We start from the raw sequence: 72,089 nt of genomic DNA, 5'->3' as shown, positions 1-72,089 counted from the left end.
ATCAACTCATTCGTATTCATTTCAGTCTCCCTGAAAGCTCGTTTCCAATTTATTCACATAGAAGTTGTATGTATTTCCTTTATCATGATCCACACATATATATACACAATTGAGTCCATAGCATCATACTCTTTCATTTAGATATCTTTTATCAAGTCGCTAGCTCATTCCAATCTCACACAACTCGTTTCATTACCATATTTATTGTCAATAGATTTCATTACATTTTTAAGTTTCTAATTCTAATTATAATATCACACCCAATGGGACCATTTATATTTCCACATATCATAACCTGTAATTATTTTCAATTACATATCATACCTTGAATTCGATCGTATTTGCAAACTCGTACCTTGTACACTATTCTTATCGCATGACAATGATTTCATTACAATTCAACCCAATATATATTCACATTTAATTTTAGAATCACAATTCAATTCATCATTAACACACAATATCTCATGATAAATGTGTCTTATGAATCATATTAACATGTCATCTCCCAAATTGAATCGTTGAATTCATCACAATTTCGTTCCATTCCTTCGGACTTATAAATCCAGTTTACAAGTTTCTTTCTTATTAACAATTCTTTTCATTATAATTATATTTTTTTACATATTAAATCCTTATTAACATGACTCTTGCATGAACGAATATACAAATCCAACCAACACCCCCAATTTGGCACCTGGTGCCTCATCGGACAATTTCTGAAGAAAATAGATTACGCCCAGCACTCATCGGTATGACGATGTAAAAATTCTGTTCAACACTCATCAATGCGTAATCGAAGTAACCATTTGGCACCCAGTGCCTCTTCAGAACGTCTGAAGTAATTAGTTTGCACCCAGCACTTATCGACATATAGTCAAAATAGCTACATCCGAGCAGTTAATAAGGTAATCATTTATCCAATTCTTTTATAAGTTCAATTCTTATTCTATCAATCTAAGTATCATCAATTTATCACTCATGATATCATTATAGCATACCGTCTCAATTCCAAAACCAATGTCACTATTTTATTTAGTTTTAATATTTTCACTTTTATTAAATTCAATCATCTATCTCAACAATCAATTAAATTCATATGATTTGATCAGTCATGATCAACTATTAATTCATTTTATAATTCTTTTATTATTTTTCCTCCTCCTTTTCCTCTGCATTCCACTTCCTTCATTTACAGGTATTTATACAAGAATCTTTAGCCTTAGTAAGACATGCTTTCATGTAACATGAATTATCCTTTCACTATTTATACATATACTTTTAACAAAAGTTGTCTTCTTGAGTAGTAGTCATTAAATTTATTTATATCCGGACATATAGAATTCGAAATTAAGATCCTCTTTTTTGTTTTTAAAACTAGACCCAATAAAATGTTTACCATAAATTTTTCAGAATATATTTCAAATTAGATTAATACTAGTTTTTTTTTTAAACCTCCCCTATTCTACTGCTAGGCAGCTTCGAATCTTCTTCACTAAAAATTAAATATCTTTCAGCAAAAGTCTCATAGTCTATTGTCCTTTTTGATAGATTTGTATTGAAAATATTTGGGTTTTTAGGATTTGTATTATTGCTCAAGATTCAAAGAAAAAACCTGCTCTAGTTGCTGCTCAAGATTCGAACAAAAGACCTGCTCGAGTTGCTGTAAAAATGGCAGAAACAAGCTTTAAAAGCAACTGAAGTGTAACACCCCTAACTCGTATCCATCGCTGGACTAGGGATTAGAGGCATTACCGAACATAACATATTCACACAGGTTGCTCATATACACAAATCATATGCTCATTATTAAAATGGTATTTGAATACTTAATAAATAATCAAACATTTTACTTAATAATTATACACATGCACTTAATAGACCAAACAAATCATATCACAAAACTTTATGTCAATATCATATGTGGCATTGGTAATGGTCATACATTTACATATAATTCATTTAAACAAATATGATTTAAGACGAAACATACCTCTTTTCTAGTCACAAAACCATGCACATATGACCATATTAATTTAAACCATTTTGAGAACAAATAACAACTAAGAGTACACTCAATTCACATGCCAATTTATCATACCTAAATTACAAACGTATAACCAAAACACCAACCAAATTTTAACTATAATTCTCGTCCAACATTAGCCATTAACTATGTACCAAAGTAACCATCAGTTTATCCATTAATTCACATCCATTTTACTATTATACCAATCACCATTTTCGATCACAATTAATAAGTTCATAGTATACTTAGTTTACTAGCATATTCTTTTAACATACACGGCATACAAGACATATACATTTATACATATATGATACACATAAAAGGGGCTTTAAAACTAAACCAAATATACATCTTTTCTTATTACAACTTTATGCATATAAGACCATATCTATTTGGGCCATTTTCGAACTCCTATACTCAAGCAATACATGCCAAAAACTAATTTTGCATACCCGTCAACTTGAACCTAAAACCATAGCCAAATACTCAAGTACATATTATCTATCATTTCCATCACATAAATCATGCTATAAAACACTTCTAAAACAACTTACCATCATGGCCAAATACATTTAATGAGCATTACTCCTTTACCAAATCAACTAACAACTATCACAAATACAAAACATATCAATATGTCTAACTTATTACTTTACCTATTTAGTCAAGCCTAAAAATACAATCATCCACACTTAATCTATACCACTATCTTTTTTTTTTTTTATGAAAAATGGACTAACCATAATGCCGATTGTATATTATACCTAGCATTTCTAATTGCCAATTCAAAAAACCAAACACCACAAGCATATTCACCATAAAACATACCTCCAAAGTGAGTTGAAAGCACAACCAAATAAACAAAACATTGGCATTATGCTCAAGACATTTTCGCATGGCTAAATATATATACATAATTCAAGTTCAAACATACTATCTAGTCTATACATGCCATAAGTTCAAAGTTCAAACTTATAGAATACAGAAAAGGAATCGATAGTGTGACGGATTTCCTTGAAGATCTTCGAGCTCGTAACCAGCTTCCAAAATCTATATAACATTAAACGAACACACACTGTAAGCTTGAATAGCTTAGTAAGTCAAGCAAATAATTAATCAAATGAACATTAGCATTAAAATCAACTAGGCCGAACATGAACGATCTCAAAAACATATATAATTCACTCTTGTATTAAGCATATTTCATATCTTCATCACAAGTATTTTACTTACCTTACTTTCATAATTATTTAACTTCGTACGTACCTGAACCATTTAGCTCATTTTCACATTTGATCTTAACTCGATATTGCCCGTTGAACCATTCGGAATCAATAAGGATACTCGGATAGTCGAAAAGCTTGTACAATTCCAACGTCCTAGACGTGGTCTTACATGTAATCACATATCGATGCCGATGTCCCAGATGTGGTCTTATACATAAATCACAAATCGATGGCAACGTCCCAAACGTGGTCTTACACGAAATCACATATCGGAATCCTATGTCATGACATATGTATCCTAACTATTCCTAAGGTTCATACGGGGCTTTCGGACGTAGTAACTCGATCTATTCAAGCTCGTAAATATTGCTCCCATGCTTAATTCGATTCGGCATATACATATACACAAGTAATAATTCAATTTGGCACTATTAAAATATATACAATCGAATTTAACAATATTTATTTACTTATGAACTTACCTCGGATTAAGATGAACGAACTGATATGACTATTCGACAACTTTAGATTTCCTCCGGTCCAAATCCGATTTCCTCTTTTCTTGATCTAATTCAATATAAATTTAACTTATTTAATCATATATTCAATTAAATTCATTCAAAAACACATAAATGGGCTAATTACACTTTTTCCCCTAACATTTCACATTTTTCACAATTTAGTCCCTATTTCACAAAACACAAAATATTCAAAATTTCACCACACCTATGCTTGGTCGAATTTCACTAAGGTCCCTAATAGCCCATTTCTTTTATTTATTTCACATTTTAACCCCTCAATTTACAAAATTCACAATTTAATTCTAAACAAGCATTTTTACTAAAAATCACTTAATTAAATTTAACAATCTAACAACATATATTTATTTTTCATCATCAAACACAAAAATCATCAAGCTATCAACAATGGCAATTCATGAATACATCATCAAATTCAAAAATTCAAGCATGGGCTAGCTAGTATTCGAAGCAACGATCTCTAAAACATAAAAATTATCAAAAACCAAAAAAAATTAACCTTGAATCAAGCTCCCAAAGGTGCCGAATGTTTAAAACTCAACTATGGTTTCTTTCTTTTAACTTTCAACCATGCAAAAGGATGAACAACATGTTTTATTTTTGTTTTATTTTATTTAATAATATTAATACATTAATTACCATTAACCTTATAAATTTAATTAGTAAACCATATAATACAAGCCCAAAACCATCCATGCTACCCTTTAATGGCCAAATTTTCTTTCAAGGACTCCACATTATGAAAACAATAGCAATTCAGAACTTACACATTTAATAGCTAACTTTTGCATTTTACATGATTAAGTCCTTTTTCTTAAATCGAGCACGCAAACAATAAAATTTTCACACATATCAATTCACTTACTGTAAACATCAAAAATAATATTAAAATATTTTTTTGACTCAGACTTGTGGTCCTAAAACCACTGTTCTGAATAGGGTTTAATTGGACTATTACATGAAACACCCGATTACAATTGTAAAAATGAATTGAAAGCTTTCGATGAAACAAAATCAAGAGTGAAATGGCTCGTAGATTCTAGTGTTTCGAAGATTCTAACCATTTTCATCAACCAACAGTATAAGCTCAAGAGAAACAACAACATCCATGACCGCTCCATCAATAGTGGAATCTCTATCGTAGAAAAATATTTTACAATTTTTTTTGCCACCATTCGTTATCAACAAATTAGGAATTTTGCAATACAAACAAATATAATTTTTACCTAAAGTTATGGCACAAAGATAAAAATAGATATTAAGGTTTTGTAATGGACTGTTTGAAAGACTTATTTCTCCTATTCCTTGACCCAATTTAAATTAACTTACAATTGATTAATCCTTTACTCACTAAAAATAGAAGTTGAATATTGTAATTCTGTGAATTAACAACACGAAAATAAAAAAACGTATGTAAATTAAGGAATATTTTAACAAGGAATAGCAAATAACTATTTTAGAAACCTAATTTAAATAAAATATTATACTGTATTTTGAAGAATGAGCAAACTGCTAATGTTCATAGTTCATAGAACTAATTTAACTATTTTTCTAAAGGAAAAAGTATTGGGAATTCTGATTCAAATTGGGAATATCAACCTAAACTGTCTTTTTACTGTTCAATTTGGCGTTGTTAGCAAATATTGGCAATCAATGTTCAAACCAGTGCATGACATGTATTTAACAGAGCAGAGATGAGGTTACCCAAAACAATCAATGCGACAAACACGTATAAATGGAGTCATTTCTAGTTTTATTTGAGCTTTTATCCTACTTTATACCATCGTGCATCGAGCATAATAACCTGATTTTTTTTTATTTCTCAATATATTTATTGAATCAAGTTCAATAATTAATTTTTCGCGTTCTATAGGCTCATTAAGGAGTATATGCTGCTCATGAGTTTTTAAGCTACTCTATATCTAGGGTGATGATCGAACCCTCGACCACTGGTTAAGTTAGGAGAGGCCCTCACCATCTCACCTAACTTCCATGAATAACCTAATACTTTAAGTACACGCACAGCATCGCGACGTCCTCCGCCGAGCTGCCGAAGTTGGAGGCCTCCTAATAGTTGAATGAAAAACACCACATTAGATGGTTCTAGAGGAAATTCTTCTTCAGTTCTATTGATGGTTGTGGAAGCCTATGTATAGATTTAAGGCAAGCAAGCTCTAAGCTAGCTACAGCAGCCAAACATGCTGACTTGGTACGTGTTTAATTCAGATAATACCTTTTCACCGCCTTACCTTTTATTCCTTCTTTTGTTTTGAGAATTAGGAAATGGCTAAAGAAAATAATACGAAACCATGAACTTTTTGAGTATGGTCATACTAATTTGAGCTATTTATGGTTTTTTATCTTGTAAGGACTAAAATGAAGACAAAAGGAAATTTATGGGCAAAAAGCATGAATTTAAAGATAAAATGGGCCAGCATGCGAAATAGGAAAGAAGTGCCGAAAATGCAAAGTGTGGAAGATAAGGGGGCAAAAGTGCAAAGAAGAGATTTTATAAACACAAGACTCTATTTAAATTTTAATTATATTAGGATAATTGTATTATTATTTAGATTTAATTTTAGCTTTTATCTCTATTTATCTCTACTTTTCTTTATTTATCTTTATTTATCTTTTAGAATTTAGATAAGAATAGACTAGGTTTTCTAAGTACTATAAATAGGGGATGGGTGACACAAATTTGACTCATCTTTTTCTATAACACTCCTTCTCCCAAAAATCTTAGCCTTTGTTCCTTTCCTTTTATTTAATAAAATTCCATTTTTATTAAGTTTATTTCTTTTTTCTCAAAAAGCATGAGCCACTAAATTCATCTAGCCAAAGGTTGTCGAAATTCCCCCAAAAAGGTTCATGAGGCTTAGAATCCGTGCTTAGCTTTCTCAATGAGTATTCATCGTTTCTCCGTATTACGGGATTGACACTTTCGTCCATGTCCCTTCAAAAGTGATCTTTTCATCTTGCACAAAGGCGGCCGCTTTGTACGTTTTGGGAAGGTTGCACAGTCGGTTTGTTAGCTTACTGCGTCAATGGTTGTCGAGTTCAAGAGACAAAATGGCGTGGCATTCTCTATTGAGAAGTGACGATCTAATGTAAGAAGGTCCTACAAAAGCGACGGTTGGCTAGAGTTAGGTTCCTCTAAATCATAAGTCTAAAATCTAAGTGGAGCTAGTGGTTGTAGGCATTCTCTTCCACTATAATTGGCTTATTTTGTTCAAGAAGGATCACCCAAAAGCTGAGGATTGAACCTAAGGAGGATCGAGACAACCGGAGGTTGGAATCTCCCGATCAAAAGCTTTCTTTTCATTACACTGTTTATCTTTGCAATTTTAATTTCAATTTACGCAATTTCAATTCAATCAAATTTTTAATTTTTTTTCAGGTACGCAAGTTTTCTTGGGCACGACTCTATCCGGGATCTCAAGGAATAGGAACTTGTGCAAATCCAATCCCTGAGGATTTGACCCTGCTTCCCTTATACTATTCTTTTCAATATTTTATAGGGATAGGATATTTTTGGTGCTCTCAACGACGCATCAAATTTTGGTGCCGTTACCGGGGACTGGTAACATACTAATCTTGTTTCTTTTTTTTTTATGACCAAACTTGCTCCAGGTATTCTTGCGTTCAATTCAGAAATAGAGAAGACTGTGAGAGCCAGTCGCAAGGAAACAAAGCTACGAAAAAAGTAGTTAGAGGTGGTAGGGACTCAGAGTAACCCACCGCCGAAAATTGAAGTAGGGGACGAAGTTGAGTCTAGGGTTAACGAAAACCCTACTCAAACACTTGACAGTGAAACAGTAGGCGTCAATCTACCAGAAGTACTTAACACTAGAGTTAACGAAAACCCAAATCTAGCACATTAATATATGGTTGAAACAATTTGGCAATTGGCCAACCACCATTGTGCATTGCGTATCCTACTATGGATATTGATTTTGAACTGAAGTCAGGTTTAATACAGTTATTGCCAACTTTTCGTGGGTTGCAAAACGAAAATCCCCACAAACATCTGAAAAAGTTTCATATGGTTTGTCTTAGCATGAAACCTCAAGGTGTAACTGAGAATCAAATCAAATTACGTGCTTTTTCTTTTTCCCTCGCAGATTTTGCTAGGGAATGGTTATTTTATCTACCTCTTGGATCTATTACAACTTGGGCTAATCTTTCTCGTTTGTTTCTCAACAGGTTTTTTCCAGTATCGCGTGCAACTGAGTTAAGAAGAAAGATCATTGGTGTTACAAGCCCAATTTGCCCGGCCCATTTTATAACCCCTAAACCCAATTACAAAATCAGACCCCAGCCCAAATAAACTATACCTAAACACCCATCAGCTCTAACCCAAAGAAAGCTAACCCAAACCCTCACAGGCCCAAGTTCTTGACCCAACTAGCTTGATTTAGGGTTTCATAAAAACTGAAACCCTAACCTAACCCCAGCGCTGCAAACGTCCCATCACCCATGCCAGTCACCTGCTCCACTTACTCCACCGTTCGTGTCAGCATTGCCCATGCACCTGCAAAATCGGAGAAGAAAAGATAGCAAGAATAGTTGTAATATTATGCTATAAAAGCCCTAAAAATGTAAACTGAGGACTTTTTTTTTCTAGAAATAACAAGAGGACTTGCAAACATAATGAAACGGAACAGAAAAAATCCAAAGATCTAAAAACCCCAATACCAACACAGAATCGCAGCAAACAACACCAAAGAGAGTTCAAAGGTTTTTGATAAAAGGTTTATTTATTTTCGTTTTTGATTATCTATTTATTTTATTTTATTTTATTTCCTTTTGAACCTATTTAATCTTTTATTTTCTTACCCAAATACATATATATATTAAAAACACAAAAAATACGGCACGACGGACGACGACCAGCCCGGCGACCGGAGACCCTGGACTGAGAGAGAGAAGGGGAGAGCAAATATCTAATTTTATTTTTGAAAGGGGGTTAAAATGGAGTTAAAAAGAAAATTTTTGGCCTTATATACTAGGTGTGAAACGACGTCGTTTCACCTAGGCTATTTAAGGGCCAAACCGGCGCCGTTGCACTAATGCCTGTCCGACCCAACCCACTCCACTCGGATCCGTGTGTTTTTTCATTAGAAGGGCTAATTACGCTTTTAGCCCTTCCGCTTTTTTATGTTCTGCAATCAAGTTTCTATTTATTTTAATTTGGCCCCGAAATTCGTTATGCTCTGCAATTTTGTCCCCCATGCTGCATTGCGTTTTGAGGGGAAGGAATAATTGTTGTTTTGGTCCTTCCAGATTACGCGCGTGTTGCATTTTGATCCTTTTCCCTTTATTTCTTTTAAATTTTCCCCAAAACTCTGTTTTTAGTTCAATTTTAGTCCTTTCCTGTTTATTTTCGTTTCTTTATTAAATATTGTTATTATTTCTAATATTATTAATATTATCACTATTATTATTATTATTATTATTATTATATATTAGTGTATATTTTTTATTGTATATGTATATGTATAGATATTTATATATAGTATTATTTTTATTACTTTATTTTAATATTTTTATTATATTTGCTTTTTTGGTATTTCAATATTATTACTATTATTATTATTATTATTATCATATATTAGTGTATATTTTTATTATATATGTATATGTATAGATATTTATATATAGTATTATTTTTATTACTTTATTTTAATACTTTTATTATATTATATTATATATGCTTTTGTATTATTATTATTATTATTATTATTATTATTATTATTATTATTATTATATATAGTGTGTATATTTTTATTGTATATGTATATGAACATATTTTTATATATAGTATTATTTTTATTTACTTTATTTTAATATTATTATTATATTTGCTTTTTGTATTTCATTATTATTGTTAGTATTGTTATCATTATCATTATCATTATTATTTCTATTATTTTCACGCTAATATTTATTATTATTATTATTATTATTATTATTATTATTACTACTACTATTGTATTATGACTATTATTATATTTCATCTATAATTATTTTCTCATCGCTCATCTATTATATTTCTTATCTATTTATATTTTCATTATTATTTTATTTTAGATATTATATACGTGTTTATACTTAGGTATTAATATCATTACTTTATTATTGTTATATTTTTCAGTATTATCATTATCATTATTATTAACATATATATATGCATGTGTATTTTTCATGTACATATCAGTATTTTCTACTATTATTACAAATATATTACTTCTTTTATTATATTATTAGAACATTATTTTTTATTTATCATTTTCTTTATTGTGAATATTATTGTTATTTTATTCTAACATTGCATTTTAATATTTTTTATTAATTGTATCATCGTTTGCATCATTTACAAATTCCTATTGCGAATGACATTATTTTTTATGTTTTTAATTAATTTCAATAAATAAGGCAACGTACTGATTTCAACACTAAGTCGCTGATTTCATCGCTATGTTGGGTGAATATCATTGGCTCGTGTTAAAGACGAGACGTCCTTCTAAAAAACCAAAAATTTCAAATTCTCGTATTTCAAGTGGATTGCAATTAAATATTAAATTGAACTTGTATTTTTGAGAAGTAAGACAACGCGTATTTAACAAGATACCAATTTTGGGCGTCGAGAGGGTGCTAATACCTTCCTCGCACGTAACCGACTCCCGAACCCTATTTTTTTCTCTGGATTTTCGCATAGACCTAAATTCAGCCTTCATTTTTGTTCAAAAATAAATTTTCTTTTTTTTAAAAAAAAAGAGGCTTTATCAGGTGTCCGATCACACCTAGAAAAAAGATTGGTGGCGACTCCTTTTCTCTTTAAAACCGAAATTCCTTTTTCAAATTTTCAAATAATCGCCTCAACTAGTAACCAAAACGAAATTTTTATGTCGTTACAGCTGGCGACTCTGCTGGGGACATTTTTTGTTGAGAGCCGAGTCTAGAATTAATCGCGTGTTGTCAAAATTTTTAAAATTCCTTGTTCAAATTAATATTTAGTCGTGATCCTTAAATTTTGTTTTTGAAAAGTCATGTATTTGCATCATGTCGTAAATATTCTTCTGACTTCTTTTGTCTTGTTGTTTTTCAACTCTAAGTTTGTATGGTTTTAGTTTTTTAGTTTAGTTTTTAAATAAAATGTAAAGGTTTGTGAGTTTCTCCCCACACACCGTGCACTTACATTTTTGCATAACATGAGCTCTCTACCGGGGCTCCGTCCGCTTAAGTGGAAGTAAACGCTATGCCTTCGTGAGTTAACTCGTCCCTCCGCATAGGCTAGTGGATACTTCCGGGTTACATACGACTTATGCTTTCGTGAGTTAACTTGTCCCTCCGCATAGGCATAAGTAAATGTAATCCCTCGAATTGAACTCGTGAGCCTGTGATGGGCTACGACCGAGGCTTCGTACTAGTCTTAGTAGACGATAGTACAAACAATTCGAGTACCTGTCTAAGACCGAAACCGCATGTAGTGAACCATATAAGTCATCTAATTAGAGTCATGCCGAACCTCTGTCCATTAATAGTCACCAAAATAAGTACACGGGAGAAACGCCTCTTGCCTTTCATTTCATTTACATTTACACTGTTTATGCAAAAGAATTGAACGAGGTAGCTTAATTTGTTGAAGTTTCCATAGTTTTTCTCAGTTCATATTTGTTGTGATTACTAACCAAGGTTGTTTGTCTTTATTTTTATTTTTCATCATGCATCATAGGCATCTTGATTAGGAAGGTGTTGATTAGAGATTGGTTGCCAAAAACGGGTTTCTGATGGAGGAGTCAATTACATAAGTGACCGAGAAAAATGTCGTGATTTGAGATTGGTCTTTGAAAACTCAAAAAGCGAAAGGGGACAGTTTAACTGAAGGATGTATCTCCAATCTTCCCGAGCAAGTAACTACAAATGTTCATCAGAATAACCTCGAGGATTTGACTCAGATTTGGAAACAGTGGGATTTAGACACTAGGGGCATCTTCACTGAAAAGTATGAGGATATAGCTCACTTGATCACCGTCAACGTATACGAACAACTAATTCAAGCCATGGTTCGATTCTGGGATCCAGCTTACCAATGTTTCACTTTTAATCAGGAAGATATGACTCCGACCATAGAAGAGTATGTTGCCTTGCTTCACATTGACAATGTACAATTCAGCCAGATATATGTGAAAGAGCCCAAACCAATGACCTTCAAGAAAAAGTTAGTGAGGTTGACGAGAATGACTGATATGTGGGCTGAAAAACAAATAAAGAAAAAGAATGAAGTCAGTTGTGTTCTATGGTTTTCTCTGCGAGACTTAGTTTAAAACCATCCAAATATTGCGAAGAGAGTGGATCTGTTTGCTTTGGCCATTTATGGATTAATTGTCTTCCCAAAAGTTCTCGGGCATATAGAAGTTGCGGTAGTGGATTTCTTCGAAAGATTGAAGCAAGGGATCAACCCCGTCCCGACTATCTTGGCCGAGACTTTTAGATCTCTAAGTTATTGTAGGAGGAAAGGGGAAGGATGTTTTATCGGATGCGCACAGTTACTTAATGTCTGGATTCTAAGCCATTTCTGGAAAGTGGAGCGCACACTTTTCCATATGTTTTCAAAAATATTCGTCCCATTGAAAGCTAACCTTGAGAAAGATTGGCCAAAGGATGTCACCGAACAGCACTGGGTTTCAGTTTTTCAGAACCTTCGTACCGAAGATATAACTTGGCGAGCACCATGAATCCGTCCTTCAGTTCTATTATACAAATGCGGAAGCCAAGATTGGGTGCCTTTACTAGGATTATTGGGAGGAATTGGATAGGCTCCGTTAATGGTTCAAAGACAGTTTGCTTCATGACAGTTCATACCCGCTACCGGAGGATTAGCACAATCAGAGTTCGACTTTACGAGTGAAGTCCATATGAAAAGAGTCTGAGATGCTGCAAAGTCTTGGAAGGAAATTCACCTAATGGAGTTAGCCCTTTATGCTGATACTATCACTCAGGATTATGACATATGGAGAAAACGACGAGTGAATAGTCAACAAATCTCACCAACGAGCTACACTTTCCAGAATCCTTTCTCAGAAGAAATGCCATCTGAGTTGGAAATATCAAGACATAAATTTGAACGTGAAAAGGCTAAGATGTTATGAGATATCAATTCTGTTCAAGAGGAAAACTACCAGCTGAAGATCGATGTTCAAATTAAAAAATCTAAAACCGGGAAAACTCAAAGAAAGGCTGAGATCATAAGAAACGATTTAAGGGATCTTCATTTAGAAAATAAGAAATTAAGAAGCACTATAAAAAACAGTGGGTTGGGCAAATCATCAGCAAAATGGAAGGAAAAATTAAGCAACATCAAAGGTGGGATGGAATTTTGGAAAAGGAAGGCAAAGAAAGAAGAGGAAAAAGCTGCGCGTGTTATGATAGAGTTAAGGAAGAAGAATGCTGAGTATGAAACTGTGTCTGTAGAATTTGTGAATAGTCAGTCTAAACATCAAGAGCTAAGAGGAGAAGTATGAAATTTAGAAAATACACTGCAAGCTCAACAGCAACAGTTGGATAATCTCCTAAAAACCCTGGAAGAAAAGAATAGTCAGTACGACAGAGACACTCACGCCTACGAAAGAGCTGTCCAAGAAAAGGAAATGCAACTCGGCTTTTTGATCAATAAAATTTGCAAAGCAGCTATGCAAGTCATGCAATCATCAGAGGAAGCTGAAGCTCTCAGTTGCCCATTCCCTCCGAGTCAAAGATCAAGCATATCAGAATTCTTAGAACGAGTGAAGAAAAAAGGCAATGTGGCTAGAAAATTTATGTAACTGTTGAATCAAAGATAGTGAAACGTTTTGTAATAGACTCTTTTGATTAATGAAATGCCTAAGTAGGAGCCATCTTGAAATCAACACCAAATTCTTTCACATTCATTCATGACTAACATTCATTTGTCATTCATCCATTCATCCGTTCATTGTATGTACATATCACCATAATTTTTCACTGAGGCTAAAATCGTATAATCCGCAGTTGCAACACTATAAGTCTGAAATCACGTCATTCTTATAGTATGCGCCGAAAAGCTAGAAATGGAAGCCAAGCTCAATGAGAGAACTGAAAGGATGGAAAGGACTCAAAGAGAATTGCAAGAGCAGTTGACCAAGTCACAATAGAAAGCAAGAGATCTGATGTTAAGATCTCGAGAGGAATCACTCGAGCAAAGAGATTTGATGGCCAAAATGATAGAGATGATGACAGCTTTGGTCAAAGGAAAGGGACCTATGCAGAGCCCTGATACTGTGGAGCCTCAGTTGAGAGTTAATCATGATCAGATCTGCTTTATCCCCCAGGATTCACTCCACCTCATGCACATGTAATGCAAAGAGAATGTCCTCAAAGAGAACCTGCAAGCTTGGAGAAATGACCCATACCCCCTGCTTATCTAGGGCAAAGTATATTCGTATCAAACCTAGGAGCTAATCTTGCTGATCCCAATGTTCCATATTTGGATGATCCGGTAGAAATAGCCAGGTTGAAAATGGATGATCGTGATGCCCAGGACAAGTATAGGAGCTTGGAAGAAAGGCTCAAGGCGATAAAAGGTGTTGAAACCTTCTCTGCACTAAGTGACAAAGAGTTTAGTTTGGTGTCCGATCTGGTTCTGCTTCCAAAATTTAAAGTGCCAGATTTTGAAAAATATGATGGAACGAAATGTCTAAAGGCGCATCTCGTCATGTTTTTCCGGAAGATGACTGGTTACGTAAATGAAGATAAATTGCTAATACACTGTTTTCAAGACAGCTTGGTCGGATCGGACCTTCGATGGTATAATCAACTTAGTAGAGAAAGGATCCGATCATGGAAAGACTTGGTGTCAGCATTTTGTGAATAATACAAGCATGTATCTGACATGGTGCATGATCGGCTAACTCTGCAGATGATGGAAAAGAAGCCGATGGATATTTTTAGGCAATACGCACAAAGATGGAGGGGTATCTCGGCTCAAGTAGAACCCCAATTGATTAAAACTGAAATAACGGTCCTCTTCATCAACACTTTGAAAGCACCGTTTTATGATAAGTTGGTAGGAAGTGCCACGAAAGACTTCGCAGATATTGTAATATCCGGGGAACTTATAAAAAATGCCATCAAAAATGGAAGGATGGAAGGCCCCGAAAACTCAAAAAGGGCAGCACCCATAAAGAAAAAAATAAGCAGAAACCCATATGGTGGGAATTGGGAGCCACCACACTTCTAATCTTTACCCAACCCAATCACGACCTCGATATCACCCACTTCCAAACTTCTATTATCCTCCCCAAAACCCTTACTATCAAGCACTTCCTCCTTACCCCGTCTACGCCACAGATAACCAAAGACCATTTGCCATGTTCCCACCAAATACCAGGTCTGCTCAAAACCAACCCAAAAATGAACAAAGACCGGCAAAACCCAATTCTGAAAAACCTCAGTTCACCCCAATTCCCGTGCCATACGGAGAGCTGTACCCAAAATTGTTGGAAAAATAATTAATATCCCCATATTATATGGCACAACTAAAGCCTCCATATCTAAAATGGTACGATCCTAATGCCAGTTGCATGTACCATACCAGAAACCAGCGACATTCCACAGAAAATTGTCTAGCCTTTAAAAGGAGGGTTCAAGGTCTTATCGATGCAGGCATTTTACGATTTGATGGTGCTAGCAATATGGCTTGAAATCCGCTCCCTAACCATACTGAAGGGAACGTGAGCGCAGTGACAAAAGAAGACAGGTGGCGTGCCAAAAGTTGTGTTTCTAAAATAAAGACGCCGCTGCCAAAGTTTTAGGAGGTAATGGTTGAAAATGGGCTATTTTGTCACCCCAACAAAATTTTCAAAGAAGGAAATACAAAAAGTCAGTGTTTTTGTGATTTTCATGGGATCGAAGGGCATGACATCCAGTCTTGTGAAGGATTCAGAAAACTACTTCAAGACATAATGGACAACAAGGAAGTCGAGATCTTTAACAAAATGAAAGAGGTCGATGAAGAAGAAGTATGCACTTTTGATAACCAATCATCAGGTCTCCCTTATAGTTCCGATCGACCATTGATGATTTATTACGATACAAAAAAGGAACAAGTGAAACCAAAGATGATAATTGAAGTACCATCTCCTTTCCCTTACAAAGACAACAAGTCAGTACCATGGAAATATGATGTAAACATTATCATACCTGAAGGTGAAAAATCTAAGGTCACGACCGGAAATGTTGGCGAAGTAGGACACTTCACCCGTAGCGGGAGGTGTTATTCTAAAGCGGTCGAACCAATAAAGAAGACTAATGACTCAAAGCAGAAAGGAAAGGCACCGATGTACGAGGCCGAGGTCGAACTTGAGACTCCATCCGAACAAGAAGTTAAAAGGCCTGTGGATGAAGAAGAAGCACATAAATTCTTGAAGTTCATCAAGCATAGTGAATATAACATCGTGGAATAGTTAAGAAAACAACTGGCACGAATCTCGGTATTATCCCTACTGTTGAATTTAGAACCACATCGGAATGCTTTGCTGAAAGTGTTAAATTAAGCTTACGTGGCAAGCAATATATCTGTCGAAAAACTTGATAGGTGGGTGAATAACTTGAACGCGAATAATTTTATTTCTTTCAATGATGACGAAATACCACCAAATGGTAGGGGCTCCGTAAAAGCATTGCATATCACAACCCGTTGCAAGGGTTATATAATACCAAATGTGCTCATTGATAACGGGTCAGCACTCAATGTCATACCTTTGGCCACACTTTCTAGAATTCCAATTGATATAACTTATCTGAGGCCTTGTCACTCTACAGTAATAGCATTCGATGGGACAAGACGAGAATTCATGGGAAAAATCAAAATTCCTCTAGAAGTGGGCCCTTATATATATGACATTGAGTTTCAGGTCATGGACATCACGCCTTCATATAATTTCCTTTTAGGAAGGCCTTGGATCCATTCTGCTGGGGCAGTTCCTTCATCTCTCCATCAAAAAGTGAAGTTTATCATGGATGGTCTTTTGGTCACTATCGTGGGTGAGGAAGACATTGTCGCATCTATCTCTGCTAATACACCATACCTCGAAGTAAGCAAGGATGTAGTAAAATGTTCCTTCTGTTCCTTTGAATTCATCAATGCTACGTTCATTTCCAAAGGAAATAAAATTCCCATGCCTAAGCTGTCAAGAAATACCAAGATGGGAATTAAGTTAACTGTAGGAAAAAGAGCCTGAGCGAAGAAAGGGTTGGGGAGATATCAGCAAGGGATAATTAGAGCGCTAAAACCAGTGCCCCACAAGGCTCGATACGGTTTAAGGTTTGAACCAGATATGTGACAAAGAAGAAAACAGTTGCAGAAAGATCGAGAAAGGCGAATTGCAAGAGCCTTAGGCCGAGAATTAGAATGGGAGCCCATAACATACCCTCTTTTGTCAAAAACATTTACATCTGCAAGAATGATATACCCCGAGCAAGATAATCCACGAAGCACGCTGTTATTAATTGAAAGGGATCTTTAGAATGTCAGTATAAATGTCATTAACAAAGGAAATGATGCAATTAAAGATGTTTCAATGATACGCCCTTATCCTCCTGGATTTGTTTTGAACAATTGGACTGCTGTGGATCTCCTTGTAGTTTCTAAGTCTCTTCCAAAGTAATGCTCAATGTTAACACTCTTCTTTTTGTGTGTCCCTAAGTAATAGTGAGATTCTTTTGTAAAAGCTTATGTTTGCTCTTTATCATTTAAATGAACATTAATGGAGATGCATTTTGTCATGGTCTTTTCATTCTCATTAACTTCATAATTTTTTCCTCTCCTCACGGCCTATCTTTACATGTACCTCATATCATGCCATAACATTATGCTTGTTAGTCCTAATAATTTGATGTTCCTCTACAGTTTTCTTTTCCATTCAATTTTCAGGTGCTCAAATATCAACGATATGAACAAACCCGTTACAAATCTTGAAATCGATTTCGAGAAAGCTATTTGTTTAGAAGAGTTTGAAGCTGAGGAAAATGCTAAAGACTATGTCTCGTCTCCTAACTTACTAAGAATGGTAGAACAAGAAGATAAAAAGATTCTACCTCATCAAGAATCTGTTGAGATAGTAAACTTGGGAAATGAAGAAAATAGGCAAAAAGTGAAGATTGGGACCTTCATTTCAGATAACACCAAACATGATTTGATCGCCTTGCTTCATGAGTACAAAGATGTATTTGCATGGTTGTATCAGGACATGCCAGGATTGGATGAGGATGTAGTGGTCCATAGACTCCCACTGAAACCAAAATGCAGACCCATTCAATAGAAACTAAGATGAATGAGACCTGAAATGCTGTTAAAGATAAAAGAAGAAGTCAAGAAATAGTTTGATGCTGGCTTCCTACAAGTCTCTAAGTACCTAGAATGGGTAGCTAACATAGTACCAGTACCGAAGAAAGACGGCAAGATACGAATTTGTGTGGATTATTGCGATCTGAATCGAGCAAGTCCTAAAGATAATTTTCCCTTGCCACACATCGATACATTGGTGGATAACACAGCCAAGCATTCATTGTTTTCGTTCATGGATGGATTCTCGGGTTATAATCAAATAAAGATGGCTCCTGAGGATATGGAGAAAACTACTTTAGTAACGATGTGGGGAACATTCTGTTATAAGGTGATGCCGTTCGGATTAAAGAACGCTGGGGCAATATATCAGAGGGACATGATCATGTTGTTTCATGACATGATGCACAAAGAAATAGAAGTCTACGTCGATGATATGATTGCCAAATCCAAAGGGGAAAGAGAGCATGTTGGGAACCTCAAGAAGTTGTTCGAAAGACTGAAAAAGTTCCAGTTGAAGCTCAATCCAGCTAAATGTACATTTGGGGCTACCTCGGGAAAATTGCTAGGCTTCATCGTCAGCAAGAGAGGCATTAAAGTTGATCCAGATAAGATAAAAGCCATATAAGAATTACCACCTCCGCGCACGCAAAAAGAAGTCAGAGGATTTTTAGGGAGGTTGAACTACATCGCTCGGTTCATTGCTCAACTTACCAACCAGTGTGACCCAATTTTTCAAGTCCTTCGAAAACATAATCCGGGAGAATGGAACGAAGAGTGCCAGGTGGCTTTTGACAAGATAAAACAATATTTGTCTAGTCCCCCGGTGCTAGTACCGCCAACTCCAGGAGGACCATTAATATTGTATCTGACTGTGTTCAAAAATTTAATGGGTTGCGTACTGGGGCAACATGATGAGTCAGGGAAAAGGGAAAAGGTGATTTACTATCTCAGCAAAAAGTTCATAGAGTATGAGGCAAAGTACTCGTCAATTGAAAAATTCTGTTGCGCTTTGGTTTGGGTAGTTCGGAGGCTCAGGCAATATATGTTGTATCATACAACATGGTTAATTTCAAAACTGGACCCAATAAAATACATGATGTAATCACCTGTACTCTCAGGAAGAATAGCACGATGGCAGATCCTACTATCAGAATACGACATCGTCTATGTGAGCCAAAAGTCTATAGAAGGGAGTGCAATAGCTGATTTCTTAACAACTCGAACAACGGAGGAATACGAGCCATTGAGATTTGATTTCCCAGATGAAGACTTGATGTGCATTACGGGAAAAGAATGTGAGTCATCCAAAGAGAAGTCATGGAAGATGAGCTTTGATGGTGCATCGAATACATTAGGGCATGTGATTGGAGCAGTCTTAGTATCACCAGAAAGGAACTATTATCCGTTCACTGCTAGGCTGAATTTCTTCTGTACCAATAACATAGCGGAATATGAGGCCTGTATCATGGGACTTCGTGCAGCTATTGAACGAAACGTCAAAATCTTAGAGGTGTACGGGGACTCAGCGTTGGTGATATACCAAATCCGTGGAGATTGGGAAGTGAGAGATTCGAAATTAGTTAAATACAACAATCTAGTGGCAGTACTGATTAAAGAATTCAAAGAAATAACTTTTAATTACTTCCCAAGAGAAGAAAACCAATTGGCTGATGCCCTGGCCACTTTGGCTTCAACGTTCAAAGCGAACAGAGAAACAGAAATAACGCCTCTTCAAATGAGCATATATGAAGTCCCTGCACATTGTTTTAGCATTGAGAAAGAGCCAGATGGACGGCCATGGTTTCATGATATCTTAGAATATGTCAAGAACCAAAAGTATCAAGAACAAGCAAATGAGAATGATAAAAGGACAATCAGAAGAATGGCAGTAGGATTTGTTCTTGATGGGGACATTCTGTACAAAAGAGGAAAAGACCAAGTGCTCTTGAGATGCGTAGATACTGTTGAAGCCAGAAAAATACTTGAAGATGTCCATGAAGAAATTTTTGGGACACATGCTAATGGTTTCACTATGGCCATATAAAACTCGGTTATTTCTGGCTAACGATGAAAAGTGACTGCATTAGTTTTGCACGAAAATGCCACAAATGTCAAATTTATGGTGATAAAATTCATGTAGCCCCTTCGCCCCTTCATGTAATGACTTCTCCGTGGCCTTTTTCTATGTGGGGCATGGATGTTATAGGGCCAATTTCCCCAAAAGCTTCTAATGGACACCGATTCATTTTTGTAGTGATAGATTACTTCACAAAGTGGATAGAAGCCGTTTTATTTGCTAATGTGACGAAGACTGCAGTTTGCAGGTTCTTAAAAAAGGAAATCATTTGTCAATATGGTCTACCTGAAAGAATCATTTCAGATAACGCCTTGAATTTGAACAACAAGATGATGAAGGAAGTGTGTGAACAATTTCAAATAAGGCATCATAACTCCTCACCTTATCGCCCAAAAATGAATAGAGCAGTTGAAGCAGCCAACAAGAATATTAAGAAGATTATTGGGAAAATGACCGAGACATATAAAAACTGGCACGAGAAGCTACCATTCGCTTTGTATGCATATCGAACATCTGTGCGGACATCTACGGGAGCAACTCGTTTTTCTCTGGTCTATGGAATGGAAGCTGTGCTACCCGTTGAAGTTGAGATCCCCTCTCTACGAGTCTTAATGGAGTCGAAACTAGAGGAAGCAGAGTGGGTTCGAGCTCGATATGACCAGTTAAACCTTATCGAAGAAAAACATTTGAAGGCAATCTGTCATGGACAGATGTACCAGAAGAGAATGGTCACGGCCCATGACAAGAAAGTACGGCCAAGAGAATTCCACGAAGGACAACTCGTGCTGAGAAAGATTCTCCCAATACAAAAAGACTTCCGAGGAAAATGGGCACCAAATTGGGAAGGACCATATATCGTAAAGAAGGCTTTCTCAGGTGGAGCTTTGATTCTCACTGAGATGGATGGAAAAGAGTTACCTAACCCGGTGAACTCAGATGCTGTAAAGAAATATTATGCCTATAATAAAAAGATCAAGATGAAAACCCGAAAAGGGCATCTTGATGAACAAAAAGGATTAGGATGAAAACCTGAGAGGGCGTCCTAATGAAGCGAACCTGGGCTTAAAAAGCAAGACGATTGGAATAGTGGGTCAAACGACAAGGCTATAGTATTTGAAGCACTTCTGAAAGCTCGAAATCTTCTACGTAAGAAGCCATGCTCGAAAAGATTCTTGATTAAGTGACGTGGAAGAGATCATGCGTTGAATATCTAGAGCATTTGTATGCGATCCCCTTCTCTTGATGACACCTTTTTACCATCCTTGGTTAACCTTTTTGTTTGTTACCTTCGAAATAAATAAATGTGAAGTATCTCTTTTGTACCTACCTGACCATTTTTCATGCATCTCATTGTATGGTTTATTTGAATAATAAATAGTAAAATGACATACTCCAAACAAAAGGAAGGTTGAGCATTAATCGGATGAGAATTCGATAAGTACGAGGCATCAAAGCAAGGACAAAGTTCAACCTAGGGCAAAAGAGTGGTATCTGAGAAATACAGATTACTCATAAAGCTGGAGAACGGGTACAAAGCCTGAAAAGAAAGTCAAGAATCGAAGCAATGAATGCAGATCATCACAAGAATCGTGACGAAAAGATATATATGACAAACAAGTCCAAGGTACATAGCATAATCATGTAGGCATACAGGCATTTAAGACAAGCATACGCATACCATGATAACATCATGCATGACATATGCAGGTACTCCAGTAGAGCGAGAGGTTTTGATGATATTTATACTAGATCAAGGGAAAAGACACTTGAAGTTCCACCAAATGATATGTTTTGGTATCCTGATATTTTTATTTTTCAAAAAAATCAACTCATCTTGCGAGAGGTGGGTTGAGCCTTGGGTCACACTCCGAGGTATTTTCAATTTCTGTTTTTCAAAAATCAACTCATATTGCGAGAGGTGAGTTGAGCCTCGGGACACATGCTGAGGTATTTTCAATTTATGTTTTTTCAAAAAAATCAACTCATATTGCGAAAGGTGAGTTGAGCCTCAAATCCGCACTAAGGTATTTTCAATTTATGTTTCAAAAAAATCAACTCATATTGCGAAAGGTGAGTTGAGCCTCGGGTCACACGCTGAGGTATTTTTAGTTTCTATTTTTCAAAAAAAAAATCAACTCATATTACGAAAGGTGAGTTGAGCTTCAAATCACCTATTGAGGTATTTTCAATTTATGTTTCAAAAAAAATCAACTCATATTGGGAGAGGTGAGTTGAGCCTCGGGTCACACGTTGAGGTATTTTTAGTTTCTATTTTTCAAAAAAAAATCAACTCATATTACGAAAGGTGAGTTGAGCTTCAAATCACCCATTGAGGTATTTTCAATTTATGTTTCAAAAAAAATCAACTCATATTGCGAGAGGTGAGTTGAGCCTCGGGTCACACGCTGAGGTATTTTTTGTTTCTATTTTTCAAAAAAAAATCAACTTATATTACGAGAGGTGAGTTGAGCCTCAAATCACGCATTGAGGTATTTTCAATTTACGTTTCAAAGAAAATCAACTCATATTGCGAAAGGTGAGTTGAGCCTCAAATCACGCATTGAGGTATTTTCAATTTACGTTTCAAAAAAAACCAACTCATATTACGAGAGGTGAGTTGAGCCTCGGGTCACACGCTGAGGTATTTTTAGTTTCTATTTTTCAAAAAATCAACTCATATTACGAGAGGTGAGTTGAGCCTCAAGTCACACACTGAGGTATTTTCAATTTTTACTTTTTCTGATAGATGAGTTGAACGTCAGTTTGTATGCCGAGCTATTTTCGATGTTTGCTTCTCAATAAAGAATAAAGATTAGAGCTAATCGAATATATAGATTTTGCCCCCCTAAAGTTGCAGTGGAGCAGATTGAAATTACAAGTCTTATCTCCATAAAGTTGTAGCGGAACCCTGAAGCTGTAGTGGAGCGGACCGAAGATATTAGACCTTATCTCCCTGAAGTTGCAGTGAAGCAGATCGAAGCTAGGAACCTCATACCCCTAAAGAAGCGAACAAAGTGAAGCTACAAGTCATATCTCTGAAGTGCGGTGAGGTAGATCAAAGCTATAAGATGTGGTGAAATGGAATGAAGCTACCAAAAGAAGAGGAGCGCCAAAGAAGTTAATACTCAACAAGACCGGGCAAAATTGGTCTTTCTTAAAAGTCTTTGCTCTGTTCTCGTTACACGGCAACGAGTAAAGAGCGGCAGCTGTTACAAGCCAAATTTGCCCGACCCATTTTATAACCCCTAAACCCAATTACAAAATCAGACCCCAGCCCAAATAAACTAAACCTAAAAACCCATCAGCTCTAACCCAAACAAAGCTAACCCAAACCCTCACAGGCCCAAGTTCTTAACCCAACTAGCCTAATTTAAGGTTTCATAAAAACTAAAACCCTAACCCACCCCCAGCGCTGCCAACGTCCCATCGCCTATGCCAGTCACCTGCTCCACCGTTCGTATCAGCACCACCCATGCACCTGCAAAATCGGAGAAGAAAAGACAGTAAGAATAGTTGTAATATCAGGCTATAAAAGCCCTAAAAATGTAAACTAATGAGGACTTTTTTTTTTCTGGAAATAAAAAGAGGACTTGCAAACATAAAGAAACGGAACAGAAAAAATCCAAAGATCTAAAAACCCCAATACCAACACAGAATCGCAGCAAACAACACCAAAAGAGAGTTCAAAGGTTTCTGATAAAAGGTTTATTTATTTTCGTTTTTGTTTATCTATTTTTTTTATTTCCTTTTGAACCTATTTAATCTTTTATTTTCTTACCCAAATACATATATATATTAAAAACACAAAATATATATATATACCTTTGGCGATTCCGGCCACCGTGTACAGTGGCCAGCACGGCAGATGATGACCGGCCCGGCGACCAGAGACCCTGGACGAGAGAGAGAAAGGGAGAGCAAATATCTGATTTTTTTAAGGGGGGTTAAAATGGAGCTAAAAAGAAAATTTTTGGCCTTATATACTAGGTGTGAAACGGCGTCGTTTCACCTAGGTTATTTAAGGGCCAAAAAACAGCGTCGTTTCACTAATGCCCGTCCGGCCGGACCCGCTCCACTCAGGATCTGCGTGTTTTTTCATTGGAAGGGCTAATTGCGCTTTTAGCCCTTCCGCTTTTTTATGTTCTGCAATCAAGTTTCTATTTATTTTAATTTGGCCCCGAAATTCGTTATGCTTTGCAATTTGGTCCCCATGCTGCGCTGCGTTTTGAGGGGAAGGAATAATTTTTGTTTTGGTCCTTCCAGATTACGCGCGTGTTGCATTTTGATCCTTTTCCCTTTATTTCTTTTAAATTTGCCCCAAAACTCTGTTTTTAGTTCAATTTTAGTCCTTTCTTGTTTATTTTCGTTTCTTTATTAAATATTATTATTATTATTTCTAATATTATTAATATTATCACTATTATTATTATTATTATTATTATTATTATTATTATTATTATTAGTGTATATTTTTATTGTATATGTATATGTATAGATATTTATATATAGTATTATTTTTATTACTTTATTTTAATATTTTATTATATTTTCTTTTTTGGTATTTCAATATTATTACTATTATTATTATTATTATCATATATTAGTGTATATTTTTATTATATATGTATATGTATAGATATTTATATATAGTATTATTTTTATTACTTTATTTTAAATATTTATTATATTTGCTTTTTGATATTTCAATATTATTACTATTATTATTATTATCATCATATATTAGTGTATATTTTTATTGTATATGTATATGTATATATATTTATATATAGTATTATTTTTATTACTTTATTTTAATACTTTTATTATATTATATATGCTTTTTGTATTTCAATATTATTATTATTATTATTATTATTATTATTATATATTAGTGTATATTTTTATTGTATATGTATATGTACATATTTTTATATATAGTATTATTTTTATTTATTTTATTTTAATATTATTATTATATTTGCTTTTTATATTTCATTATTATTGTTAGTATTGTTATCATTATCATTATTATTTCTATTATTTTTCACCGCTAATATTATTATTATTATTATTATTATTATTATTATTATTATTATTATTATTATCATCATCATCATCATCATCATTTTGTAATTACTATTACTATTGTATTATGACTATTATTATATTTCATCTATAATTATTTTCTTATCGCTCATCTATTATATTTCTTATTTATTTATATTTTCATTATTATTTTATTTTAGATATTATATATGTGTTTATACTTAGGTATTAATATCATTACTTTATTATTGTTATATTTTTCAGTATTATCATTATCATTATTATTAACATATATATATATATATGCATGTGTATTTTCATGTACATATCAGTATTTTCTACTATTATTACAAATATATTACTTTTTTTATTATATTATTAGAACATTATTTTTTTATTTATCATTTTCTTTATTGTGAATATTATTTTTATTTTATTCTAACATTGCATTTTAATATTTTTCATTAATTGTATCATCGTTTGCATCATTTACAAATTCCTATTGCGAATGACATTATTTTTTATGTTTTTAATTAATTTCAATAAATAAGGCAACGTACTGATTTCAAAACTAAGTCACTGATTTCATCGCTATGTTGGGCATTGGCTCGTGTTAAAGACGAGACGTCCTTCTAAAAAACCAAAAATTTCAAATTCTCGTATTTCAATCGGATTGCTATTAAATATTAAATTGAACTTGTATTTTTGAGAAGTAAGACAACGTGTGTTTAACAAGATACCAATTTTGGGCGTCGCGAGGGTGCTAATACCTTTCTCGCGCGTAACCGACTCCCGAACCATATTTTTTTCTCTGAATTTTCGTGTAGACCCAAATTCAGCCTTCATTTTTGTTCAAAAATAAATTTTCTTTTTTTTAAAAAAGAGGATTTATCAGGTGTCCGATCACACCTAGAAAAATGATCGGTGGCGACTCATTTTCTCTTTAAAACCGAAATTCCTTTTTCAAACTTTCAAATAATCGCCTCAACTAGTAACCAAAATGAAATTTTTACGTCGTTACAATTGGGATAAGGCAAAAATAAGTAGAGTCTCTTTACGACTATTGGGAGCAATTTAAGAAGTTGTGTGCAAGTTGCCCACAACATGGTATAACAGAACAGTCTCTACTCCAATACTTTTATGAAGGCTTGAAACCCATAGAGATGAGTATGGTAGACGCTGCCAGTGGAGGAGCATTGGTCAACATGACTCCCCAACAAGCAAGGACTTGATATCCATGATAGATGCAAATACTCAACAATTCTGAGCTAACCTTGAGCCCACTAGAAGGGTTCACCAGCTAAGTAATTCAATTTTAAAACATAAAATTGATAGACTTATTAATATTGTGAATTCTCTTATTGCAGAAAAAACAAAACTAGCCCAACTATGCGGAATATGTGTTACACTTGAACATACAACTGATGCATGTCCTAGTTTGTATGATGATACTATGGCTCATTTGGATGCTGTGGAGAACTTCCCTCAGCCACCACAAAGGCGATATGACCCCTACGATAATACTTACAACCCAGAATGGAGAGACCATCCTAACTTGAGTTATGGGGCCAACCCACGGTATAACTAGCCATACCAAAATCAATTTCCATAACAGCTGCGAGATTCAGGTACTTCTCTAAAAACCATGATCAATTAATTAGCAGCTAATATGCTTGACTTTCAACAAAAAATGGAGGTTTCTATAAGAGAGTTGACCACATCAATTGAGAAAATGAAATCTCAAAGGAAGCTGCCATCACAAACAAAACTGAACCTGAGAAAAAGCACAAATGTAGTGACGTTGCGAAGTGGGAAAGAACTGTAACCAATTTCTGGAAAAAAATCTTGGCCAAGATTCCACCTAAGAAAAGCACGAGAAAGATGAACAAGTTCGATCGAAACCTCTATTGACTAAAATTCAACCTCCATTTCCAGGGCTATTGAACCAGCATCAGAAAGGTAAAGAGGACAAGGTCCTCAAAACATTTAGAAATGTCGAGATCAACATACCACTATTGGATGCCATCAAACAAATTCTGCAATATGCCAAGTTCCTTAAAGAGCTCTACACCAGCAAGTGAAAATTAATTGGTAATGAAAGGGTAAGCATTCATGAGAATATATTCGCAGTGTTACAGCGGAGGATGCCAACAAAATGCAAAGATAGGGGCATGTTCACAATACCGTGCAAAATAGGCCATTTAGGAATTGAAATAGCTATGTGTGATTTAAGGGCCTCCATAAATGTAATGCATTTTTTTTTTTTATGAATCACTTAACGCAGGTTTTTTTATGAAAATAGGTGTTATCATTCAGTTAGCAAACAAGACTATTGTGTATCCCAAAGGAGTCCTCGAGGACGTATTAATGAAAGTCAACGAGCTTATCTTCCTTGCAAATTTTTATGTGATAAAAATAGAAGAGGATAACACTCTTGAATCCTCGGACATCTTGTTGGGCCAACCTTTCTTTAGTTCTACTAGCACTAAGATAGACGTGTGTAGTGGAAGTTTAATATTAACGATGCTATTAGTAACCCAAGTAAAATCTTGAACGTAAACCATGTCGACATAATTGACTCATTAGTAGAAAAAAATTTTGAGTCGACTTATGAAGATAAATCTGAAATTATATTTGATGGTTATGAATCCGCTAATGAATTATTGTCTCCAACAAACACTAAATTTTTACCTTCTGTTGTGCAGGCTCCAAATTTGAAATTGAAACCACTTCCCGAGCATCTTAAATATGTATTTTTAGGGAAAGATAATACCCTACCGATCATAGTCTCAAATAGACTCTCCAAGCTTGAAGAGGAAAAATTTGATCCCATAAGGAGGCGATTGGTTGAACCATTGCTGACTTAAAAGGGATAAGCCTTTTGACATGCACACACAAGATCTACTTGGAGGAAAACACGAAACCAAAGCAAGAGGCGAAAATACGGATGAACCAAAATGTGATGGAGGTGGTAAAACAGGAAATAACCAAGCTACTGGATGCAGACGTAATCTACCCCATTTCTAACAGCAGATGGGTAAGTCTGGTGCAAGTCGTGCCCAAGAAAATAAGCATAACAGTAAAGAAAAATGCTAAGGGTGACTTAATACTAACCCGAGTGCAAATGGGTGGCATGTCTACATTGATTACAAGAAGTTGAATTCTGATTTTTACATGCTCCTTCGGCACATTTGCGTACAGAAAGATGCCATTTTGACTTTGCAATGCACCGACCACCTTCTAGAGATGCATGATGAGAAAATTTTCTGAATATGTTGAAAACATTATCAAAGTTTTTATGGATGATTTTACTATGTATAGGAACTGTTTTGATGAATGCCTTAAAAACCTCACGATAATTTTAAATAGGTGCATAGAATTTAATCTTATCTTGAATTATGAAAAGTGTCATTTTATGATAGACAAAGATTTGATTCTAGGTCATATAGTTTCAGCTAAGGGAATTGAGGTCGATATGGCCAAAACTGACGTTGTAAAATCTTTGCCATATCCCTCTACTATAAGGGAAATACATTTTTTCCTTGGCCATGCAGGGTTATACAGGTGTTTTATAATAAAATTTCAAAAGTAGTTGAACCACTGTGCAAATCATTGCAGAAAGATAAGAAATTTGAGTTCGGCCCAAAATGTAAAGAGGCCTTTGACACACTCAAACAGAAGTTGGTTTCTGCTCCTATAGTACAAGCACCAGATTGGAACTACCTCTTTGAAATTATGTGTAATGCAACCGAGCGCAGTGTAGGGGCAGTGTTGAGGCACAAGATAGACAAGGAGCCCCATGTCATTTGTTATGCCTCAAAAACCCTAGATATTGCACAAAAGACCTACACTACCACAGAAAAATAACTTTTAGCTATTATATTTGCTTTGGATAAATTTCGGTCTAATTTATTGGGATCTAAAGTGATTATTTTTTCTGACCATGCAAATTTAGGTACTTGATCACAAATAAGGAAATGAAACTAAGGCTCATTAGATGGATTTTACTGCTCCAAGAATTTGACATCGAGATTCGAGACAAAAAGGGATACGAAAACTTGGTGGCTAACCACTTAAGTAAGTTAAAAACACCCTATGATGACATTCCTATAAAGGATGAATTCGTTGATGAGAGCCTATTTTCGACCGAGGCACATTTCCCATGGTATGCGGATATGGTAAATCTCCTAGCCACAGGTTCATTGCCCACTGGGTTAGCACGTTCCGTGAAGGACAAGCTTAGACGGGAAGCTTGATATTACATTTGGGATGACCCACACTTGTGGAAACATTGTTCAGACTATATAATAAGACTATGTGTTCCAGAAACATAGGTAGTTTTTATCCTTATTTTTTGTCATACAGAAGCTTGTGGAGGTCACTTTGGCCCTAAACGGACTACTCATAAGGTATTGGAGTGTGGGCTATACTAGCCTACAATTTTTTGAGACGCATATAATTTTTTTAAGTCTTACAATAAATGCCAACATACAGGTAACATTGACTTGATGTGTGAGACATTGACTTCATGGATAGAACCAAGTGGATAGAACCAAAGCCTACTCGCAATGATAATGCTAAAACTGTCGTGGAGTTTTTGGAATAAACTATTTTTTCTAGGTTTGGCACACCTCGAGCTTTGATCAGTGATCATGGAACCCATTTTTGCAATAAAGTCAAGGAGGCACTCGTAAAAAAAACGGAGTTCACCACCGTATAGCTATAGCCTACCATCCTCAAATGAACGGCCAAGCAGAAGTCTTAAACAAGAAGGATTGGAATCTTCGGCTAAATGACTCATTTTTAGCTTGTTAAATAGCGTATAATGGACCAATTGGCATGACCCCATATCGATTTGTTTTTGGCAAAACTTGCCATCTTCTGGTAGAATTGGAACATAAGGTTTGCTAGGCTGTACGATAATGTAACATGGAATTAGAACCCACAATGAGGGCAAGGAAAGTAGATATCCAATAATTAGAGGAATTTCGTAATGATGCCTACGAGAATGCTCGCATTTATAAAGACAAGACAAAGTTGTTCCATCATAAGAAAATATCTCGAAAGCATTTCTCGATAGGAAAAAAGTGTTACTTTACAACTCCGTGTTAAAATTATTCCCAGGTAAGCTTTGGTCTCGATGGCAAGGACCTTTTATTATGACTGAATTATTCACACATGGTGCAGATGAAATAGAAAGTGAAGAATCGGGAAAGCGGTTCATAGTCAATGGCCAACGGTTGAAGCCATTTTATGAGAATTTTCAAGCCCACACAGTTGAAAAAATTCAGCTAGAACCTCCATAGAACCATTTGAGGCGTCAAACTAACGACGTCAAACAAGCACTAAATGGGAGGCAACCCAATTTTTATGTTTATTTTTATTCATTTATTTATTTATTTATTTTATTTAATTATTATTTATTATCACTTTATTTTGTTTTGATACAAATTGATTTCTCTTCTTCTATCTAAGCAAACCGAGAAAAACTCAAGAATTAGCATGCTTTCACAAACATCCCTTATCTTATGCTTATTCCAACCAAGAATAGCACATCCCTACTCCATGACTACTAAAAACATGCCTCCAAACAACTACCCTACAGCCAAACACTCTTTTTATACACTCTCAAACCCTAAAAATTATCCTATTTTTCACCCAAGGAAATCCCATTAGCCACCGCACCTTCTTCCTCACCTTCATGAAAAGCACTAAATTATTTATTTTTGATTCTATAAATATCTGACACAACTGTGTATCTGCCTCAGTGGTTAAGTGTTCTGGGTATGTGTGTGAAGTCTTAAGTTCAAGTTCTACCTTTGACAAATTTTGTTACTTTTGGAATTAAGCCCTATATCTGTTTAGTGGGCTCATATTTAATTGTCTGTAAATCTACATCAAAATAAGCCTCCTGGTTTGAGTGGTAAGGGAGCTGATGTGTTGGAGGTCATAGGTTCGAATCCCTGTGCGAGCGAGGTAGTTTATTTTTGCTCTGTTCACTGATAGAGTTTTGGTTGTATTAAAAGTTTGAGAGAGGGGGTTAGCGGGAGGAAAATATGAGATTTGGGGGTTATCAGAAATTGCTATCTCTTCTTTTCGCAAATTTTTTTCTCCCTCTTCCTAAGAAAAAAACTGACATTAGACCTTTGTTCCTTGCTATTTTTCTTTTCCTTTTCTCCCTTTCGGTTTCACTTTCTATTTTCAACTGTCACACCTTTGTTTTCGACATTCTTGTTTTCGTCCCACGTCTTGGTAGGTGGGGTTTTCCTATTCCGCAACTTGTAGGTTTTTTTCCAATTGTTGATTGGGGTTCTACCTTTGTTTTGGGCAGCAGCGAGTCGAAAAGATCATGATTCTACTCTTACCGGATCATAGTTAATCGTTCGGAGTGTTGGAGTAAGTGCTAAGTGCTTGATTTAAGTTATGGTTGATTTCGAGTTTTCGGTTCAATCAGGTGTAAAGAATAAAATTAAGTGTTGTTATATTGGTTTTTAGTTTCTAGAAGGCTCGAGATAGTTCTCACATCAAATCATTACCAAGTGTGTACCCGAAATATAGAAAACGAAGCTTTGAAAAAGTTAAAAAATGAAACTGTCGACGGCACACGGGCGTGTGGTCGTCCTTGTGGTAGGTCGTGTGCAAGTACACGATAGTGTGGTCAATGAAGGCATGGCTGTGCACAGCACATGACCGTGTGGTGGCTCGAGTGTGGCCATGTGGGACATACGGGTATGACCAATCTGGATGTGTGGGCCCATACGGGTATAACATACGGGCGTGTAGAATCTGGGTCAGGCCGTGTGGGCCATACAGACAAGGTCAATCTGGGTGTGTGGGCCACATGGGTGTGTGAGCCCACACGGACATGTTGCCCTATTATACTAAAATTTTTCGTAGGGTCGCACGGGTCATCCTAATCGACTGTGGGCCTACCATAGGGTCAATAATGGCTTACAAAACCCTAAAACTATGTGATCTGTTAAACTGAAACAGTGTTTTGAGTATGATTATGCCATGTGTGCTCGGTATGTATCTGAGCATGATCTATCTGTTAAATTTTGTATATATACTCTGTATTCGTTTTAGGGTGGGATTTGTTTATAAGGAGGAAGTATTCTGATCGACGTTAAACGCCTATATTCTGATAGCTTGACTGCATATTATATCTGATATGTGTCTTAATGACACGATGTAGTGTGTAGGGATAGGTAGGTGTTTTTAACTTCACATGGTGTAATGGGATGGATGAAGATGGTGTGTAGAGGATGGGGGTAGGATTATGCATATTTGTATCTGATTCTACTACTATATCTGAAAAGAACATGATGTCCATATCTGTATTTGCTCTGGTTCTGTATATGATGATTGTATGCTTGCATGCTTAATTCTGTTGGGTTACACATTGAGTTTACGTAAACTCACAACTGCTTGTTCATTTGACAGGCAATCCACAGTTTTAGGTGGATTGGTGTAGCGAGACTCAGTGATGACCACATATTCGTAAAACTACTTAAAGTCATTTACTTATGGTTTATCTATGACTTGGTAATTATTTTGAGAGTTGTAATTTTTTTGGGGACTCTCTGGACTGTTTGATTTTTAACTGGTCATTTCTGATTTAATTGCTTCGGTAAAACGTTTTATTAGAAACAACGGCTTTATGCAAACAGTGATTTTCCTAAACACACAATTGCATTTTCAAACATAAATGATTAAAGCTTCTGCTGTAATAAGTAATTGCCAAATAACTGTTAAAATAATGTTTTCTGTATTAAACATGAAGAAGTGTAGGTTTTATAAATGATTAGTTAATCAAATCAACATGTTTTCAAAATCTTTCCATGTGAAATCATCAAATTCGGCCAAAACGTTTAGGCCAAGTTTGGGGTGTTACATTTAGTGGTGTCAGAGCTAGGTTACAAAACTCGGTTATAAATTTTGGGTTCCAAAATTTTGTTTTAAAAGTATTGGATTTTAAATAATTTGAATAAATTGGGAAAGTGTATAGTACACCAAGTCTCTGGCGTCGATCCTGTAAGTATCTTTGTACTTAGATTAAACTGTTCTGAAAACCGTAATTAGTACTTTTTGAAACTGTACTGAGATAGTTAGAAGACTGAAACCTCTGAAAACACTTCTGAACTTCTAATAAATTGTACATAAAATATCTAAGAATAAATACTGAAATTGATGCATAAAATTTTTAATATAGATAAAACTCGAATTAGACAATGAGTGCTCATGGAATTCACAGACGTAGTACTCAAAGCCGTGGAAGAGGCCGTAGGGGGCTCGAGTTGAGTCTTCCTCTCTAGGCAGTATGCCAAATTTGGTTATGAGTGAGACGCTAGTATCGCCTGCTATTGGACTTCATTCTGGAGCTGGGGGCCGAGGGTCGGTAACTGAACAACTCCGGTCCAATGGTGCTGAGTTATTTAGAGGTGTCACTAGAGTCACCATTTATGGTGCTGAGTTATTTAGAGGTGTCACTAGAGTCGCCCTTTGTGTGGCCGAGTATTGGTTGGAGGCTACAGAGGAGATTATGAATGATCTAGACTGCATTCTTGAGCAAAAACTGAAGGGTGCGGTCTCTCTGCTTCACGATAAGGCTTATCAATGGTGGCTGACTATTGAAGAGGGTACTCAGCCTGATTGTTTGACCTGGGACCTCTTTAAGACCACTTTCCAGAGCAAATATGTAGGGGCAAGTAGTGTTGATGTTCGTAGATGTGAGTTCATGAATCTCATGCAAGGGGATAGATCTGTGGCCGAGTATGAGGTTGAGTTTATGAGGTTCAGCCGCTACGCTCGAGGCTTGGTGGCATCAGAGTATGAGAGGTGTCTCCGTTTTGTAGATGGTCTGAGGGACAGTTTGAGAGTACTGATTGCTCCACAGAAGGAGCATAAGTTCACAGTATTGGTAGAGAAGGAAAAGATTACTAAGGAAATGAAAAAGAGAGGGGTAAGAATGAAAGGGATTCGAAGCCCTCAAATCCTGTGTAGAGGCCTAAGAAAAAATCCAGATCTGATGGGCAAGTTAGAGTGGGGGCCCCTGTTACTCCTATTGGGTTACAGTCATGCAATGATTGTGGTAGGCGCCATCCGAGTGAGTGTTGGAGGAGGATTGGGGCTTGTCTAAGGTGTGGGTTTCTTGATATTAAGGAGTGCCCACAGCAGGCAGATCAAATGCAAGTGTCAACACCGGGTTTTTTACAGCTTCAGAGGGCAGTTCAATAACCACCTAGGGGCCGTGAAGTAGCTAGGAGTGGTAACAGTTTGGGTCGTGGATAGAGAGCACTGGACAGAAGTACTAATAAGATAGAGGTGAGGCTGCCTATACTTGTCTATGCTGCTCGACCCCGAGAGGACAGAGATACTCCAGATGTTATCACTAGTACGTTCTTAATTTTTGAGGTACCATATATTGCTTTGATAGATATAGGTTCTACTCACTCTTATATAGCTAGCACTGTATCTGAAAACTTGGGGGTTTTTATGGAGAGCACTTCTAGTGAGGTTACTATACTGAGTCTATTGGGGCAGTCTGCCCAGGTTAGTAAACTCTATAGGGATGTTTCATTAGAGGTGCAAGGTACTGTTTTTCTGGAAAATCTAATAGAGCTTCGTTTTGAAGAGTTTGACTTAATTCTGGGTATGGATTGGTTGGTCAAGCACCGGATTAGTTTGGACGGCACTACTAAGATCGTCGTTCTGAAGACTGAGGATGATAAGGATGTGGTCATGATCAGCAAACATCGAACACCAAAATTATCTGTCCAATGTGATCACTGCTCTTGTGGCTGAGAAACTGGTTCGGAAAGGGTATAAGGCATACTTAGCTCACGGTAGTGGTTCTGGTTTTAAAGACTCTTATGTTAGGAATATCAGAACTGTAAGGGATTTTTTGGATGTTTTCCCTAAGGAGTTACTGGTTTGCCTCCTAATAGAGAGGTGGACTTTGAGATTGAGCTTCTTCTGAGTACAGCTCCAGTGTCCATCGCCCCCTACCGAATGGCATCGAAGGAGCTTACGGAGCTTAAGGCTCAACTGCAAGAACTTCTGGACCGTGGTTTCATCCGTCCTAGTGTGTCTGTCCTAGTGTGTCTCCATGGATAGCACCAGTTTTATTTGTTAAAAAGAAGGATGAGACCATGAGGATGTGCATTGATTATCGGCAGTTGAATAAGTTGACCTTGAAGAATAAATATCCGCTTTTGAGGATTGATGACCTGTTTGATCAATTCTGAGGGGCTTCTGTGTTTTCCAAGATTGATCTTCGATCTGGGTATCATCAGTTGAGGGTTAAAGAGGCTAATGTTCATAAGACTGCATTTAGGACTCGTTATGGGCATTACGAGTTCCTAGTTATGCCTTTTGGATTAACGAATGCTCCGGCCGTATTTATAGATCTGATGAACTAAGTGTTTCAGCCGTATCTAGATCAATTTGTCTTCATTGACGACATTCTGGTTTACTCTAAAACTGAGGATGAGCATGATGAGCATCTTAGAGTTGTGCTCCAGATTCTCTGAGAAAAGCAATTTTACGCTAAGTTGAGCAAGTGCGAGTTTTGGTTGCGGGAGGTAACCTTCTTAGGGTATGTAATTTCTGTTGAGGGTATCCGAGTAGATCCTCGAAAGATTGAGCTGTGTTAGATTGGAAACAGCCTAAGAAAGTGTCTGGAATCTGCAATTTTCTAGGACTGGCGGGTTATTATCGATGTTTTGTGGAGGGTTTCTCTCTGATTGCAGCTCATCTTACTAAGCTTCTGCGTAAGGGTGTCCCTTTCATTTAGACTAATGCACAGCAAGTGAGCTTAAGAAACTCAAGACTGTTCTGACTCAGGCTCTTGTTCTAATATAGCCTGAATCTGGAAAGGAGTTTCTATTATGCAATGATTGTAACACCCCGTTTTTAGTCAAATCAGAACAGTGATTTTGGGACCACAAATTCTAAGTCGAAATATTTATTTTATATTATTTTAAGTATTTACAACATGATAGCATGTATGTGTGAAAGTTTCGTGAATAAATTTTTTTGTTTGGTTGGTCAATTTGATAAAAATGACTAAATCGCGTAAAGGGTAAAACTTGAGTTCTAATAGCTAAAGGTGTCTAATAGCTATAGAACCTTAAATTAAAGGTCTTTATGTTGTAATTATACCATTAATAGCATTAGTGGACATATATGGACATATAATAAGGTGTTTTAAATGGTTTTATATAAGGTTAATTTTGTAATTTGGTTATTAAACATATAATAAATAAAACAAAAACCAAAAATTTTAATGCTTCATCTTCCTTAGCTGAATATTAAAGAGAAGAAAAGCTAAGGTTTAGGGTTTCATTTGGTTAAGACATTGATGCTCAATTAAGGTATGATTTTTGTCTCTTTTTTAAAGATTTCTATATTTTTTAGATCGTTGCAACTAGGTCTAGCTAGCCCAAAGACTATTTTGCAAGACTGTTAAAGGTTTTGAATGATGGCATTGATGAATATGTATGAATTTTGAAGTTTCTTAATAGATTTTGAATGCTTGTTGATAGATATACAAGTTTTGTTAAGTGATTTTTAGTGAAAATACAAATCAGACATTAAATTGTGAAATGTGGAAACTTTGAGGTTAAAATGTGAAATAAATGAAAAATATGGTCTGCTAGGGGCATTATGGTAATTCAGCTATCATGGGTATTGAAGAAATTTCATGAATTTGTGATTTTGTGTAATAAGGACTAAATTGTAAAAATGTGAAAGTTTAAGGGCAAATGTGTAAAATAGCCCTAATGTATATTTTGGATTGAATTAAATAAATAGATGATTAAATAAGTTAATTTTGAATATATTTAGGTCAAGAAAAGCGAAATTCAGATCTAGATCAGGGGAAAGCTAAAGTTATCGACTAATCGACTTATTTCGTTGTTTCCACATTCGAGGTAAGTTCGTATGTGATAAATTCATTTTAAATATATATTAAAAACTTTGATATTGCATAAATTGCAAATACGAGACTGTGGATACGAACAATAGTGATTCGACAACAATTCGACATTCAAAATCTCAATTGAACTTTCGGAATAGTTTAGGATACTAGTGACATGTCATTAGGAGATACATTGAATTGGATTTGGGCCATGATATAGCACTTCAAATGCAAATTATATAGATTTGGCTTCGGGCCATGCATATCGACTAATTTGGATTCAGGCCATGATATTAGTACTTTGGAGATAAGTTAACTTGATTTGGCTTTGGGCCATGGTATAGGTACTTATCGTGTGAGAACCTTGAGTATCTGACTTCTATTCTGAATGGTTCAATGGATAAAAGAAAGACGAGAATGTGTATGAGATTGGTACGAGATGGTACAAGTATGTGAATAAATCATACTAGCTTTATAGCAGAGAAGTTGTGAAGAAAGTATATAGTTTTGTGATTTTAAAATTGAAAGGTTTGTTAGTTGATTTGAATTCTAATATCTATAATCACTTGTTGAAATATGTGTATATGATTGTATCAAGTTTATTTCATATGAGCTTACTATGCTTTATAGCTTACATCATTTATTTTCTATGTCTTATAGTGAATTCAAGGCTAGCTCAGATTCAGGAACCATCGGAGATCGCTTCACACTATCTACCTATCACTTGGTACCTATGAACTTTGGTATATTAAGTATATGGCATGTATAAGAACTTGGTCTTTTTGGTATATGTGTTGTTATGAATTTGGCCATTTGTGTTGGCTTATAAAAGTTGGGATTATAATGTTATAAATGGCTATGTAAGTTGATCTATTTGGCTTGGATGATGATGTATGTTTATAATTGTGCTAATGCCATTTCGTGATGTGGTTTATGTTGCTTGTGAAAGGGTTGATTATAGATTATTAGTTGGATTAGCTAATGGTTGAATTGGAAATTTGGTATGTTTGTGGTTTTAGATAAGTGAATCTTGAAAGTATAGATCAAATAATGCATATTTGTTAATGGTCATTTTGATGATTTGAGAAGAGAAAGATTGGAATGAACTTAGATAACATATTTTGGTATTTATGTTTTGTAATGTTTGGTGTTGGAATTGGTATAAATCATACTTTATTTGAAACTAAATAATATGCTTACTGATGCTAAATTTTATGCCATATGAATTGAGTAGGTGTGACTAAATTTGGGTAGCAAATTGGCTTGGTAAATAGCCTATTTTTGTCCACACGGGTAGAGACGCGGGTGAGTGTCTCATCCGTGTGCGACACACGGACATGTTATACAGCCGTGTCCCTTGGTGTTGAATTTGAAATCAAGTTAGTATACTCTACACAGCCTCACACACAGGCGTGTGACTTGGCCGTGTGGCATAAGTCAGTATACCCTATAGGTTTGGCATGGCCTAGTACACGGCTTAACACACAGCGTGTATAGCCATTTTTAGGGCATACGGGCTAGCCACACGGGCGTGTGTGTTGGCCGTGTGACCCAAGTCAGAGAGTTATATAGGGTCAGACACAAGCTGGGACACGGCCATATACTCCCATTTCGAATGTCCACACGGCCTATGACACGGGCGTATCTAGTGGCCGTGTGAGACATACAGCCAGGCCACACGGGCATGTGTCCCCTTTCTTGAGAAAAATTTTCTAAGTTTTGTAAAAACTTCTCGAGTTATCGGTTTAGTCCCAAACCACTCCCAAAGCATATTTTTGGCCTCGTAAACTCGTATTAGGGACAAATTGATTGAGATTGATTAATGATTGTATAAATTGATTAAATGTATGTGAAAAGTATGTATAAATGTGTTATAAGTCCGGTAATGCTCCGCATCCCTATACCGACATTGAATACGGGTGAGGGGTGTTACAGTGATGTGTCGCATGTTGGTTTAGGTTGCGTTCTGATGCAGGACGGTAAGATTGTGGCTTATGCATCCCGTCAGCTTAAGATACACAAAAGGAACTATCCGGCGTACAATCTTGAGTTGGCTATAATAGTCTTTGCATTGAAAATCTGGAGGCACTATCTATATGGTGAGAGGTGTATTATTTACACTAATCACAAGAGCCTCAAGTACCTCCTCACTCAGAAGGATTTGAATCTTAGACAACGTCGATAGATTGAGCTACTTAAAGATTATGACTGCACCATAGAGTATCATCCTGAAAAGGCCAATGTGGTGGCTGATGCTCTCAGTCGTAGAATGATGTCTGATCTAAGGGTGATGTTTGCTCTCCTTAGTTTGTTTGATGATGGGAGTCTGTTGGCCGAGTTGTAAGTTAAGCCAACTTGGATTGATCAGAGTCAGGATAAATAGTTAGGGGATGAGTCTTTAAGCTTGCGGTTTCGACATATTGAGAGTGTTACTACTGCTGATTTTGGGTTAAACAATGATGGTGTGTTATGCTTTCGAGGACGGATCTGTGTGCCAAACGATTCTAATCTGAGACATTCTATTCTGAGGGAGGCGCATAGTAGCTCTTATGTTATGTATCCCAGTGGTAATAAGATGTATCGTGATCTCTGTGAGTTGTACTAGTGGTCAGGTTTGAAGCGTGATGTTTCTAATTTTGTGGCTCGATGTTTGACGTGCCAGCAGGTTAAGGTTAAACACCAGCTGTCTTCGGGTTTATTGTAACCAGTTAAGATTCCCTCATGGAAATAGGAACTTGTAACGATGGACTTCGTTAGTGGGTTGCCCTGGACACCCACTAAAAAGGATTCTGTTTGGGTCATCATAGATCGATTGACCAAGTCTGCTCACTTTATTTTGGTTCGAACTGACTACTCTATGCAGAAGTTGGCAAAGCTCTACATCTCTAAAATTGTAAGACTACATGGGGTTCCTTTTTTTATTATATCTGATAGGGATCCTGGCTTCACTTTTCAGTTTTGAAAGAAATTGCATGAGGCTCTAGGTTCGAGATTAGATTTTAGTACTAAGTTCCATCCTTAGACCAATAGTCAGCCTGAGAGAGTGATTTAGATACTAGAAGATATGCTTCGGAGCTGTGTGATTGATGTCCGAGGCAGTTGGGAATATTATTTACTACTAGCTGAGTTCGCCTACAATAACAATTTCTAGTCTAGTATCCAGATGGAACCTTACGAGGCTTTGCATGGTCGTAAGTGTCACACTCTGTTCTGTTGGACTGAGTTAGGTGAACGACGAGTATTGGGTTCTTAGTTGGTTTCTGAGATCGAGGATAAGGTTAGATTGATTTGGGATCGTCTGAAGGCGGCTTCTGATAGACAGAAGCCTAATGTGGATCTGAAGAGGTGTGATATTGAGTACTCTGTGAGGGACTTCGTCTTTCTTAAGGTTTCATAGTGGAAGAAGGTTCTAAGATTTGGCCGTAAGGACAAGTTGAGCCCTAGGTTCATTGGGTCATATCAGATTTTGAAGCATGTGGGACCGGTTGCTTACCAATTAGAGTTACCTCTAGAGTTAGACCGTATCCATGATGTCTTTCATGTTTCGATGTTGAGGCGGTTCCGATCTGACCTATCTCACATTATCTTTGTTGAGGAAATCAAGGTTAGACTGAATTTGACCTTCGAGGAGGAGTCGGTTCAGATTCTGGATCGCGATATTAAGGTTCTGAGGAGGAAGTCCATTCCTTTAGTAAAGGTTCTGTGGTAGAATCATGGCATTGAGGAGGCCACGTGGGAACCTGAGGACTTGATACGTCAACAGTATCCTTATCTATTCTGATCAGGTAAATTTCAAGGTCGAAATTTCTTTTAGAGGGTAGAGTTGTAACGTCCTAAATTATTTGTTTTTGTTTCTATAAATATCTGATACAATTGTGTATCTACTTCAGCAGTAAAGTGTTCTGGGTATGTGTGTGAGGTCCTAAGTTCATGCTCTACTTTTGGAAAATTTTGTTATTTTTGGAATTCAACCTTACCTCTGTTTAATGGGCACATATTTAATTATCAGTAAATCCACATCAGAATAAGCCTGCTGGTTCGAGTGGTAAGAGAATTGGTGTATTGGAGGTCCTATGTTTGAATCTTCGTACGAGCGAGGGAGTTTATTTTGTTCTGCTGACTGATAGAATTTCGGTTGTATTGAAAATCTTAAAGAAGGGGTTAGTGGGAGGAAAACATAGGATTTAGGGGTTATTAGAAATTTCTATCTTCTCTTTTTGTAAAATTTTCTCTCTCTCTTCCTAAGAAAAAAACTGACGTTAGACCGCTGTTCCTTGCCGTTTTCCTTTTCCTTTTCCTTTTCTCCCTTTCAGTTTTGCTTTCTGTTGTCAGCTGTCACACCTTTTTTTTTACATTCTAATTTTTGTCGCACGTCTTGGTAAGTAGGGTTTTCCTATTCTGCAACTTGTAGTTTTTTTCCAAGTGTTGATTGAGGTTATACCTTTGTTTTGGGCAGTAACGAGTCAAGAAGATCATGATTCTACTCTTACGAGATCGTAGTTAATCGTTCAGAGTGTTGGAGTAAGTGGTAAGTGCTTGATTTAAGTTATGGTTGATTTTGGGTTTTTGGTTCAATCGGGTGTAAAGACTAAAATTGAGCGTTGTTATGTTGGTTTTTAGGTTTTAGAAGGCTTGGGATAGTTCTCGCATCAAATCATTACCAGGTGTGCACCCAAAATACAGAAAACGAAGCTTTAAAAAAGCCAAAAAAATGAAACTGTCGACGCTACATGAGCGTGTGGTCGCCCATGTGGTAGGCCGTGTGCAAGTACATGGTCATGTGGTGGCTCGAGTGTGGCCATGTGGGCCTTACGAGCAAGACCAATCTAGGCATGTGGGCCCACATGGGTATAATACACGGGCATGTGGAATCTGGGCAAGGAAGTGTAGGCCACACGGGTAAGGTCAATCTGAGTGTGTGGGCCACACAAACGTATGGGCCCACATTATACTAAAATTTTTCGTAGGGTTGCACGGGTCATCCTAATCAACTGTGGGCCTATCGTAGGGTTGGTAAAGGCTTACTAAAACCTAAAACTATGTGATCTATTAGACTGAAACACTATTCTGAGTATGATTATGTCATGTATGCCTGGTATTTGTTTATGTAAGAATGTTAAGCATGATCTATCTGTTAAATTTTGTATGTATGCTCTGTATTTGTTTTGGGGTGAGATTTGTATATGAGGAGGAAGTATTCTGATTAACATTAAACGCCTATATTCTGGCAGCTTGATTGCATATTATATCTGATATGTTCTTAATGACACGATGTGGTGTGTGGGGATGGGTAGGTGTTTTTAACCCCGCATAGTGTGATGGGATGGACGAAGATGGTGTGTAGAGGATGGGAGTAGGATTATGCATATCTGTATCTAATTGTACTACTGCATCTGAAAAGGGCATGATGTCTGTATCTGTATCTGTTCTGGTTCTGTAAATGATGATTGTATGCTTGCATGCTTAATTCTGTTAGGTTACACACTAAGATTACGTAAACTCACATCTGCTTGTTTGTTTGTCAAGTAATCCATAGTCTTAGGCAGATTGGTACAGTGGGACTCAGTGGTGACCACATATTCGTAAAACTGCTTGAAGTTATTTACTTATGGTTTATCTATGACTCGATAATTGTTTTGAGAGTTGTAACTTTTTTGGGGACTCTCTGGACTGTTTGATTTTTAACTGGTCATTTCTGATTTAATTGTTTTGGTAAAAATTTTATTAGAAACAACGGCTTTATGCAAACAATGATTTTTTTCTAAAAACACAACTGCGTTTTCAAACATAAATGATTAAAGCTTCCACTCTAATAAGTAATTGGAAAATAACTGTTAAAATAATGTTTTCTGTATTAAACATGAAGGAATGTGGGTTTTATAAATGATTAGTTAATCAAATCAACCTGTTTTCAAAATCTTTCCATGTCACATCATCAAATTCGGCCATAACATTTAGGCTGGGTTTGGGGTGTTACACCCCACCACCAATTTTTCCAATACGATGGTTAAGACCAGAAGTCGAGCTGCTGTCAAACCCTCTTTCGCTGTCAACATCCGCTGGCCCTAATTTTCGACACGCTAAAGTATCAATTTGGCCGACGGAGCTTCATCCCATTTTCCTCTCCTCCTTGTGCCCCGTCCTCCACACCTCCCTCTCCTCTGTACGACTCACTTGTTCCCTCTCCCTCTTCTCCTCCATGCGTCGCACCTTTCCCATCTCTATCGCCTCCACGCGATGCTGCCACACCATCTTCTTCTCCTCTACGCCAACCACTTACCTTTACCCTACCTCCATTGTCGCCCCTACAGCTCACTTTCCGTGAACTATCGCCACCATCGTTTTTGACTCCTGACTCCTCACAACGTCAGCCTTGTCCACAACCACCACCCTCTTCGGCCTAACCAACAATTGCGTTCACTGGTTCCACTTCTGATTCCGACGGCGACAGTCACGAATGGCCTACACACTCCGGCTCCTCTGGGAGTCACGACAACCAATGCCCACTACCTACCCGTGGCAGAACCTACTTGTCTCGAGTAAATATTTTGCCATCGAAATGCCATTAAATGGTAATTTAACGTTTGATACCACTATCAATCAAGACAGGTATGATCGATTACAACATAAACAAATAGTGCCTTGCAAATGTTTATCACTATCTGTTTTGAATGATTTGCATATTGACAATGTTGCTACTAGTTATTTTCACAATATTAGTTGGGTTGGAAATTTTGATGTCACTCACTACGCTTATTACGAACTGGTTTTGGAATTTTATTCTACCTTCCATTTCTAACGGCACGGCCAATTCTCATTGGACACACCTAGCATCATAACGTTTCGATTGCTTGGTACCACACATGTTTGTCCCTCACTGATTTTAATATTACATTGGCTTTTGTAACAGAGGATTATACTATGTCCATTGATTATGAGAACAATTTGTGTAATTTTCCAGCAGACTTTATGGTTGTCGAGGCCTTTACGTTATTAACAGATAATGTCGAAACCATGTGTAACCCTAAAACATCGAAGGATTTATGGTTTCGTAACCCTACCTTATGTTACGTACATCGTTATTTGGCTTATAATTTCTCTGGCCGAAAAGATACACAGGCTACCATCTCGAAGAAAAAATTGTTATTATGGTGTATGTACACCAGTCATCCGATAAATTTGGGCTTTTGGTATGCGCTTCAATTTGAACATGTTATAAATGTAAAACGTCCTCTAATTTTATGCTCTTTTATTACACAACTGTTATTCTCTTTGCATGGCTCTAATACTCCTATTTTAGACTTACATATTGCTTGCCAGGCTGATCCTTTAGATGTTCGCTACCTTGACTCGATGGGATTGCTTCTTAGCACTCATTCTTCCTTTCTTTTGTCCATCCAGGTATCTGATCTTTACTGGTTGAAAAAATTTTTCAACAATAAAATCAGCAGAGGTACCTAATCAAAACCGACCTTTCGTGACCATCAAGCAACGATTGGAGTGCATTAAGGCACAACTCGACACCTTCGGCCAGCAGATGACTAATCTCATTGCAGCTCTGCGCGAATGACAGTAACTACATGGAGAGTTTTTCTAAACTTTTTTTCTCTTATCCCGCCTATTTGTTTCTTTTCTTTCACATCAAGGATAATGTGTTTTAAGTAGGAGGAGGCATTCCTCATTATATCTATCATTTTATCTACTATTTTTATTGTTTTGTTACTGTTGCTACTACCTTGTGCTCGTTTTGCTCAAAATTATTTTTTTAAGAATATTCTGCCTCTTTTCATGCGCAAGATTTTTACCTGGAATTGCTCACTGTTTGACCTGTAAGCATGATTCTTGTCTACTGAATTAGTTATGATTTTGCTAGTTTGATTTCATCTTTATTGTTTTATTTCTATTAGGCTAAAATAATTATGACTAATAGAGTTAACTCTAACTTGCTTATTGTAAAATTGATTAAGTCTAAATGTAAAGAGGACACTTAATACAATTGTATGCTAAAATCATGTTCATGACTATTAGGTGGTTGCTAAAACTTATTTTTGACACTTGATTGTTTTTTCTAGTCCTCCAAAATTAAAATTTCATTTAATGATAATAATATTTTCGTGGTTATGAGTGCAGCTTAAAAACGTGACTAGCTGAGTAACTGGGGTAGGGTGCTTGGGTTGTCATCCTATTGGCGTTAAAAGGTTGTGTGATGTGTTAGGTAAAACTCTGCTGACCTAAATTAGATAATTTTTTTTAGGAATGTGTTGGGTTGAGTAACCAGGGTGGGGTGCTTAGCTATCTTCTCTCTTCGCGTCAAAAGGTTCAATATATTCTTAAGAAAAAACGTATATATATAATAAATTAGGAGTATGTTGGGCTGAGTAACAGGGGTGGGGTGCTTGGCTGTCATCTCTCTTCGCATCAAAAGGTTCAATATATTTTTAAGCAAAAACAGAGAGAGAGAGAGAGAGAGAGAGAGAGAGAGAGAGAGAGAGAGAGGGAGAGAGAAATGATGTATTAATAATAAAATTGCATTTGGAGACTAAAGGTGGAAACAAATAAGGTGTCTTGGTAAGTTTAGTAAGTTACCTAATTTTCATGAAATAATCCAAGTCAATTTTGATTTTAGTGTGATTAAATAGGAATACTTTTTTAGTTTTACTTAAAGCAAGCTAAAGGTTTTCTTTATTTTCATATGCATTAAGCCTTATAAACCTTTGGAATGATATTTCTTTCATGGAAAAATCTAAATTTCAAAGTTGATAGGAATCATACTTGAGAGCAGGCATTGGCTAAGTAGGGAAAATTTGATAATACTCTAGAATGACATATTTTTATGTATTAATTACATATTTATTTTGAGTATGATCCTACTAATTTAAGTTATTTATGATTTTTTTTATCTTGTAGGGACTAAATTTAAGGCAAAAGGAAATTTAGGGGCAAAAAGCATGAATTTAAAGATAAAATAGGCCAGCATGCCAAATAGGAAAGAAGTGGTGCCGAAAATGCAAAATGTGGAAGACATGGGGGCAAAAGTGAAAAGAAGAGATTTTATGAACACAAGACTATTTAAATTTTAATTATATTAGGATAATTGTTAAGATTATTATTTAGATTTAATTTAGATAGTAATAGACTAGGTTTTCTAAGTACTATAGATAGGGGATGGAGTGACACAAATTTAACTCATATTTTTCTGTAACACTCCCTCTCCCAAAAAGCTTAGCCTTTGTTCCTTTCCTTTTATTTAATAAAATTCCATTTTTATTAAGTTTATTTTTTTTCCCAAAAAGCTTAAGCCACTAAATTCATCTAGCCAAAGGTTGTCGAAATTCCCCCAAAAAGGTTCATGAGGCTTAGAATCCTTGCTTAGCCTCCTTAATAAGTATTCATTGTTTCTCCGCATTACGGGACTGACGCTTCCGTCCATGTCCCTTCAAAAGTGATCTTTTCATCTTGCACAAAGGCGGCCGCTTTGTATGTTTTGGGAAGGTTGCACAGTTGGTTCGTTAGCTTACTGCGTCAGTGTTTGTCGAGCCCAATAGACAAAATGGCGTGGCATTCGCCATTGAGAAGTGATGATTTAGTGTAAGACGGTCTCACAAAAGCGACGGTTGGCTAGAGTCAGGTTCCTCTAAATCATAAGTCTAAAATCTAAGTGGAGCTGGTGGCCGTAGACGTTCTCTTCCACTATAACTGGCTTATCCTATTCAAGAAGGATTACCCAAAAGTCGAGGATTGAACTCAAGGAGGATCGAGACAACCGAAGGCTGAAATCTCTCCATAAAAAACTTTCTTTTCTCAACACTATTTATCTTTGCAATTTTAATTTCAATTTACGCAATTTCAATTCAATCAACTTTTTTTTCAAGTACGCAGGTTTTTTTGAGCACGACTCTAACCGAGATATCGAGGAACAGGAACTTGTGTAAATCCAGTCCCTAAGAATTTGACCCTACTTCCCTTATACTATTCTTTTCATTATTTTATAGGGATAGAATATTTTTAGTGCTCTCAACGATGCATCAGTAGGGCTATTCACACCAATTTCAGTGATCGCTTTAGATGTAAAGCTCTCAAAGTATGTATAGTTTTAAATGGATGGCCTAACAGGTTTGCTTGACTCGATATTTGAATTCGAAATAATCTTTGTTTTGCAGCTTGCAGTGGTCAAAAATCGGAGGTTGGCTGAAAAACCGATTAAAGGGAAGATATATAATTGTGTTTGCATATATGAACCCGCCACTTAATTTTTCTATACTAACTACTTAAGAGCTTTTGCAAGAAAAATTTTAAAAAATAAAAGATAAAAACTGTTGGAATGGAAATGGAGCAATGGGAGTCCATAGCATGTTAGCCTATACCATTCATTTGTTAGCTTTTAAGTTTATGCTTTTGTTGCTGACGGTGTTCGACAGTTACCAGCAACTGTAATATAATAAGGAGAAAACATGGCTGTAGATATCAATGCCATATTTTTCAAGTTATTGTGAGTCTAATTTTTTTTTTAAGATTGGGTTGAATTTGTAAGATTACTCGTATAAGGGCTTAAGTTTTTAAAATGATGGTAATTAAGTTAGATTTTATTTGAAAAAAAATAAAAACATAAGCTGAAAATTGATATATACCATTTGTAGGGCCTTTATTTGATTACAAATTTGAATAACATTTTCTCTATACACAATGAATTACAGAAAAAAATGATAATAAATTAGACTAAACCATTTTTCCCAATAATATCATCAATTCTTCTCAAGTGTAATGTATCTTAACTTTTTTCGTGCAACAGCTTACTTCAAAATCATCCATCACTTGTTTTGCATGGTACAAGATTTTCCCAAATGTTTTATGCTCGCCCTAGTATACAATGCAACAGCTTATCTTTTATTGATCCTTGATAAATGAAGAAAGGCATGTCTAATTCAAAAAATAAATAAGCAACGACCAGGAAGCAATAATCCCTTTTCTTTCTTCCTAGAAACAAGTTCTGTAGAAGTGTTCTCCAACATTATCTTAATAAACAAAAAAGAAGCAAAGCAGCCGAGCTCATTCCACGACAGCAACTCCTCCAGCTGCTTTTATCTTCTCCATTATATCATTTGTTTCGTCCTTCGTGATCCCTTGTTTGAGTATAACAGGTGCCTTCTCAACTACTTAGCCTCTTTCAAACCCAAGTTAGTAAATGCCCTCACTTCCTTAATTACCTTGATTTTTGCAGCTGCATCGAACTTTTCTAACTTCACACCGAATGATGTTTTCTCTTTCTTCTCCTCTGCCTTTGGAGCTCCTGCACCTGCACCTGCTCCTGCTCCACCCAAGTCCATCCCTTCATCTGCAATGACTTACAGTTTTGGGTGTCTTAGCCTCTCGGTGAGAGTCGGACCGATTTGTCTGCGTTCTTCTGGTGGTACGACTGTAATTCGCTCTGCCAATTCAACAACCTTATTAGACAGTGGAGGCCTTGGGCCATACGGATCATAAACTTGATCGTATTCGAACCTTTTAGGCTTTGCATTGGGATCTCTAGGAACGAATCATGCTGAAATGTCCGGACGAAATTCAAAGGCTCCATTATTTCACGAATGGAGGGGCTTGGGCACAAATTGCTTTCACAAGTCTGATCATCAATTTGTTTGTTGTTTTAATATCTTTTTGTTGATTTAATATTTGCTTTAATTTTTTTTAGTGTATTTGATATATTATATTTTTAAAATTTATTTTATATAATAAAATAATTTTAAAAAATTAATACAGGTCAGACCGAACTCGAGTTTAGCATCTATAATTTGAATCAACCTTGGACAAAATTTTAAACTCATTTTTTAAGTTAATTTGAACTCAAAAAACTGGCATAAAATTCAGTTAAACCTAGCACAACCCATGATTAACTTTATTACTAACAGGTCAATGAGGCAAGAAGACATCAAATTAAAAGAGTTCCTACAAAGTTGCTAGAAAAATTGAATTTGGAGCTTATCAATTAGCATACTTGGATGAGAAGCTCATCCCGACATGGAATGCTAGGCACTTGAGGGAATTCTATATGTGAAAAATGTAAGTCAATTTATTTTCTTATTCAAATACCTGTGCATTTATTTCTTACAATCATTTTCATGCTTCTATTATGTAACAACCTGTATATAGCATTACACATGAGAACAAATGAATGAAAGCAATACTATGGACAAGTATTATTCATAAATCCTGTTACTAATACTTAGCTGAATATTTTATCAAAAGCGTAACAAATGTGTAATTTAATGCGGTTAGCAAATATTGGCATTTAATGTTCAATACATTTCTCGATCCACAAATTTAATTCCAATGCTGATGTTCTATCCAAAAATCACACCACAAAGTCAAAACTATATAGTCTACAAGAAAAATCGAAGAAAAGAGACACAAGACATTTTGCTTTGGGGATTTTTGGGTTTTCAAGGTTGTAGCACAAATCTGAACGGTGGCAATAGAGGAGAGGTCACAAGGAAGCTCCAGTCCTACTTGGAATCAGACCTGACGGTGGAGATAGTAGATCACAGCTCATTTCAGTCATGATTTTCTCTGATATTTCACACTTTCGGTATGTTATTCTAGAGATTGAGTTCGGCAATAGGTAAATATATTTTAATGATACTTCAAATTAAAAAGGAATTAATTAAAATTAGAAGAAAAATGTGAACCTTTTCGCATTGTATACACTACATTTTATGAAGCGGATTATGTAATATTCCAAACCCGATTGAGAAGATCCAACCTAAATTTGGCATGTCACGTTAGTCATCGAAGTGACTCTCCGTTAACTCCTAACCTAACCTCTAACACACCACTTATGCGTAGCAAGCGAACATAATGTTAAACATTAACAAAAAAAAGGAAAACATAGGCTCGCATAAAAATACGTTTTCCCAAGATCCAACAGTTCATATGCAGAGAAAACAAACTTTAGGACCATTATAGCTTGCTAAACACCTAAATTACACATACATCCTACTTTCACCAAGTAACAGACTTCACAACAAAATAAACATGCATGCAAAAGATTTTCACATTTTAAACATGGTTCGCATAAAATCTTGGGTTCGCACGTATGTAAGGGTTTGCAAAGTTAAGGGGTACGTATGTAATTATGAAAACATACCTAGGGTTTCGCATTTCATAATCATAACAAGGGTACGCTTGTAAATAAGATACATACACAATATCATATATAAGAATGAGTTAGCAGAATTCAATGGTTTGCATGTAATTAACCTAACATTACAAGTGTACGCAAGTAACTCATGCATGAATAACATCGATTTATTAATAAAGGAATAGAACATATGAAATTCAAGACATGGTTCACAAGAAAGAAATTAACTTAAACATAAAACGTACTAAACTCATCCTTAAACAAATTGTTCATGTAATTAAATCCACAATCTAATTTATTACTCAAAACATTAACCATCGCCTATCTCTATGGTTCGCCAGTATTAGTCAAGTGCCTCGCCAGATCATCGACCTCGCCTATGCCATCCGCAATCTACTTTCCTGAGAAGTAAGAGAGGAGTGGGTGAGTTCGGGGAAAACTCAATGAATAATTAGAAACCATTATGTTATGCTTACAAACAATGTTTGAAAACAGTAGAAAACTTTGTTTGAAAACTTTTTGCGTGCTGGGTTTTGCAAGTGAGGATGTGAGATCCAGTTCCTATCTGAAAAACATATTTTTGTGAAAACAGTTTAAAAACAATACTTAGAAATCCTTTCTTAAAAACTTGCTTTTAAAAAGGCTCACATCAAAATTGCAAGGCCATATTTCTTTCAAAACAAAAATCAAATTTGAGTTTATAACAGAGCTACGAGACCAGCTCGCACATAATAGAAATCACAAACAAGGTCGCTTTAAGTCGCACGACTGGTTCATCAAAAAAAAGACACGAATAGAGTTTCCCTTAGATTGCAATACGGGCTTGGTCACAGAATGCTTATTAAGAAGCTGGTGAGTACTCACAATCCTTGGTATACCAAATCAGAAGGCTCACTAAGGAGCTCACAGAACAAAAAGCTCGCACTAAGGCTAAGCCAAATAGAGAGCTCGCATAAAGCAAAGCTAAACATTTGGTTATAAAAAAACTCGCACGTTAAGTGCCTTAAAAAAACACAGTTTAAAATCGTTCTTTCAAAACATTCTTATAACCAAATGCTCGTTAGGAGCTCGCACAAAACTATACTTCAAAAACATATTTTCAAAATCGTGTTTTGAAAATAGAGTTTCATAACTTTAAATTAGAACTCTTCAGAAAACTTACTATTGGGTTTCGGAAACAAGGTTTCTTTTTAGAAAACCATAACCATTAGCAAATATAATCGGAATACCTTTGAAAACTCATAAACTGATAGTTACTGATCACTCACTAGAAACGGAGAACTTAAATGATTTTGGCTTTGCCCTTGTCTTTGCTAGAAGACGGTTTGGCTGGTTCACAACAAATAAACAAATTACTAAACAGCACATTCAGAATTCGCACATGCATGCGAACCTAACTCTAAGGATGATCAACCCTAATAAGACAAGGACTTACCCGAATTGCTATGAACAAAACTTAGAATAGAGACTTTGACGTAGAATATTTAGTGAATAAATTCACAGAATTAAGGGTCGTATTTAAAAACCTAAAAGTCTTAAATATCTTTGGATACCCAATTTGATTTAGGAAAGATGTTACTTACACATAAAGTATTCCTAGATACACTAAATCACTTTTTTCTAATTTGAGTCTAACTGTATCTTTGCCCGACGAGCCCCAGTTCACACTTTGACTTGCATACCCTGTTCGCCACACAGACTGGTGAACCCTAGCTCGCCAAATAGACTGGCAAACCCCTAGCTCAACAAGACATTAGTGAACCTGCCTCGTAGTGAAACTAGCGAACCCTTTACCATTTCGTAGCGAACACCTTTGCTGAAACTTCCTTGGCAAACACCCAGCTCACTTGAATCTTGGCGAACCCCCATTTCACCCAACTTTTGACATTTAGTTCGCTAAAACATTGGCAAACCTTAACTTCGCATGGCCAAAACTTTCGACCCCGATCTCAGGATATAACAAATTATGTCATTTTCAATATTTAAGTACCAAATGTTGGCTAATATCAATCTAATAATAACTTTCTATAACATTTTTCAATTAATATATTGAAAAAATATTAAAATTATTGGTGCTAAATATATATAAAATTCTTTCCTTGTGTTGAGGGTTCAATCCTCTACTTGGGTATGGCGCAGCTTTAAAACTCGTACCTAGCATCAACCCCTTAATAGGACTACAGAATGCGGAAAATTAGTTACTAGGCTCACTACAGTAGATACATTGAGAAATAAAAAAAAAAATTGTCATGCAATGAATCTGACGTGCTTTGAATTATATTTGGGATTCAATGGTGTATTTAAAATATGTTCAATCGATAAATTAATTTACTTTAAAATATTTTAACAAAAAATATTTTAATTGGAGATTGGTTGTAAGAATTTTATAACATCAGTAATTTAATGAATATATGTAACACCGTAACACCCTTCACCTGGTCCAATTGCCAAACTCAAGTTACATGTTGCTACAACAATTATCTGGAAGGTTTGGCAACTGTTAGGTAATCGAGATCAGAAATGGAGGTTGGAGGATGGGGGCTTCAATCGTTTTCTCTCTAGGAAGATGTGTTGGATTTGTTCTTAGATGGTTTTAGGAATGGTCGCTAAGTTTTACGGCTAGTTTAGCAATGCTTTTTAAAAGTTCAAAAGCACTTTTAAGTAAAATCTAAAATTTTCTACTTCTATTTTTGGCCAAAAAAGTAATTTTTCAAAGCATATTTTGCCTTAAAAGTACTTTTGAGATAAAAACATTACTAAACAAGATATTTTTGAAATTTTAAAAAATACTTTTGAAAAGTAATGCTTAATTGGCCCTTAGTGTGACTGACGACGATTCATGATGGATTGGATCCATTTTATTAGGTGGGGGCATTTTCGGTATTGTTTGGTTTTTTAATTTATTTATTTGATTTTGTAACTGTTGTTGTTCTGTTTATTTTCCCCTTTTCAATAAATGGTCCAGCTAGTATACATTTAAAAAATAATAATTGTATTATAGATAAGGAAATTTATACAAAGGTAGGATATGAATTAATTGCAAAAATCATCTAAATTAAGGGATTTGTGTATCTTTATTGTTATTGTAAATTTGAGTCACGATGAGTCCCATCATGGCCTTTAGATGTGATATTCAAATAATGAAAAAGCCCAAAATAGATGAAGCAATGAACCCAATATGATAATTTTAATCATTTGTCTAAATTAATTATTCATCTTATCAATGTCATATATGATATAAGAATCAAATAATGTATTTGATTATTGGTTGAGACATTTTATTATATTTTGATGTTAAAACAATGAATGATATCAAAGAATAAGATTGTAAAGAAGCTCGTTCCATGTATCTGGAACTCCCGCTAGACACCAATGGCTGCAATCCATTCCAGTAGATCCTCCAAGCCCATACATTGATGGATGCCCATCTTTGCGTAGCAATGACAGCAGTGTTATGTCAAGCAACTTCACTGGCTTTTTCATTTTGCTTAACACCTTCTTTACCACATCCACGGCTGGTGGTAACCCTCCTGGATATGTTGTGCCAAGCAATGGCTGCTTCTGCCCTACACAATTCTTTGCTTTTGGTTCACCCCATAAAGTTCCACTGCCATAACCAAATTTATGACCCATAAGTACTCGACTTAATCAAATAAAGGGCATGAAGTAGACTTTGAAAGCTTACTTGTAATGAGAGGGGGAAATTCCTTGGAAGAATAGGAGAGATTTAGAAGGATCGATGTTGGCATCAACCCATCCGGCCCATGTGTTGAGAGCTATTTCAAAAGCTTGCATTCGATCCATATCTTTCTTAATCACGCCGCCTACCTCAATATAATCCCACGGTTGAGTAGGACCACGACGGTTCCACCAATGCCAAGTATTGAAGATAAGCATGTCGATTCCTTTCCATAGCTTTCCTCCTTGAATGGAATCAAGCTTTAACACCCTACCTATCTTTTCCATCACTACATCTACCAGATACACACTTCGATCTACCATTACTTTTACTTCATAATCCTGCATTTTTTTTAATTGCCTGAGTTGTATGTCACATGTTTCATATTTAATTAACTACCACATAAAAGTTTTTTGTTTTTTTTTTCTTTTTGGCGTAAGAAAATGGACAATAACAGGACCACCATTGATTGTAACTTAACAATACATGTGTCTTTTTAACTCATAAATTATTAAGAAAATGAAAGGTAGCTTAAACTGAAATTAATAAAATCACGTACCAAGAATTCCAATGTGGTGACATCTCCAACTCTAGAAATGTTGAATTGGGCACTGGGAACTGCATAGTGAAGCATGCATGTCAATGATTGCCATTGATTTAGACTTAGTGAATCTCCCACAAACATTATGCTCTTCCCTCTAAACTTTTCTAGCAACTTCAAACCATTAAATCTACAAAATATTTAACAAATCAATACAATTTATCACATGTATCAGCAACATTCCTCAAAACGTATGGTACCCAGAAAAGGGACTAAATTTCAAATTTCTAAAGAGTACAGGGACTGTAAGCAAATTAGACTCTCTCTTTTTAAATGGTAGAGAAGGTATAAGAAGAAAGCAACAAGGGCAGAAAAGGGAATAGAGAAAAGACATCCCACCGGCGATCCCGTGAGGGCGACATTACGAAACTCTCCATTCCCACGAGCTAAAGAATCTATGGCAATTATTTTTAGTTTTTTGGACAAGACAAATGTACACGCGCCAATAAAGAGTGTGGAAAGCATAACCAATCACATGTTACAATCTCCTCCACCAAAACACTAGGAAAGCGACATATCTCCACGCGCTTTGGAAGTAAGACTAGTTCACATGATATCTGAAATTGAATTTGAAGTCGTTTTAGGAAGAAAATGATTTTCTTTTTTTTTTTAAATTGATATCTATTGGGTTAATATATTTATAAAAATCATGAAATTTTGAAAAAATACTAACCATTTTGGGAAATTTTATCAGTAAAAGCAAAAGATTTCAGTGTGGAAAATAAAACACTAAAAATGTAACGAAAATGGAAAATATTAAATGCAATTTAAAATTTAAGATTTTTGAACAAATTTAAGTTTTATAAAAAAGGTTGATGTTAATTAAAAATATTAATATTAAAACAATGTCAACCAATGGCAAGTGGCCAGCACGACAACAACCTATGTACCATCCGGTGAATGGTGGGAATCATCAGATTAATCATTTCAAATGCGTTTAATTTTTTTTTTTAAACATATTCAAAGTATTATAATATAAATGTCAGGAATCTAAGTAATGTACAAATTATCAAATTTTAAAAAAAAAATCCAAATAACATTAATGAGCCTGATAACTGGATGCAAACTGGCATGTAATAAAAAGGAGTAAAAACAGAAAGTTGAGACCCCATACCCTTTTATTTTCCGACCTATTGGAGACAATGCCTACTTTTAATGGAGGCTAAAGATTCAAAATTATACATCAACCAAACCGTGATTAACCCTTTTTTCTTTTGCTTTTCATTCCCTTTGCTAGAAACAGTTCAAGATTGAGAGAATAGGAAGGGGGTACCTAGTGAGCGTGCAACCAAGAGGTTGCCATCGGTATTGAGTGTAAACCAGATCCTGGCGGCCATTCTTTTGGCAGCTGAACTCTTTCTGAATGAAGGGGCAAGCTGAGGCTTTGTAAAGAGGGTAAGATGGATCCAAAACCCACCTGCCTGTAAACAAATCGCAGCCATTTGCAGCAGCAGCATTTCCATTGCGGCTGCAGATAAGGCACAAAACCAGCAGGTAAAAAGATGATGAAATAAGAGAATTGGCATCCACCCAAACTCCCATTTGGACTGTTAGATTAACTCTCTACAACTGGAAAAGAGAAAATAAGGACTGAGTTAAAAAAAAAAGAGAGAGAGACAGAGATAGAGAGTTTTGAGTCAGGGGAGCAATGGCTCACCCTGCTAATACTTATTTATATACTGATTTCTTTGTTTAATTGTTTCTATCTATTTATTTATTTTATAGGGAAAAAAAATATTTGTGGGTACAAAAGTGTTCTATTGTATTTATTTATGTCACAAAGTTTGGATAATATTTGCACTTTTTCCATTTCGTCATTGTTATGGTGGTAAAATGAAAAATGAAAATCTAAATTCAAATTTTTTTATGGGATTTTTAATTTAATGCTCTGGAAAAAGGGAGTTCATAGTATAAATGTAAGGTTATTTTAGAAGATTATTGGGGGGAGATTTTTAATTTAATAGTTTGCAAAATGAGGATTTAGAGCATAAATGTAAGGATTTTATGGGATTTCTAATTTAATGGCTTACCAAAAAAAAAAGGTTTACAGATAATTTCAGTTAATTAAAAATTTTAAATGATAAGCATAACTTAGCTAATGGTAGATAAAATGAATATATATATATATATATATATATATTTTTTTTACTTTTACTCGAATTGAGTTTGGTTGTAAAATTTTAGTCACTTTAATTAAACTTAATAATGGATTGGATCTATGTAAAATTTTAGGTATGTTTTTTTGGTTTGGTTTGAATCAACCCTAAAAAGAACTTAAAATTCTACCTAAACTTAATTCAAATTAAAATTGTTAAATTCAAATTCAATTTAGCCCATTCAGTATTAATTTCTTTCAGATTATTTTTATATAAAAATAAATTTAAAATATAATATATCAAATGTATTAAAATATTAAAATAAATATTTCTCAATAAATTGAAAATACATTCAAAAAGTGTTTATGCTTAAATAACACTAAGATAATTGCAACTTAACAAGCAAATATCTCCAAAATACAAGCAAAATTAACAATAAAACAAGAGTTATACAATATCTAAATAATAACAATAAAATAATAGCAATATAATAGCGAGATTGTAGCAAAATAGCAACCAAATAGTTTATTTGGCCAAGCTCGGGCTAACAAATCCTACTCGATGCCCGACCCATTTAGAAAATGATCACTTATTTTTTATCCAAATCCATTTTTGTATCTGTATTTTTGCTCAAACCCTTCTACTTTTTAAGCAAAAATGAAAATAAAAACAAAAAACAAAAACAAGAATAAAAAGTACATCTATTTCTTGAAATCAATCAAAGTCTAATATTCTTTTAAGAGTTTTTTTACAAAAAAAAGTTAATTGCACCAGATATTCCCAAAGTATGACATTCATTCTAATTTCCTCTTTAAACTTTAAAAATTCTAATTATATCTTCAAACTATTGATATTATATCAATCAAGTCCTTTTATTATTAAAATTATTAATTTAACCGTTAAATGAAACATCAAATCTTGTGTTGCATAATTTAAAATGAAAATTTTAAAGAAAAGTAAAACATTATCACATTACTTCTATAAGTTAAAACTAAAATAAAGTAAAACTGAAAAAAGAGAGAGTGGATGATAAAACTTCTATAAAAGCTTTGAAAACTTCAAAACCAAAATTTTTACAACATTTATTTGCACGAATTCATTTTTCTTTAAATTTTCCATTTTAAATTATGCCACATGAAATATAACATTTAATTTAATGATTAAATTAATTATTTTAATAATAAAATAACCTTATTAATATAACATTGATAGTTTAAAATTTTAATTAGAATATTTTAATACTTAACGACTAATTTAAAATGAAGTTCATAGTTTGAAGATGTCTATATAATTAATTCTTAAAATAAAAAAAAGCATAGGACTAAACATTGGTTGAGCACATGACCTCATCCTATCAGCAAATAAGTACTGATTTAAGAGTTGCTTTCTTAAAAACACATAGAATGCGATTAAGTAATATAATATAAGGTAAATTGTAAAAATAGCTATTCAACTATTAACGTATTTTTATTTTAGTTATTTAAGTTTAAAAATTTTATGTTAGTTAATAATGTTATCAAATTTTAATATTTTGGTCGCTCCTCCATAAATAATTACTAATGGCCTTTCTTTATTAGCATAATAATAAATTTAAACCTCCATTGTTTACTGATTCTATTAATTTAATCTTAATTCTAAAAATTTAACAAATTTAACTCTCAACTTTATACATTTTATCAATTTAGTCTTACTTCTTAAAAATTCAAAAATAAAATTATTTAAAAGTTCATTTGTCAATAAATTATATAAGGTTTTATAAAATGTATACAAATCATAAATAAATGAATACTTATTTTTCTCTTTTTGACATTAAATATTTTTATTAAAATAATATTTTATAAATAAAATATATATTTTTAAAAACCCACAAACAAGACTTAAATTAGATTCAAACTTTGAACTTCTATATTTCCAAATCCTCCATTATTGCACCATCGAACTAGAAATTTGTTGTGGAGTTGCTGGCATAGTCTTCCACCTATTGGGTTTCCAAGACCTAATCCTCGCCTATATATCCTTAAGTATGCCTGCTAAACCTGTTTATGGGCTAGGCTACCCATTCAGGCCCAAAAATTGGGATTGAATAAAAAATTGGACTCATTTAAAATATAGGTCGAGCTTGGGTTTAAACATTAAAGGCTTGAGCCCTGCCTGATTTGACTCGTTTTTAAGTTTATAATACTTTACATTATATTATTTTTATTTTCATGTAATTTGTAACACATTAAAAAATAAACCTATATTAAATATATAATACTACTTTAATATAAACATTAAAATAATGTTAACATGAATATATAAAAAATATTAAATTAAAATAATATGGGTGTACCTAAAATGGGCTTGGAGTAATCTTTTGCAAATATGGACGAATTTGGGTAAAATTTTAGGCTCATATTTCAAGTCTAGTCTGACTTGGGCAAATATAAAATTTGTTAATATCATGCTTAACCTCAACCCAAACTTGACCCATGGGCGCTTCTAATGTCTGCCCTCAAGCACAACTTCAAACACAACAAACTCGTTCTAGAAAACAATCTGAATATGATGGTCATTAATGTTGAAAAAAAAAGGATAAGTTGAATTTACATAAGTCTTCTTTATGATTTTCCCTTAAATATTTTTACTTATAAAGTTATTATTTTAATAAATAAATTTCATGTTAGAAAATGAGAAAAAATATATACTCATTTAGTTATAAATATTTTATGCATTTTATAGAAAAGATGAAGTTTTAAATATTTTTGTTAAGGTTTTTTTAATTTTTAAAATTGGCTTAATTTTATAAAAGGTTCTTAAAAATATTATTTATTTGAGTTAGGTACCTAAATTATTTTTTGGCGAGTCATATATCTAAACTTTATTTCTATGACGAATATTGACCCCCACCGTTATATCAATTAAAAAACCCATTAAAGAGGAAAGGTGTCATTAAAAAAACCTAATTTACTAAAAAATTGAAAAGAAAAATAATTAAATAAAATATATTAATATTAATTAAATAGATAAATATCCCCTTCTCTTCTCTCCCGTCCCACTCCCCTGTCCCCCCTCTGTCCTATAATATAACATAAAAATGAATGTTATTTGAATTAGATCAATTAGATCAATAATCAATTAAGAGATTGATTCGAAAAATAGCTTTAAATCAATTAGATTGAAAATTAATATGAACCGATTGAATAAATTAAAAGATCAATTAAACTAGGATTTTTGAATTTTTTAAATTTTTAATCGAATTAATTAGACTAATAGAATTAATGAATGAAGACTTAGCAGATTCGATGACACGTCTAAATTAGAAAATATTGATAAAAAGTAATTTGGTGCATGTATTTAATACAAACATAGCAACTCTGCTCTCCTTTTTTTTTTCTTTTGGCTATTTGAATCAACAAAGCTGGTCGATATAATATAGCCGTAAAAATAGAAAAGTTAATTTGCATGTAAAAAATCACCGTACATCTAGGATTTGAATTCATCAGTGCATATCTGCTTTCTTTCTCTAATACTTTTAACTACTTTGATTTGATTTTTCATGTTTAAAAACGAGAGAATATTTAATACGTTGATGCATTATAATAAGTAATAATATGATATCTTGTCATTAAATAAAATAAAATAAAATTATAAATAAATGTTAAAATCATAAATCCTAAATCTTTAGACCCAAGATTTTAAATTTGAAAATTATTATTTATTCATAATAATTATAATTAATATTTAATTATATTTAATTAAAATTATTAGTATTTATTTACAAGTTCTTTAAATTCTTTTATTTAATTTAATATGATGTGTCGTATTATTATTCGTTGATGATGCATGGAATTTATACACCTACAATACATCAAATATTATTCTTTTAAAAATAATTGATAACGTTAAAAATCTAAAATAAAATTTAATAACATTATCTTTTTAATTATTATATACTAGATTATGTACATTGTTTCCTCCTCCTCCTCCTTAGACTTGTTTTAAACATTAATATTGTTTTATTTTACATTCACATAATCTGAAATGAATTTTAACTTTTTCTTTATTTGTAAAATATAGAGTGTGCCTCATATTTACAAGTCGAAATTGTGACGAGACGACCACGACGTCCCAACATGAAGATTGGCCATGTCCCAAGGACAAGAAGAACGAGGTCCCAACGAGGTGCATATGACTTGGTGACATGTTACCTATATAAATTGAGTTTCTTCTCCTAGTTAAATTATGCTATTGTTTCTTAGGTAAACTCTGATTAGTCCAGGTTATTTCAGTCATATTTAATTTATGAATTTAGCTTATAAAAGGAGCTGTTTTAACCTAAAATAATGATCTTCATATTTTTTAGATTGAGAGAGTTTTGTGAGTTTTGGAGAATTTCGAGTTTTACTAGGAGTAGTTTGTTTTTCCAGAATTTAGAGTTTATTTGTTGAGATTATCTCCATCTTGTACTTTTTCGAGTTTTTTTTCTCATTTAGTGAAGTCTCCCTTGCTTGTGGTTTTTTGTCTTTTTCTTGAAGAAAATTTTCATGTAACTTTTTATGTTTATTATTCTCTATTTTTATTTTTATTTTCTCATTGCATATATGGGTGGCTCCACAACATAAAATTTTAAATATTTTACTAGTATTGAGGTTGCTTTCAACGTATTGAATTTCTTTTCCTATTGCTTTCTTTGATTTTAAAATATCTATTACTATTGTGATTGGTATAAACATATTGAAGCACCTAGATTTTGTATAGCTTGTACTTGTATAATCTATTCTCAATAAAATATATATTACTTAACAAATAAAAATAAAATTGTTAAAATTTTGTTCAAATTATTTTTAATAAGTTTTTGTTTATGGAGTAAGTTTTTTTTTCTTAATTTATATGAAATTTTCGGCAAGGCTACGAACCATATCAAAAGTTATTTTGATGAAATCTTATAAGTTATATAATTCAAGTTAATTTTTAAAATTTGATGAAATCAATTTATATTGTTTTTTATTTTTTAACCGAACAAAAACAATAAATTATATGCTAAAAGTAGGGAAAAATCAATATTAAATATATTAAAAAGTAAGATCACATAAATAACATTACGTTTTAATCAGGGGCAAACAAAGGCCTTACCCGACTTGGATAAAAAAAAAAGAAGAAGAGTATATTGCAATTTTAGATCCTTTAAAACTATCAACTCAATTTAACTCTTTACCATAAAATTTACAGGTCTGACCCCTAATAATTTTTTATTTTTATCCTGACCTTCCAACAAAAATTTCTGACTGATGGTAAAAAAGTAATATATATTGCAATTTTCAACCACCAAACATCTTAATAAAATATTATTTACTTGATGAATTATAATAACATGATAAAGCTTAAATAACAAATACAATTAGTGCGACTCAATTTAAATTACACTTAAGACAATGAACACCTTTTACCATTAATTTATCATAAAATATTATTTATCTTTCATTCATCATTTGGAAGTTATAAGTGTTAGTTAATACAACATTCCTCATTTACATAAGCAGAGAAATGTGGCACAAAAATTCATGTAATGCTTGAATGATTTGTTTTATTTATTTATTTCCAGTAAACTTAGAACTCAAAGTTACTTGTATTGAAATCCAATGAATTTTTGCAAATACTGTTTTCAACATCTACAAACTTAACTTACTATTATTTTTAAATTGCAACTTGGATATATGTCAGAACACATTCCATTTTTGTTTTCTATTTTTAACATAAGGGTTTTGCAACTACATCTCTTTTACTAATTAAATTTAAAAATTAATTTTATCGAGTTTTCAAATTTTAGATTCTGACTCTAAACTTTAAAGTGTCTTAGTTGAATTTTTAAAATATTATTTAATAAATTAAATCTTTTTTGTTAAATTATCCAACAACTCAAACATTAAAATTAACTTCGAATTTAATGTAGAGCATATTTAAGATATTTAGATGAAAATTTAAACATATCTAACAGGATTGGCAGGGCCTTGGTCCCTAAAATAGAAAATTTTTCATTTAAGCCTTTTATAATTTATTAAATTTTAAATTAATAATGATAAAATTATACTTTAGCCCTTAAAATAATAAAACTTTAATTGAATCTTTTAAAATTATAAAGATGTAAACTATTAAAATAGAAAATTTACCTTTTACTATCATAAAATATATAATTTAATTTCCACCCAAAAATTTTCTGATTCATGATTATATCTCATGCATGAGCACTTATAATCTTCCTAGATTTTAAAAAAATTTGTCTTTTCCTTTTTTTAACACACATCAAATCTAAAATGTTTAGGTATTAATATTTAGAATATCTTTTAAATATAACTTATAAAAAAGACCATACTAATACAAGATTAATATTTTAAACATTGAGCTACGCAATGAATTAGTTGCCTATCGTTTAATTAAATTCTCAAACTTTTTTATTGTCCTCAACTGCCTAAAAGTTATAAACATATTTGTCAAAGGGCTATCCAAGGCGAAGAAGCTGACACATAGCATCACCCCATTTATATATATATACGAGAATTCCATTACCCAACTTAGGAAAACTTACGGTTGGGGGGTCATCGTGACAGTGTTGTGATGCAACGAAACCCTACCCGATCTATGACAAAACCAAAAACTTGATCCCTTGAATGTGTTGTTATCAACTTGCAGAGACAAGACAAAACCCTGATGGTTGTGGTTACAACTTGCAAGTTTGTTAAAATAGATTGTTTTTCTTGCTTTTACTCTTCTCATTCTTCTTGTTTACGTGAAAAAAACAAATGTGATGATAAAGTAGAAATATTATTTAGATGAAACTTGAGATTGGAAGCAAAGAGGGATATAAAGGGGGTGTTGGTTGCGGTGAAGTGAGTAAAATGTCCCAATGATACCAAAACAAGCTCATGCACTGAATGATTTTTGAAAAAGGATTGAGTAACTGATATTAACAATCTCATACCCTCTTCTTTTTCTTTTCAACAACAATTGTCGTTGTTCAAATACAACTTTATTCACAACTGCTTCAGTTTAAAACAACTATGGCTTAGATTGAAATAGAGGTATATGGATGTTGTACCAGTGTCCCACATCAACATTTTTTCCAAAATAGATTGAGAAGGTTATGGCCTGTTCAAATGAAGAAAACAAATTTAAAAATGACAGCAGCAACAGATAGCGGTTAAAGACAGAAACAACAAGAAGAAAAGTTACAAAAATGATGAAAGGCTCCGTTTTTTTTTTTTCTAAAAAAAAATAGTTGTTGCCATATGACTTATTTTTCTAAAAAATTAATTTTTTTGTGTTTTATTGAATTTGTATAGAATATTTTCTGTTATATGACAGATTTCTTGAAAATATTTGATAAAAGTTGGTGAAAATATTTGATAAAAGTTGGTGAAAATATTTAATAAAAGTTGTTTTCAATAAAACAAACATACATTTCAGATTTTTCTTTTTTAATCTTTTCATTGTTTTATTGAGTTTATTTTATATTCATAAATTATATTTTACATTGTTTTTGTAAAACAAACACGACATAAATATATTTGTTATAAAATATTATAGTACACTTTCCTTTTAACAATCAAAATTTATTTTATAATAAGAAAATATTTTGTAATCATCAATCTTATATATAAACTTAATAATAAATAATTCTTAATTAAAATTTAAATTAAATTACATATAATACATATTGACACATTAGAATTGTAAGAGATAAATGAAGCTAACCATTATTTAAACAAATACTTATATTTATATAATTAAAATATTCATATTTCTATACTAGGTTAAAATATGTCATAAGTCGTTGTACTCTTCAGAAATTTAAAATTTAGTCCATGCACTTTTATTTTTGGGTTAGCCTTACTTTTTAGATATCAAAATTCATGTTCAACTATTAGTATTATTAAGAATGTTTGTTAAATTAATGTTTATCATAATGTCATCTTTTAGTTACATGAATATCAAGTATTTTTTATTTAAAAATATTACATCAACAAAATTGACAAAAATTTTAACCATATTAACAATTAAACTTAATTTTCAAATCTGAAAAGTAGATGGACTAAATTTTTGAAAATAAAAGTATAGGAGCTAAATTCCCAATTTGTGAAGAGTACATAGAGTTGTGGCATATTTTAACCTTTATACTACAAAACATTTATTATTAATATATCTAAAATTGTAATAAATATTTATTATTAAATTATTAATATTGAATATTTTCAATGATATATGAAGAATATTATTTAAAATTATTATTTCTAAAATTTATTATTAAAAAATAATTATTAAAATAATTTATTATATAATTAGATATAGATAATTAAATATGTATGTTTAATAATATTAGAAAATGATCTATTTTTGTTATTTCAATTAGAAGTTGGGTTTTGGGTTTTAAAGCCCAACAGCAAAAAAAAAAATTCTATTTTGGGCTAAGAAATAACTATTTGAACTTAAAATAAGTATTAATTATTTCATAAAATAATAATATTGAAAATCAATATTAGTAATAAAATATTGTTTAAAATAGTTTTGATATGGAAATAAAATAAATTTCATGAAGTTAATTATATATTAAATATATTTTAATTATTGGATTTTTATATTGTGTCTTTTTTAAAATTGTTTTAATTTGATGATTGTGTTATATTCTATTGGTATTTTGTTTTTGTGCTTCCTAAGCTTCTACTAAGAATAGTTGCAATACAAAACAACTCTTATTTAGAATAGCTATCATTTTATAACAACTATATTCGAAAAAATCATTACACAATATCCATAGCCTTTGTTTTTTAAAAATAGCTACATAACATAACAGCCTCTACTAAGAACAATTTTGACATTTTTAACTTTCATATTCTCTCGAGAGCTCTTTCAACATATTTCAATATTTAACATTGTTCTTGATCACTCTTAGTCTTACTCCACTTCACTAACCACTAGATACAATGTTTCTTCCATTCTTCTTCTCAACAATCTCCTAAATTGCATTTTGTTTGCAATGTTTTCTCTCTCTATCAAATAACTCTTTATTATTATAGCTAATTTGATTGGAAGAAATCAAGAGAAAATTAAAAGAATTAATATATGGTCCCACCAACAAGTATTGAATGCAATTACACTCTTTAGGGGAAGAATCAGGTTCAAACTTTAGAAACGACATTATTGAGAGAGACAATCGCGTTAAAAAGTGGAAATTGATATTTAACCTTCTTTAAAAAGTTAAATCAAGTAAAGAAAGTATTTGAATGATCTGGTTATTCTAAGTACTTGTGGTGATGAGTGCATGGACATTGCATAAAGTTACTTCACAACACAAGCAAGAATTGTATATATATAGTCAATTTGTACCTAGCCCAATTTCCATGAATCTTGTTCCATGTTATCTAATTTTCATTTTCTTTGAAGTATGTTATAACACTTGTATTCAAATACAAATTTAGGATATGATCCCTCGAACATATTAAAAAAACTTGAAAATTTTACGTACATCCATGCAAAACACTTTACGTATTAGGCACACATCCAAAATCTGAATCATTGCAGAAAAATGTCCAATTTGTGACATCCCACGCTCGATCAAGTTGTTGGATCCGAATGCATGACATCACATTACATTGTCAAAGTAACTCAAACTACTTCAACATAAATTTTAATATAAAATTTTTCATACAATTCAAATTAATTGTCATTCATAATCACTTACATACATTCGAGATGTTGTTCGACTTTGTTTAACATGTTTCAAGGTTACTTAGAGTCGAATTTATTTATTAGGACTCTACTCTAATTCAACGATCAAAATTTAACTAGAGGTCTCGAGATATTAAGGGTCGTATCTTAAAACAATCTTCTCCTATTTTGGATTTTTAGGTTCGATGTTCAAGTGTCTCAAAATTAAAGGATTCCAACTACACTTGAAATAGTCATTTTTGTTATTGAAATCTCGAGACATGACCAAAGTGTCACAAAACCAAAGACCAAATTACCTAAAATGAGCATTTCGAAACATATAACTTTCAACCAATTATATCAAAGATCATCTATCATTCAATTTAGCATAGCTTCTCATACTAGCACTTGCCTTTAAGCATTAACAATTTTACAAACTATTCAATTGAATATAATTACATTTAAAGACAAATTGAGTTAGCATAAACTGAATATATATATATTTTTTCATTTTCCATCTTTGCTTTCCTTTGTTCCTCAATACCTTGATCTCGTTTTTAGCATCATTAATTTTACACGACAATGAAAGTTTGAAACTTAAAATTTTCCTTTCTTTCTTTTGCTCCATCGGTGGTGAGAACGATGATAAGAATTAGAATCATTTTTTTTTAGTTTCCCCCGCCACTAACTCTTTTATTATTATTATTATCTTTCTTTAATAGTTAATTATTACCTTAATTTCTTAACTTAGTCCCATGATTGACAAGTAGCACGATGAGGTGTCAACGCAAAATCTGTTTTTCCACTAAGGTTAGTTAAATTAAGGTTTAATTCTCTTTTTGGTCCCTAGCTTAATTACACATTAAGGCCCTGCATAAAGCTTTAATCAATTCTCCCCATTTAATCCCTAGACTATTTTCACTAATTATTCAGAAAAATCATTTTATAATTTTTCTTACTAATTTCTAGAAAACTCTAAAATATCTCTAGTTTAATAACCAAACTATTTGAGTTTAAGGAAATTCGACCTTACACTGCGACGAGTGTAAATATTGCTTGATTCATTAAAAAAAATGCTAACTTGGCTCGCACCATTTCTCCATTCCTATATATATTCTTCAAAGCCAACTAATCTACCATACAAAAGCCTCATTTCTAATTTACACTGTCGAAACTGTATTTTGAAGTGAAAAACGAAAATTAGGAGTCGCCATGAATCCTTTTTTTATAAGGTGTGATCGGATCACATTGTAATTTAATCATTTTAATAAACGGTTTAATTTACTAAAACAAGGATTTTTTGTCTACGAAATTCAGTAAACGGACTCGGGAGTCGATTACGCACAAGGAAGGATTAGCACCCTCGTAACGTCCAAAATTGATATGTAGTTGATTAATTAAAGTCTTGATGTCGAAAATTAAAAATTTGAAAATAATTTAAAATATAATCTCTCTTTGTATTAATGTTAATTTTTCTAAAAAATTATTAAATAAATCGAGAAATATGTTAAAGACCCTCTCATCTTGAGGCAACAAAATGTCACATTCCATAAGTTAGGACACGACACTTTGAATGCTTGAGAATGAATTTAACTCTATTTTTTTTATTTGAAATCTCACGGGTTTTAATTTTAAAAGGATATTTAGTTATTTAGACCCAACGAGAAAAATCGAAACCCCATAAGTTAGGATAACGACTTTCTCGAGTTTCCAAACACAGATCATTGCCTTATTTTGAAAACATTCCTTTTTTGAATAATATCAATTGTTTTACTTAAACGAAATGTATTTTTTATTTAAAACGATGATATGCGAATAAAATTGTCGCGCAAATAAAAATGAATATACTAATAGGAACAATTTACGAGAGTCGTATAATGTACACTATTTTAATAATATGAACAATCAAAGATAAATTAAATGAATAATAACAATGATAATAGTAACAAAGTATGCACATAAAAGGACACTACCAACTTTTAAAAAAATAAAGATGGAGAAATAAATAAAATAAATACATAAATAAATGTTAGAGAAAATAGTTTATAAAAATATTGAAAATAAAGAACCAAACTAAAATATGAATGAGATTAAAGGTACAATTTATAGTAAAATATATAAATAATAATAGATAAAATAATAATAATATGTACAACTAATTTTTAAAAGTATAAAAAGGGTAATAAATAAATAGATGAATAAATAATAATAGATAATAAAATGGTAATAATAATGAAGGTATAAATAAAATTAATAATCAATGAAAGAAAATAAAAGTTACGAAAAATGAAGGAATAATAAATAACTGAATACAAAGGTTAAAATAAAAATAAATAAATGAATGAATGAACAATATATAAACAGATAAGTGAATAAGTAAGCAAATGAATAAAATAAAAGGAACATGAATAAACAAGTAAATAAATAAATGAATAAATAGAGGAATTAAATAAAGGGTTAATTATAACTTAAATGAAATCAAAAGGACAAATTGAAATAAATAAATAACAGAAGGAGTTAAGATGTAAATGCTAAAATAAATAATACAAAGAGTCAAGGACCAAATTAAAAATAAAATAATATTACGTGGCTAGATTTAAAAGAAGAAAAGAAAAAAAAAGGACCTAAATAAAACGCGCACAAAGAGACAAGGACTAAATGGGAAATTATTCCTAGTCCTTAAAGCGTGCCGTTTCGTAAGGGACTGAAATAAAATGAGAACAAAATTATGTGGAAAAATTATAAATACATAAAACATAGATAGGGCTAGATTGAAAAACATAAAAAAGGCGGAAGGATTAAAGCAGCAAATAGCCCAATTTGCTTGAAAACATGCGGATCCTCTCCGTGCAGGTCGAGTCTTCGGGTTCTTGCTTAAAACGATGTTGTTTTGGCATTTATGAGCAGCGGTCTAAAACGATGCCATTTTGAGCACCTATTTAAACTAATAATCTTTCAAAAAAACATTTCAAACCTCATTTTTTTCAAAAAAAACCTGAGAATCCTCTCAGGTTCTCTCTCACTCTCCTTTTTTCTAGCTATCGTAGTCACCGTCGGCCATTGTGGTGGTCGCCGGTCACCGGTGACGGCGCCGCCGTCTACAGTGGCTGAAAAAGTAAAAGTGCTTCTTTTTTTTTTTTCGTCTTTCGACTCTTCGAACCCAATAGTCATCGTTTTTCATCAGAAATGACGAACCTCTGCCACCAACGGCGGCGAAACACGAAGGGTCAGGTAACTTCAACCCCCTCCCCCCTTTTTTGTATTTTTGTTTATTATTTCTTTTTTATAAATGAAAATGAAAACAGAAACGAAGAGAAGATAAAAAAAATCACCTTTTTGAATATGTTTCTTTTGTATTTAACCTTCTTCTTTTTTATTTGATTTCGTGTGTTTTTCAAAAAAAAGAACCCCATTTACAATTGGTTTTCAAGCTTTTATAGTCGATTTACATTTTTATTGTCCTCTACTATTTCAACTGCTCGTTTGGTTTCTGTCTTTTCTTTCTTTTCCTCGCAGGAGATGACGGTGGCGGTGGCAAGCAGTTGGTAGAGCAAGTGGCGACAGAGGCTCGCGGCTAGGGTTAGGTTAGGTTAGGTTTTTTTTTTTTTTTGAAAAGTTTTAAACATTTTGGGTGACTGGGCCTTTAATTTTGGGGGTTGTAATTTTAATTATTTTTTTGGGCTTGTAATTTGTAACTGGACAGCTAAGATTTTGACTATTTTGGTTTATTTTTTGTTTTGATTTTTTGGCAAGCTGGGCAAATTTGGGCCTCTACATACACAACAAAAGATAGAGAAAATATAGGATTTTTATACTTGCTTAAACCCTAATTTGCTTATTATTATTGCTATTACTACTACTATGGGGAGTATCCATATAAAACTAAAGGAATATTACACCCATTCACATCTCTTTGTCCAATTAATATTTTAATGATCCAACTTTCATATTTTATATTTCACTCATATAGATCACACATGTCAAATTTGATATAAACTAAAATTTTCTAACTATTTATTTTAGGTAAAAAATGCTCAATTATTCAATAAATATTAATATATAGTATAAACAATGTACATTAACACTGTCTAAATAAGTTTAGTACATATTAACATTAGAACTTCCATATTACAACTTATTCAATATAATTCAATTTACTATCATTTCCTTTCACTTAACACATAAACTTGACATATTGATCATAGGTTTATTTTGCCCTTTAATATTTAACAGATGCACAGTATAGACTTAACAAAATATGCAAGGTATACGAAAATAATACAGAGATGCATCAAAGTGCAATAACAATACAAAGTGGCACTGAAATGCAATATCAAAACAGAATGACATCGAAGTGCTTTAGAAGAACAGAATGGCACTGAAGTGCATTAATAGAATAGAAAGCATGCTAAATGTCTCATAAGGGCATGTCATCTATATCCTTCTAGTTCATATCTTATCTATATAGAAAAACATAACCGAATTAGCTTTACATTTGTATTTTAGAACAGAACTTACATACTTTTGAATACTTTTCAATTTAGTCTTTGTTATAAAAATTCAATAGGTAATATAATAATATTTTATCAATACTATAAATATAGTATACCACCTCATAAAACTTCATTTCCAACATCAAAAGAGAAATTATCTTACTTCTCAATTTTGCATATTTTGCAATTTAATCCCCTTTCCATTAGTCACTATATTCTCACTTTAAAATTCACTTTACTTCCAAATATCACTACACTTAGATATGTTATTTCAAAATTTTGGTACACTTAATTACTTTTGAATATTTTATAATTTAGTCCTTAGCATCATATAATTCAATAACCACTATAATATCTCTCCAATATCACTTTGTATTTAACTTACTAACACTTTCTCAACAAATAGAGTTTGTAACTACCAATTCTATAAAAATAAATCCATCTACTTAGATAGCACGTCTTTTTTCATCTGCTAGAAGGACACGTTTCTTTTTTTAGGTTTTTAGGGTTTTACAGGGTTGAGTTGGCTGGTAAAGGAGTTTGGAAGTGATGGAGGCAGAGTTAGCAAATCTGAATCTTGAGGAGGAGAAGGAGGAGTCGATTCAATTTGATAAGGATCTAGATAAGACTAAGGAAGACTATCGACTTTGTTTAGTAAGGAAAGCATTGACGAATTGTGTGGTTCATTTTCCTTCATTGAAAATAACTTTGGCTACTTTATGGCACCCATTAAAAGGAGTTTCAATCACGGATATTTAGAGAAGAAACATCTATTCTATTTTTTTCTATGAAGTAGATATAAAGAGGGTATTGGATGGTATGCCTTGGTCTTTTAACGGACATATTATTATTTTTCATTGGTTGAGTAAATGGGAAAACTTGTTGCAAGTTCTTTTGGTTTGTACAGATTTCTGGGTCCAAGTTTACAATTTGCCAATTAAGGTTGTCACAGAGGGTTTGGCATGACAGTTTGGAAATTTTATTGGATAGTTTGTTCAATATGATGCCACTTTGGTGACTAGGAGGATAATGTGGTATATGCAAATTAGAGTTAAAATTGATGTGAGAATGCCTTTGAAGTGGAAGAAGAAATTAGCCTTGGGACATAATAATGAGCAGTATGCCTATTTCCAATATAAGAGATAAACGCTATTTTGTCTTTTGTGTGGAAAGTTAGGCCATGGTGAGGGCTTCTACCTGATAAG

General features: G+C 33.7%; 2 protein-coding genes, 1 long non-coding RNA gene and 1 pseudogene across 4 annotated transcripts; 1 reads left to right on the top strand and 3 right to left on the bottom strand.

Annotated features, from left to right (window-relative positions):
* Window positions 1-33,602: 33,602 nt before the first annotated feature.
* On the top strand, window positions 33,603-35,398 carry LOC108462542 (uncharacterized). Its single transcript, XM_017762477.1, has 5 exons — window positions 33,603-34,244; window positions 34,358-34,474; window positions 34,574-34,934; window positions 35,032-35,127; window positions 35,205-35,398. Exons 1-5 carry the CDS (start codon window positions 33,603-33,605, stop codon window positions 35,396-35,398), a joined length of 1,410 nt encoding a protein of 469 aa, XP_017617966.1.
* A 12,850-nt stretch (window positions 35,399-48,248) lies between these two features.
* On the bottom strand, window positions 48,249-49,294 carry LOC108462541 (uncharacterized; annotated as a pseudogene).
* Window positions 49,295-50,480: 1,186 nt separating this feature from the next.
* LOC108463477 (uncharacterized) lies at window positions 50,481-51,488 on the bottom strand. Its single transcript, XR_008276972.1, has 2 exons — window positions 51,199-51,488; window positions 50,481-50,735 (listed from the first exon to the last, which is right to left on the bottom strand). It is a non-coding gene; the product is annotated as an uncharacterized LOC108463477 (long non-coding RNA).
* A 2,028-nt stretch (window positions 51,489-53,516) lies between these two features.
* On the bottom strand, window positions 53,517-56,340 carry LOC108461305 (protein trichome birefringence-like 41). Of its 2 annotated transcripts, none has more exons than XM_053023830.1 (4): window positions 55,888-56,340; window positions 54,573-54,631; window positions 54,020-54,354; window positions 53,517-53,941 (listed from the first exon to the last, which is right to left on the bottom strand). In XM_053023830.1, exons 1-4 carry the CDS (start codon window positions 56,138-56,140, stop codon window positions 53,647-53,649), a joined length of 942 nt encoding a protein of 313 aa, XP_052879790.1. In that variant the 5' UTR covers window positions 56,141-56,340; the 3' UTR covers window positions 53,517-53,646. The 2 variants fall into 2 exon arrangements, with proteins under 2 accessions (XP_052879790.1, XP_017616598.1); XM_017761109.2 differs by having other exon boundaries at window positions 54,573-54,744; window positions 55,888-56,336.
* Window positions 56,341-72,089: the final 15,749 nt, after the last annotated feature.

This window comes from Gossypium arboreum, chromosome 13, assembly GCF_025698485.1.
Source record: "Gossypium arboreum isolate Shixiya-1 chromosome 13, ASM2569848v2, whole genome shotgun sequence".
Classification (NCBI taxonomy): Eukaryota; Viridiplantae; Streptophyta; class Magnoliopsida; order Malvales; family Malvaceae; genus Gossypium; species Gossypium arboreum.
The sequence above is the reverse complement of the archived record's forward strand: the minus strand, read 5'-3'. Positions and strand labels throughout refer to the sequence as shown.

Coding starts and splice junctions, on each gene's coding strand:
- LOC108461305 (XM_017761109.2), bottom strand. CDS start 56,156: ATGGGAGTTTGGGTGGATGCCAATTCTCTTATTTCATCATCTTTTTAC. Junction 54,745..55,887: donor CTTGGTTGCACGCTCACTAG/GTACCCCCTTCC, acceptor AATATTTTGTAG/ATTTAATGGTTTGAAGTTGC. Junction 54,355..54,572: donor TCACCACATTGGAATTCTTG/GTACGTGATTTT, acceptor AAAAAAATGCAG/GATTATGAAGTAAAAGTAAT.
- LOC108462542 (XM_017762477.1), top strand. CDS start 33,603: ATGCCAAATTTGGTTATGAGTGAGACGCTAGTATCGCCTGCTATTGGA. Junction 34,245..34,357: donor AGGAAATGAAAAAGAGAGGG/GTAAGAATGAAA, acceptor ATTGGGTTACAG/TCATGCAATGATTGTGGTAG. Junction 34,475..34,573: donor AGCAGGCAGATCAAATGCAA/GTGTCAACACCG, acceptor GGTCGTGGATAG/AGAGCACTGGACAGAAGTAC.